This window comes from Nicotiana tabacum, chromosome 6 (assembly GCF_000715075.1).
Source record: "Nicotiana tabacum cultivar K326 chromosome 6, ASM71507v2, whole genome shotgun sequence".
In the NCBI taxonomy this organism is placed as follows: Eukaryota; Viridiplantae; Streptophyta; class Magnoliopsida; order Solanales; family Solanaceae; genus Nicotiana; species Nicotiana tabacum.
In genome coordinates, this window is record NC_134085.1 from 38,010,734 (window position 1) to 38,082,822 (window position 72,089).

General features: G+C 39.9%; 1 non-coding gene across 1 annotated transcript; it reads left to right on the forward strand.

The window, feature by feature from the left end:
- The first annotated feature begins 27,790 nt into the window (after positions 1-27,790).
- Positions 27,791-27,897, forward strand: LOC142182356 (small nucleolar RNA R71). Its single transcript, XR_012711192.1, has one exon. It is a non-coding gene; the product is annotated as a small nucleolar RNA R71 (small nucleolar RNA).
- Positions 27,898-72,089: the final 44,192 nt, after the last annotated feature.

Genomic DNA, 72,089 nt, shown 5'->3' on the forward strand with positions numbered 1-72,089 from the left:
TCTAGACAAGGAAGAAACGGTGATGATCAATATGATGAACTAACTCTGGTCACTGGAAAAATTTCTGAGGCTTCAAATAAGGAGGCTGACATAATGAGTAAGATGAAGGAGACAAGTGAAAGACAGTGTAATATTATCTTTCACTTCTCACAAGGAACCTGGTACTTCACTTACTACCACTGAAGCTGAAGAAAGAGTGGAGATGCAACTCATGGTACTCTACAAGCAACAAAACAAGAGTGTGGGGAAATCAAAATTAACCTCCCAACTTTCCCTACCAATCAAACCTCGGTCCCAAATTGAAAGCACAAAAGCTCCCATCTATGTGACAATTCAATCATTCTCTTGTATTCTAGAGTTAGATAAGAATTTAAAAACTCAAAAAAAAATTCCTTATGTATCCCCACTCCAGAATAGAATCTAAAGTCAAGTCCTTAAGAATCCTACTTGAAGGCTGCCCAAAGAAATTTGAGATACCTTAAGGGAACTCAGGATCTGGTCATGTGTTACCCTTCAGGTGACAGTTTTTAATCCTGTTGGGTATGATGATATTAACTCTGCAGGTTGTCTTTTGAAAAGAAAGAGCACTTCTGGAATGGTCCACTTGCCATGTTTGACGAGACCAATGTGCATAGGATTTTTCTACTCGTACTCAGTCAAATTCTAGTATAGTTTATAATATTGTCCCATAGAGATTGGTTAATCTAGGCTACAGACTTTTAATATTTTTACTACTATTTGAGAGAACCAAATTGATTAAAGGTGAGTTTTAAAACTTGTTAATTAATTAATTAAAGCAAAGCAAACAATTTCTGAAAGATTTATAATTTAAAAGAGTTGGGAATCGTTGAATTCACTTGATAATATTATTACAATAAAATCTCAATTTCTACATGTATTTCTCTAAAGAATAATTGCTTATTGCTAATACAATTATATTTGTTCACTAAGAAAAAGTCAATTAGTAGCACTCCGTGAGATTATGTAATTAATTGTGTTAAAATTAGTGACGATCAAACCGAAATATTTTCTTGCTTGAATTGTGCTAAAAGGTAGTAAAAACTTCGTGAAAATATTTTTACTAAAAGTCAGTAATCTTGCCTACAACAATTCCTCCGTGAGAATTAAAACTGAGACAAACAAGATTACAGATTTAAAATAAGAGATTTACTAAAATTTATTCTCACTCTACTATTTTATTCATTGGTTATTATATATTAATTTTTTGCTCCGTGAGAATTACAAAATTAATATAAGAATAACTTAAATAAAATATATAGAAGTGATAATAATGATTAGTTAGAAACCATTATTTCAGCACAGTATGAATTATACAATGAAAATTTCAAGCCAAGGATGTATTAAAACTGAAATAATATTATAAAAGTATATATCAAGCTTCATCAACTATCCCAACAGAAGAGATTACTCCATTATGGAGTATTTAAATCTCACAACAAAAAGGAATTCTAGAATATTTCCAATACTCTTAGAAAATCCAAAAACTAATAAGAATAAAATAAAATAGTTAAAGAAAGAAGTTAAGACCAAAGTTTAGATAAAAGTAGTTCTCCTCCTTCTCCCCTCTTCCGATGCCAAATTGCATTCTATTTATAGATAAATCTTGCAAGCATTAAATGATTAGACGTGTCCAAGGAATAAGCTTGGACACGTCTGAAGAGTGAGCTTGGATGTGTCCGAGGAGTGAGTTTGGATGTATCTGAAGACATGAGCTTGGATGTGTCTAAAGACATGAGCTTGGATACGTCTGAAGACATGAGCTTGGACACGTCCAAGATAGGATCTTGGATGTATCTGAACTTCAATTATAGGCTTCCGTTTCCCATCTCAATTCTTGTGCTTGCCATAGCAGACTTTCATCGAGTATTTTGTCTTTTCCTTCTGTTATTTTTAATCTTTTTTTTCTGCAAAAATAGTTAGAAACAGGCAAAATACTAAATATAAATTTAAGTATATTATTTAAAGTAGAATGTTAATAATATATAATAAGTAAATATTTTATATTCATCAAATTCCCCTATGCTTGAACCATTGCTCGTCCTCGAGGAGCAATTAATAATAATTATTGTTTCTTGTAAAGTAGAAAATTGAAAACATAAGAATATACATAAAGTTCAACGCTAATAACATTTTCAAGTTCACCAAATCTTTACCTTGAATCTGCTTCTGCTTTTATTTAGCAAAAGAAATTTTGCATCTCGTATTCATGATGAACCTTTTGAGATTGATAACTTTATGATCACAACTTTTGAGTTTCTCAAATGTTTCCATAAGCTTGCCCATCATGTCAGTCTCCACTAATATACGATCAACATTGATTTCTAAAATCTTCTTAGGGCTTTTTTGGTTTTGTAATATTTGGCTTAATGCTAGTAAGGGTAAAGGATATATTTATAGTGACTTGATCTTTTCAGCTTTATCATAAGAGTTAATTATTTTGTCAACCACGAATTTATTTCGCAAGCATATATACATTTATTTTGTTTTTTGTATGGGACATTCATATATACATGAAGCACAGTTTTTCAGAATGCCTAGTTTTTTTCATTTTTTTTTTCATAATTCCCCATCCCTTGCTTTGATAATCATTTCTACTCAACTATAGATAGCATGGAAAGAGTAAGAATATTACTTTTGTATTATTCTTTACTTTTCTTTTCATGACGGTGTAGCAAAAAAATTGAAGGCTCAAATTTGGGTGCTAAAAGGATATATATGTACACTTTTTTTTTCTTTTCGGAACAAAGAGGCTAAAAAAAAGTTAAGCAAAGAAAGCCTAAATTTTAAAAATTAATGTTGTCTGAAATTTCGCCTCGATAGACATTTGGGGCAAGTTCTAACTAAATTATATTGATTCTACCTGTTTGTGGTCATAATGCTTCTCAATTTCAACAATTTCTCATATTTGGAGATACTCATCCTTTGCCTTCATAAAAACAAAAATCACAAACTTGGAAGTTAGATGGCATAAATGAAGAAAATTATGTTCAACGGTATGTAAAATTTTATCTTAACACTTTAAAACCGTACAAGAGCAATACTTACGAATAAAGGATGATTATAAACTAAAGAAAATTAGTTATGCATAGATAAATATATTAGAAAATCCTTATATATATATATATATATGGGGAGAGAGAGAGAGAGAGAGAGATTAAAAATAAGAATAAATAAAAATAATAAAATCTTTTTGACTTTCAAATTTACAATCATAGGAGAAAGTTTGAAAGAAACTGTGACCATACATGTTCTATGTGTAATAGACTGAACTAATTTAACACTTTAACAGCCATAAAGTACTAGTTGTGAATATAAACCAGAAAATTTACCTGTGCCAACATTCAAATTGATTTATTAAATGGCTAACCAACTAGTTACTTAGGCATACCGATCACCATGGAGTTACTCCTATGTAGGTGATACTGTTTTTGTAGAGGCCTTCATGAGATGGTCCGGTTGTACAATAACCTGGATTTTGACCAGATTAATTGGTTAAGCATTTAATTACCCAAATTTGTATTGGAATTATGAGGCTCCATTGTTTCACCCTCAATGTCTACGGGTAAGGTATCATAGTTTTGAGTTTAATGTCGTCAGCTTGACTTATTAATTTTGAAATTCATCAGTCTATCAAATTGACCGACTGATTTGCTCAAAATGTCCTCCAAAATACATTTTTAGCATGTGTCCATTCACCTTAAACTTGTCTCCTCCATTATTTTGCTGAATTTCAATTGTACCATATGGAGTTACATCTGTAATATCGTAAGGACCTGTCCACCTGGATTTCAACTTTCCTAGGAATAGCCTGAGTCGACTATTGTAAATAAGTACCTGATCTCCCACTTGAAAACTTTTCTGTCAGATCAAATTGTCATGCCAGATTTTTGTTTTTTCTTTGAAAATTCTTCCATTTTCATAAGCTACTAATCTCAGTTCTTCCAACTCATTAATCTGAAAAAATCTATTTTTACCAGCAGAGGCTAATTCAAAGTTTAGTGCTTTTAGTGCCCAAAAAGCTTTGTGTTCTAATTCAACTGGCAAATGAAAAGCTTTCCCAAAGGCTAATCTATATGGGAATGTTCCAATTGATCTTTTAAACGTCGTTTGGTATGCTTATAATGCATCATCTAATTTTAAAGCCCAGTCTTTTCTTGAGATTCCAACTATTTTTTCGAGAATTTATTTTAACTCACGGCTGGAAACTTCAACTTCCCCTTGAGTTTGAGCATGATATGGTGTTCCTTTTTTATGAGTCACACCATATTTTGTCAGCAAAGCAGAAAATTGTCTATTCATAAAATGAGTCCCTTGGTCACTAATGATGACTCATGGTGTGCCAAATCTAGTAAAAATATTTTTCTTGAGAATATTGCAGACAGTTCAAGCATCATTTTTCCTTGTGGGAATGGCTTCAACCCATCTTGACACATAATCCACGTCCACAAGGATATATTCAAAAGAATGAGAAGAAGGAAAAAGACTCATGAAATCTATTCCCCAAACATAAAATATTTCACATACCTGTATTGATTGTAATGGCATCTCATCTCTCTTAGTGATGTTACCTGTTCTCTAACACTTGTCACATTGTGTAGCATATGCTCAGGCATCTTTAAAGAGAGTCGGCCAGAAAAATCCGGCTTTCAAAACTTTAAAGGTTGTTCGATTTGCCGCATAATGTCCTCCAATTGCTCCATCATGACAGTGATATAAAATTTTACTCATCTCATCTTCAGGTACACATCTTTTAATGATATTATCTGCACAATTTTTAAACAAGTAAGGTTCATTCCACAAATAATACTTTGCATCAGATATAAGCTTTTCTCTTTGCTGGTAAGAGAGATCTCGGGGTGTCCACTTTCCAACCAAGTAGTTTGCAATATTTGCAAACCAGGGTGGTTGAGTCACAATTCAGTTAACTGAAAAAATATGTTCATCAGGAAATTCTTCCTTTATCTAGCTAAACTCAAGGGGTGGGGGGGGATTTTCCAATCTAGACAAATGGTCAGCTACTTGATTTTCTGTTCCCTTTTTGTCTTTTATCTCAAGGTCAAATTCTTGTAGAAGTAAAATCAATCTTAACAATCTAGGTCAAGCATCTTTCTTTACTAAGAGTATTTTAAAGCTGCATGGTCAGTAAAAACAATGACCTTGGTTCCTATCAAATAAGATCGAAACTTATCAAAAGCAAATACTACTGTTAGTAGCACTTTTTTTGTTGTGGCGTAATTTAGTTGAGCCTCATTCATTGTTCTACTAGAATAGTAAATGGGACGAAAGATCTTATCCTCTCTCTGGCCTAAAACGGCTCCAATTGCTATATCACTAGCATCACACATGACCTCAAAAGGTTTATTCCAGTATGGGGACAAACCTATAGGGGCGGTTGATAACTTTTCCCTAAGGGTCTCAAATGCTTTCAAACAATCACCTGAAAAATCAAACTTAATATCTTTCATCAAAAGGTTAGTCAACAGCTTTAAAATCTTTGAAAACACTTTTATGAACCGTCTGTAAAAACCTGCATGACCTAGAAAGCTTTTGATGCCTTTAACAGTTATGGGAGGGGGTAATCCTGTTATATGATTAATTTTAGCCTTATCAACTTCTATCCCTTTAGCAGTGATTTTATGTCCCAAAATAATTCTCTCAGCAAACATAAAATGATATTTTCCCAATTAAGAATCAAGTTTGTCTCTTCACATCTCTTAAGAACTAAAGTCAAGTGTTGAAGACAATCCTTAAATGTTTTGCCAAAGAGTGTAAAATCATCCATAAAAATTTCAAGAAATTTTTCAATCATGTCAGAAAAAATTGTTGACATGCAACGCTGAAATGTAGCGGGGGCGTTGCATAGACCAAATGGCATTCTCCTATAGGCATATGTTCCATGAGGACACGTGAAAGTTGTTTTGTCCTGATCTTCAGGTGCAATTGGTATTTGGTTAAACCCTTAATAGCCATAAAGAAAATAGTAAAAACCATATCCTACAATTCTTTCTAACATTTGATCAATAAATGGTAAAGGAAAATGATCTTTCTAGTAGCATCATTGAGACGTCTGTAATCAATACAAACTCTCCATCCTGTGATGGTCCTGGTAGGTATGAGTTCATTACATTTATTTTTCATAACAGTCATACCTCCTTTCTTTAGTACTACCTGAACTGGGCTTACACAAGGGCTGTCTGAAATGGGATAGATAATACCTTCTGCCAAAAGCTTTACGATCTCCTTTTTTACTACTTCCTGCATTGCTGGATTCAATCTCCATTGGGGCTGGACTATTGGCATGTAGCTATCCTACATAAGGATTTTGTGCGTACAAACAGCTGGATTAATCCCTTTGATATCTTCTATAGTCCATCCCAAGGCTCCCTTGTGTGCTTTCAACATTTCAATCAGTTTTTCTTCTTGTCATGCAGTAAGAGAAGATGAAATAATTACTGGAAATAATTCTTTCTCAAGGTAAACATATTTTAAATGAGATGGGAGAACTTTGAGTTCATTTTTTTTGTTGAACTGTTCTGGTTGGATCTCCTCGTCTTCAGATATTGGAGGATATGTTGCGTGCCTGCGTGATTGATTTTGGAGGTTCTTGGGTTGAATTTTTACCACTTACAGAGTTTTCCTACAACAACAGCTATTGGTCCAGTATTCAGATGGCATCGTATGAGGACTTATATGGGAGGCGGTGTAGAACTCTAGTGGGTTGGTTTGAGCCCGGTGAGGCGAGGTTGTTGGGGATAGATTTGGTCCAGGATGCCTTAGAAAAGGTGAAGGTAATTCAGGAAAGACTTCGCACAGCTCAGTCGCGTCAGAAGAGTTATGCGGACCGGAAGGTCCGAGATGTGTCATTTATGGAGGGCGAGAAGGTTTTGCTGAAGGTTTCGCCGATGAAGGGTGTTATGAGGTTCGGAAAGAAAGGGAAGTTGAGTCCGCGGTTTATTGGACCATTTGAGATACTTAGGAGGATTGGAGAAGTGGCTTACGAGCTTAATTTGCCGCCTAGATTGTCGGGTGTTCATCCGGTATTCCATGTGTCCATGCTCCGAAAGTACATTGGGAACCCGTCTCATATTTTAGATTTTAGTACAGTACAGTTAGATGAAATTTTGACTTATAATGTGGAGCCAGTGGCTATTTTGAGTCGACAGGTTCAAAAATTGAGATCAAAAGATATAGCATCAGTGAAAGTACAGTGGAGAGGTCGACCCGTGGAGGAGGCTACTTGGGAGACCGAGCAGGAGATGCGGAGCAGGTACCCGCACCTATTTGAAACTCCAGGTATGTTTCTTAACTCGCTCGAGGACGAGCGTTTGTTTTAGTTGGGGAGAATGTAACGACCCGAATCGTTGTTTCTTGTATTTTCGTCCCGTATTCCCCGTTAAATGCTTATTCATGTTTCAATATTTGTACTTGGTGAATTTGAGTCAATTCGGATCGAGTTTGGTATGAAATGGGACAATTAGTTTCTTTAAGGAAGAATTAGTTTGGAAAAGTCAATCGGACGTTGACTTGTGAGTTGGAGGGCTCGGAATTGAATTCCGATGATTCGGTTAGTTTCAAGGGATGATTTAAGGCCTAGGAGCGCAATCGGAATTAATTTTGGAGGTCCGGTGAAGAAATTAGCTCATTTTGGCGAAGTTAGTATTTTGGCGATTTCCGGTTGATAGGTGAAATTTTGATCCGATGGTCGGAATGGAGTTCCGAGAATTTCTGTAGCTTCGTTATGCCATTTTGGATATGTGTGCAAAATTTCAAGTCATTCGGACATATTTTGGTCGAGTTTTGATCGAAAGCGCGTTTTGGAAGTTTTAAAGGAACTTAGACTTGAATTCGGTGTAATTCGATAATTTTGGTATTAGTCGAGGTGTTTTGATAATTGGAACAAGTTTGAATAATATTATAAGATGTATTGGTATTTTTGGTTGAGGTCCCGAGGACCTCGGGATGATTTCGGATGGCTAACGGGAACTTTTGAAGTTGGAAATTTCATAATAGACGAAATTGTAAATGAGTATGCACAAGACCTCACTTTAAACGACTATATCTCCAGCTATATCTCCAAAGCAATAAACCGTTCGTAATTTGGAGCTGTATACAGAAAGTTATGATCATTTTACTGGGCACGTGTCAGTAGCGCGGGAGCGCGTAGCCAGCGCTAATTGAGTTTTCTTCTGCCTCACTAGCGCGGGATTAGCGCGGGCGCGCTAGTGTCAGGCCTCTAAATACACCTAAGGACGGGAAATGACGGACTTTGAGTCATTTCTCAAGCCTAGGGCTTCCCCAGCTCCCCCAATTCGACCAAGGCACCCAATTGCACTCCTAAGGTAAGATTTTTGGAGTATTTTGAGTTGATTACTACTCCCAAACACTTATATTAACATGGATTGATCTTAAAAATCCTTAGATTTTCAAGAAATTCCTTCAAGAACACAAAGGAGGGTTTTGCAAGATTTCTTCCAAAAAGTAATCCTACACCCTTAGACTCACATATATGAATATATTATGGGAATATGAGTATGAATCAAGTATTACAACTTATTGTATGGTGGTTGGAAGCCATAAATTCCCAATTTAAATACATGAACATGGTAGGGATTTAAAGGTGTTTATTTGATGGAATTTTTGTTGGTTTGGGTGTGAATGGTTGATCACACATGTGATGTTAGGAGTATAAATTGTTAAAGAATAATAGTGGGATGAATTGTTGGTTAATGGTGATAGTTGGAGGAACCAATGCTATAGTTAAGAGGTGTAAATATTTATGCCTACAAGATGTTTGATAATATGCCTAAATAGCATAATTTATGGGATCTAGTACTAATATTGGCCCTATTGAGTGTTGTATTGTAGATTGAAGTTACATAACTGTATGGGATCGTTATAGTATCATTAAGGGGCGAATTTCAGATATGTATGGTTAAAACCCCGTCTTTCAGAAATCGAACTTCATCGATGTTTGTGTGATTTTTGGCAGATTCGTCACACGAGGAGGCCAATTTGAGAGGCAAGGGCATAGCGATCTAGAGGTGAGTAATGATTTTAAATGATGCACTGAGGGTTTGAAACCCCGGATTGCACAACATACTGCTATGTTGAGATGAGACACGCGTTGTATGACGAGCGCGGGGTCATTTACTATTGGTGATTGTGACTTGGTCCATCCCAGTTGATATTTTTTCCGCGTAATTGATAAAGATTTATTTTTTTCACTATGATTGGGGCTTATTGCCATATTTGGGCTTCGTGCCAATTATCTAAAATCTTTTGTGAATTTACATCACTATTTTCCTCACGAATTGAAATATTATTTGAATTCAGTCCAATTGAATTGTATTATTTTGTGAACTCAGCTACATTTATACTCAACTCGAGATATAATGATATTTATAATGTTGTTGAGCTGAGCACTATTGTTTTACTGATTCCCAAGGGGCTTATGATTATTTTCTGGACTGATTGAGGCCAAGGGCCATACGTGAGGATATGTTGAGTGATGTGAGGAGGCTTTCAGGCCTCGAGTGTTATATGAGGAGGCTTTCAGGCCTCGAGTATTATATGAGGAGGCTTTCAGGCCTCGTCTGTGATGTGTGAAGGCTTTCAGGCCTATTGATATTGCGCTTGGGCTGTAGGAGCCCCTCCAGAGTCTGTACACACCCCCAGTGAGCGCAGGGTACCCAGGTGAGTTGGGAATGGGCCAGAGAGGCCGTTGCTTGTGGTGGTGAGTTGGGAGTGAGCCCGAGGGGCTGATGTTGTGTGCTGGTGAGTTGGGAGTGAGCCCGATGGGCTGATGTTATGTGCTGGTGAGTTGGGAGTGAGCCCGAGGGGCTGATACTATACTGAGATTTACATATTGAGCCCGAGGGGCAAGCTTTTGATTTATCCTTACTGTGAAAATTATTTGTCTTTACTGTTTTAAAAGAAGAATTATCTGATACTCACTGTTTTACTGTATAACTGATTTTACTGCTTGGGATAGCGCTATATTGTGCCGTTATGAGATTTCATGTTTTCAGTCGTTATTTATTTTTATTACTCACTGGGTCGGAGTACTCACATTACTCCCTGCACCATGTGTGCAGATACAGGCAGAACTGAGTTCGCTCCTGAGCGCTGATTCTTTCCAGGCCAGGCAGTGACTAGGAGTAACGAGGTAGTTGTTGACGTCCGCAGCCCCGTTTTCTCCCTTATCTTTGTTATTTATGATAATTCCAGACTTTGTAAAATATTAGTAAACTCTGTAGTAGCTCATGACTTGTGACACCCCGATTTCGGGCTGAGTTGGGATGGTTTTCCTTGTTCTATCACGTTTATTTCGCATTTAAGATTATATTGCCCATGATTTAGACTTATTCCTGCTAAGTAATTATAAAGAGATGTACTGTTTTCTTGATTGGCTGGCCTTGTCCTCACGAGAGGCGCCATCACGACCGGGTTGGGATTTTGGGTCGTGACAAGTTGGTATCAGAGCCTAGGTTACTAGGTCTCGCGAGTCATGAGCTGGTTTAGTAGAGTCTCGCGGATCGGTACGGAGACGTCTGTATTTATCCTCGAGAGGCTGTAGAACCTTTAGGAAAAACTTCATATTCTTGAATTCTTATCGTACGTCCTTGATTCAACTTGAAAAAGTAACTTTTACAATTCCTTCCACGTATTCGTATGCGCGAACAAATGCTCAGTATTAGATGTGTCTTGATGGCTTGTAATCCCCCGATCGAAGGGCGAGACGTGGTCGTTTTGAGTTTGATGTTAGTCCAGTCTGGAGGACTTGAGGACGGATCTGTGCCAATGGCTTTAGCACCGAGGTGCTTATTGTGTGAGCAAGTATATTTAACTTATATGTTCGGTATTGCCTCTATTAGTGGGAATCATGGCTGGATAGCTACGTGAGGAGTATGATAGTACTGCGATATGTATCTATATGACTTGGAAGTGACGAGGAAGGTCTACTGGATGATAGATGAACTATTGAGTGTATGATTTCTATTGTGATAGGATGTGTAGTCCCAAGTTATGGGTGCGTGAAGGATCTTTTTATGTATCCTATTTGATGTGAAGTAAAATTCATGTTACGGTATGAGTTTAGACTCAGGAAGATTAAGTGATGGTGTAATATGTATGGCAGTGGAAGGTATACAAAAATATTAACTAAAGGTAAAGCTAGTGGGTAATTGGCTTATGAGGGGAAGTTATTTGTCATACTAGTTAGATAATTCTGGGAGCTGAGATCGCTTCTGTAAATGTATTATGACGAGATCGTTAAGTCAAGGAGACCACCTTGAAGCTCTAAAAAATCATTAAAGAAAGAATATGTTCTTACTCGGTTGAATAGCCCAATAATGGAGGATTGAAAGGTATTTTCTATGTGTTATGATTCAAATAGGTGCAACACATGTCCATGTATCAATTTTGATAGTATAATACATGTAATATTGATATTAATGTAATTGATATACGTTGTGATGCTTTGTCAAGTTGTGGATGTGTTGTTAGGATGGTTTTGGTGATTTTCTGGCAGGTGGATATGCCTAATTACAAAGGAGACTCTGCCAAAATTTTTGAAAAAATTTGGACTTAGTAAAAATTTGGTCCCCTAGAGAGTAGGCTTAACTATTATGTGAGTGAATGCAAGAAAATGCGGAAGAGTTAAAATTTCAGATGAATTGTGTTTCCACAAGCTTATGAAGTAGTGAGTTTAATCTCACTATGGTATTATCTCAGTCTGCCACACAGATGCCTCTGTCTTATTTGATCTAGGATCCACCTATTCTTATGTGTCTTCATATTTTGCCCGTCATTTGAGTATGCCCCGAGAGTCTCTTACTTTACCTGTTCATGTGTCTACCCCGGTGGGCGATACTATTGTTGTGGATCGTATGTATCGGTCATGTGCTGTGATTACTGGGGGTCTGGAGACCCGAGTTGATCTACTGCTGTTGAGCATGGTAGATTTTGATACTATTCTGGGCATGGATTGGTTATCTCCATATCATGCTTTTCTAGACAGTCATGCTAAGACAGTTACTTTGGTTATTCCGGGTGTTCCGAGGATCGAGTGGCGTGGCATGACTGATTATGTCTCTAGCAGAGTAATTTCTTTCTTGAAAGCCCAACGTATGGTTGGGAAGGGTTATCTATCATATCTGGCTTTTGTGCGGGATGTTGGAGCTGAGACTCCTAGTATTGATTCTGTCCCAGTTGTGAGGGACTTTCCTGATGTATTTCCTGCAGACCTGCCGGGCATGCCGTCAGACAGGGATATTGATTTTGGCATTGACTTAGTGCCGGGCACTCAGCCCATTTCTATTCTGCCATATCGTATGGCACCAGCAGAGCTGAAAGAATTGAAGGAACAACTTCAGGAACTCCTAGATAAGGGGTTCATTCGGCCTAGCGTGTCCCCGTGGGGTGCACCTATTTTATTTGTGAAGAAGAAAGATGGCACAATGAGAATGTGCATTGATTATAGGCAGTTGAATAAGGTAACAGTGAAGAACAAGTATCATTTGCCTCGCATTGATGACTTATTTGATCAGCTTCAGGGAGCGAGGGTATTTTCTAAGATTGATCTCCGTTCGGGCTATCACCAGTTGAAAATCAGGGAGTCGGATATTCCCAAGACTACTTTCAGGACTCGATATGGTCACTATGAATTTTTGGTTATGTCTTTCGGGCTGACCAATGCCCTAGCAGCGTTCATGCATTTGATGAACATTGTATTTCAGCCTTATCTGGATGCATTTGTTATTGTATTCATTGATGATATCCTGGTGTATTCGCGTAGCCAGGACGAGCATGCCCAGCATTTACGTGTAGTGTTGTAGAGATTGAGAGAGAAGAAGCTTTATGCAAAATTCTCCAAATGTGAATTTTGGCTAAGTTCTGTGGCATTTTTGGGACACATAGTGTCCAGCGAGGGTATACAGGTTGATCCAAGGAAGATAGAAGCAGTGCAGAGTTGGTCTAGACCGTCCTCAGTCACAGAGATTCGGAATTTTCTTGGGCTAGCAGGCTATTATCGCCGATTTGTTCAGGGGTTTTCTTCTATTGCATCACTTTTGACCTAGTTGACTCAGAAAGGTTCCCCATTTGTATGGTCCGGTGAGTGTGAGGAGAGCTTCTAGAAGCTCAAAGCATTTCTGACCACAGCTCCAGTGTTGGTGTTACCATCAGCTATAGGTTTATACACGGTATATTGTGATGCTTCCAGATTTGGGATTGGTTGTGTGCTGATGCAGAAGGGTAGAGTTATTGCTTATGCTTCTCGTCAGTTGACGCCCCATGAGAAGAACTACCATGTTCATGATTTGGAGTTGGCTGCTATAGTTCATGCCTTAAAAATTTGGAGGTACTATTTATATGGCGTATCTTGTGAGGTATTCACTGATCATCGCAGTATTCAACATTTATTTAAACAAAAAGATCTTAAATTGAGGCACCGGAGATGGCTTGAGTTACTTAAAGACTATGATATTACCATTCTATATCATCCGGGAAAGGCCAATGTAGTGGCCGATGCGTTGAGTCGAAAGGCAGTTAGTATGGGGAGTTTGGCTTACATCCCAGTTGGGGAGAGGCCTCTTGCAGTTGATGTTCAGACTTTGGCCAACCAGTTGGTGCGATTATATATTTCTAAGCCTAGCCAGGTATTGGCTAGTGTGGTTTCTCGATCTTCCTTATATGATCGCATCAGAGAGCACCAGTATGATAATCCGCATTTGCTTGTCCTTAAGGACAGAGTTCAGCATGATAATGCCAAAGATGTGACTATAGGTGATGATGGCGTATTGAGGATGCAGGGCCGTATTTGTGTGCCCTACGTTGATGGGCTTAAGGATTTGATTCTTGAGAAGGCCCAAAGTTCGCGGTATTCCATCCATCCGGGTGCTGCGAAGATGTATCAGGACTTGAGATAGCATTACTGGTGGAGGAGAATGAGGAAAGACATTGTGGGATATGTGGCTCGGTGTCTCAACTGTCAGCAGGTGAAATATGAGCATCAAAGACCGGGCGGTTTGCTTCAGCAAATGATTATTCCTGAGTGGAAATGGGAGAGAGTTACTATGGATTTCGTGAGTGGCCTTCCTCGGACTTTGAAGAATTTTGATTCGATTTGGGTCGTTGTGGATAGGCTGACCAAGTCAGCGCATTTCATTCTGGTGTGTACCACATATTTTGCGGAGCGGTTGGCTAGGATCTTTATTCAGGAGATTGTGCGGTTGCATGGTGTTCCAGTTACTATTATTTCGGATAGAGGTACTCAGTTCACTTCTCAGTTTTGGAGGACTTTTCAGCACGAGTTGGGCACTCAGGTGGAGTTGAGTTCAGCATTTCATCCTCAGACGGACGGACAGTTCGAGCGTACTATTCAGATATTGGAGGATATGTTGCGTGCCTGCGTGATTGATTTTGGAGGTTCTTGGGTTGAATTTTTACCACTTACAGAGTTTGCCTACAACAACATCTATCAGTCCAGTATTCAGATGGCATCGTATTAGGCGATGTAGAACTCCAGTGGGTTGGTTTGAGTCCAGTGAGGCTAGGTTGTTGGGGACAGATTTGGTCCAGGATGCCTTAGAAAAGGTGAAGGTAATTCAGGAAAGACTTCGCATAGCTCAGTCGCGTCAGAAGAGTTATGCGGACCGGAAGGTCCGAGATGTGTCATTTATGGAGGGCGGGAAGGTTTTGCTGAAGGTTTCGCCGATGAAGGGTGTTCTGAGGTTCGGAAAGAAAGGGAAGTTGAGTCCGCGGTTTATTGGACCATCTGAGATACTTAGGAGGATTGGAGAGGTGGCCTACGAGCTTGCTTTGCCGCCTAGATTGTCGGGTGTTCATCCGGTATTCCATGTGTCCATGCTCCGGAAGTACATTGGGAACCCGTCTCATATTTTAGATTTCAGTACAGTACAGTTAGATGAAAATTTGACTTATAATGTGGAGCCAGTGGCTATTTTGAGTTGACAGGTTCAAAAATTGAGATCAAAAGATATAGCATCAGTGAAAGTACAGTGGAGAGGTCGGCCCGTGGAGGAGGCTACTTGGGAGACCGAGCAGGAGATGCGGAGCAGGTACCCGCACCTATTTGAAACTCCAGGTATGTTTCTTAACTCGCTCGAGGACGAGCGTTTGTTTTAGTTGGGGAGAATGTAACGACCCGAACCGTTGTTTCCTGTATTTTCATCTCGTATTCTCCGTTAAATGCTTATTCATGTTTCAATATGTGTACTTGGTGAATTTGAGTGAATTCGGATCGAGTTTGGTATGAAATGGGACAAATAGTCTCTTTAAGGAAGAATTAGTTTGGAAAAGTCAATCGGTCGTTGACTTGTGAGTTAGAGGGCTCGGAATTGAATTCCGATGATTCGGTTAGTTTCGGGGGATGATTTAAGGCATAGGAGCGCAATCGGAATTAATTTTGGAGGTCCGGTGAAGAAATTAGCTCATTTTGGCGAAGTTAGTATTTTGGCGATTTCCGGTTGATAGGTGAAATTTTGATACGACGGTCGGAATGGAATTCCGAGAATTTCTATAGTTTCCTTATGCCATTTTGGATATGTGTGCAAAATTTCAAGTCATTCGGACATATTTTGGTCGAGTTTTTGATCGAATGCTCGTTTTGGAAGTTTTAAAAGAACTTAGACTTGAATTCGATGTAATTCGATAATTTTGGTGTTAGTCGATGTATTTTGATAATTGGAACAAGTTTGAATAATATTATAAGATGTATTGGTATTTTTGGTTGAGGTCCCGAGGACCTCGGGGTGATTTCGGATGGCTAATGGGAACTTTTGGAGTTGGGAAATTTCATAATAGACGAAATTATAAATGAGTGTGCACAAGACCTCACTTTAAACGACCATATCTCCAGTTATATAAGTAGTAGTGTGAGGATCTACCTATAAAATTAAATCCCTTTGAGTCTAGTTTCCAACGCAACAAACCGTTCGTAATTTGGAGTTATATACAGAATGTTATGATCATTTTACTGGGCACGTGTCAGTAGCACGGCCTTAGCGCGGGAGCGCGTAGCCAGCGCTAATTGAGTTTTCTTCTGCCTCACTAGCGCGGGATTAGCGCGTGAGCGCTAGTTTCAGGCCTCTAAATACACCTAAGGACGGGAAGTGACGGACTTTGAGTCATTTCTCAAGCCTAGGGCTTCCCCAACACCCCCAATTCGACCAAGGCACCCAATTGCACTCCTAAAGTAAGATTTTTGGAGTATTTTGAGTTGATTACTACTCCCAAACACTTATATTAACATGGATTGATCTTAAAAATCCTTAGATTTTCAAGAAATTCCTTCAAGAACTCAAAGGAGGGTTTTGCAAGATTTCTTCCAAAAGGTAATCCTACACCCTTAGACTCACATATATGAATATATTATGGGAATATGAGTATGAATCAAGTATTACAACTTATTGTATGGTGGTTGGAAGCCATAAATTCCCAATTTAAATACATGAACATGGTAGGGATTTAAAGGTGTTTATTTGATGGAATTTTTGTTGGTTTGGGTGTGAATGGTTGATCACACATGTGATGTTAGGAGTATAAATTGTTAAAGCATAATAGTGGGATGAATTGTTGGTTAATGGTGATAGTTGGAGGAACCATGCTATAGTTAAGAGGTGTAAATATTTATGCCTACAAGATGTTTGATAATATGCCTAAATGGCATAATTTATGGGATCTAGTACTAATATTGGCCCTATTGAGTGTTGTATTATAGATTGAAGTTACATAACTGTATGGGATCATTATAGTATCATTAAGGGGCAAATTTCAGATATGTATGGTTAAAACCCCGTCTTTCAGAAATCGAACTTCATCGATGTTTGTGTGATTTTTGGCAGATTCGTCACACGAGGAGGCCAATTTTAGAGGCAAGGTCATAGCGAGCTAGAGGTGAGTAATGATTTTAAATGATGCACTGAGGGTTTGAAACCCCGGATTGCACAACATACTGCTATGTTGAGATGAGACACGCGTTGTATGACGAGCGCGGGGTCATTTACTATTGGGGATTGTGACTTGGTCCATCCCAGTTGATATTTTTACCGCGTAATTGATAAAGATTTATTGTTTTCACTATGATTGGGGCTTATTGCCATATTTGGGCTTCGTGCCAATTATCTAAAATATTTTGTGAATTTACATCACTATTTTCCTCACGAATTGAAATATTGTTTGAACTCAGTCCAATTGAATTGTATTATTTTGTGAACTCAGCTACATTTATACTCAACTCGAGATCTAATGATATTTATAATGCTGTTGAGCTGAGCACTATTGTTTTACTGATGCCCAAGAGGCTTATGATTATTTTCTGGACTGATTGAGGCCGAGGGCCATACGTGAGGATATGTTGAGTGATGTGAGGAGGCTTTCAGGCCTCGAGTGTTATATGAGGAGGTTTTCAGGCCTCGAGTGTTATATGAGGAGGCTTTCAGGCCTCGTGTGTGATGTGTGAAGGCTTTCAGGCCTATTGATATTGCACTTGGGCTGTAGGAGCCCCTCCAGAGTCTGTACACACCCCCAGTGAGCGCAGGGTACCCAGGTGAGTTGGGAGTGGGCCCGAGAGGCCGTTGCTTGTGTGTAGTGAGTTGGGAGTGAGCCCGATGGGCTGATGTTGTGTGCTGGTGAGTTGGGAGTGAGCCTGAGGGGCTGATACTATACTGAGATTTACATATTGAGCCCGAGGGGCAAGCTTTTGATTTATCCTTACTGTGGAAATTATTTTTCTTTACTGTTTTAAAAGAAGAATTATCTGATACTCACTGTTTTACTGTATAACTGATTTTACTGCTTGGGATAGTGCTATATTGTGCCGTTATGAGATTTCATGTTTTCAGTCGTTATTTATTTTTATTACTCACTGGTCGGAGTACTCACATTACTCCCTGCACCATGTGTGCAGATACAGGCAAAGCTGAGTTCGCTCCTGAGCGCTGATTCTTTCCAGGCCAGGCGGTTACTAGGAGTAGTGAGGTAGCTGTTGACGTCTGCAGCCCCGTTTTCTCCCTTATCTTTGTTATTTATGATAATTCCAGACTTTGTAAAATATTAGTAAACTCTGGAGTAGCTCATGACTTGTGACACCCCGATTTCGGGCTGAGTTGGGATGGTTTTCCTTGTTCTATCACATTTATTTCGCATTTAAGATTATATTGCCCATGATTTAGACTTATTCCTGCTAAGTAATTATAAAGAGATGTACTATTTTGTTGATTGGTTTGCCTTGTCCTCACGAGAGGCACCATCATGACCGGGTTGGGATTTTGGGTCGTGACAAGTTGGTATCAGAGCCTAGGTTACTAGGTCTCGCGAGTCATGAGCTGGTTTAGTAGAGTCTCACGGATCGGTACAGAGACGTCTGTATTTATCCTCGAGAGGCTGCAGAACCTTTAGGAAAAACTTCATATTGTTGAATTCTTATCGTGTGTCCTTGAGTCAGCTTGAAAAAGTAACTTTTACAATTCCTTCCACGTATTCGTATGCGCGAACGAATGCTCAGTATTAGATGTGTCTTGATGGCTTGTAATTCCCCGATCGAAGGGCGAGACGTGGTCGTTTTGAGTTTGATGTTAGGCCAGTCTGGAGGACTTAAGGCCGGATCTGTGCCAATGTCTTTAGCACCGAGGTGCTTATTGTGTGAGCAAGTATTTTTAACTTATATGTTCGGTATTGCCTCTATTAGTGGGAATCATGGCTGGATAGCTACATGAGGAGTATGATAGTACTGCGATATGTATCTATATGACTTGGAAGTGACAAGGAAGGTCTACTGGATGATAGATGAACTATTGAGTGTATGATTTCCATTGTGATAGGATGTGTAGTCCCAAGTTATGGGTGCGTGAAGGATTTTTTATGTCTTCTATTTGAAGTGAAGTAAATTTCATATTACGGTATGAGTTTAGACTCAGGAAGATTAAGTGATGGTGTAATGTGTATGGCAGTGGAAGGTATACAAAAATATTAACTAAAGGTAAAGCTAGTGGGTAATTGGCTTATGAGGGAAAGCTATTTGTCATACTAGTTAGATAAGTCTGGGAGCTGAGATCGCTTCACTAGATGTATTGTGACGAAATCGTTAAGTTAAGGAGACCACCTTGAAGGTCTAAAAAACATTAAAGAAAGAATATGTTCTTACTCGGTTGAATAGCCCAATAATGGAGGATTGAAAGGTATTTTCTATGTGTTACGATTCAAATAGGTGCAACACATGTCCATGTATCAATTTTGATAGTATAATACATGTAATATTGATAGTAATGTAATTGATATACGTTGTGATGCTTTGTCAAGTTGTGGATGTGTTGTTAGGATGGTTTTGGTGATTCTCTGGCAGGTGGATAGGCCTAATTACAAAGGAGACTCTGCCGAAATTTTTGAAAAATTTGGGACTTAGTAAAAATTTGGTCGCCTAGAAAATTTCAGATGAATTGAGTTTCCACAAGCTTATGAAGGAGTGAGTTTAATCTCACTATGGTATTATCTCTGTCTTCCACACAGATGCCTCTGTCTTATTTGATCCGGGATCCACCTATTCTTATGTGTCTTCATATTTTGCCCGTCATTTGAGTATGCCCCGGGAGTCTCTTACTTTACCTGTTCGTGTGTCTACCCCGGTGGGCGATACTATTGTTGTGGACCGTGTGTATCGGTCATGTGTTGTGATTACTGGGGGTCTGGAGACCCGAGTTGATCTACTGCTGTTGAGCATGGTAGATTTTGATACTATTCTGGGCATGGATTGGTTATCTCCATATCATGCTTTTCTAGATTGTCATGCTAAAACAGTTACTTTGGCTATTCCGGGTGTTCCGAGGATCGAGTGGCGTGGCATGACTGATTATGTCTCTAGCAGAGTAATTTCTTTCTTGAAAGCCCAGCGTATGGTTGGGAAGGGTTATCTATCATATCTGGCTTTTGTGCAGGATGTTGGAGCTGAGACTCCTAGTATTGATTCTGTCCCAGTTGTGAGGGACTTTCCTGATATATTTCCTGCAGACCTGCCGGGCATGCCGCCGGACAGGGATATTGATTTTGGCATTGACTTAGTGCCGGGCACTCAACCCATTTATATTCCGCCATATTGTATGGCACTAGCAGAGCTGAAAGAATTGAAGGAGCAGCTTCAGGAACTCCTAGATAAGGGGTTCATTCGGCCTAGCGTGTCCTTGTAGGGTGCACCTATTTTATTTGTGAAGAAGAAAGATGGCATTGATTATAGGCAGTTGAATAAGGTAACAGTGAAGAACAAGTATCTTTTGCCTCGCATTGATGACTTATTTGATCAGCTTCAGGGAGCGAGGGTATTTTCTAAGATTGATCTCCGTTCGGGCTATCACCAGTTGAAAATCAGGGAGTCGGATATTCCCAAGACTGCTTTCAGGACTAGATATGGTCATTATGAATTTTTGGTTATGTCTTTCGGGCTGACCAATGCCCCAACAGCGTTCATGCATTTGATGAACAGTGTATTTCAGCCTTATCTGGATGCATTTGTTATTTTATTCATTGATGATATCCTGGTGTATTCGCGTAGCCAGGAGGAGCATGCCCATCATTTGCGTGTAGTGTTGCATAGATTGAGAGAGAAGAAGCTTTATGCAAAATTCTCCAAATGTGAATTTTGGCTAAGTTCTGTGGCATTTTTGGGATACATAGTGTCCAGCGAGGGTATACAGGTTGATCCAAGGAAGATAGAAGCAGTGCAGAGTTGGTCTAGACCGTCCTCAGTCACAGAGATTCGGAATTTTCTTAGGCTAGCAGGCTATTATCGCCGATTTGTTCAGGGGTTTTCTTCTATTGCATCGCTTTTGACCAAGTTGACTCAGAAAGGTACCCCATTTGTATGGTCCGACGAGTGTGAGGAGAGCTTCCAGAAGCTCAAAGCACTTCTGACCATAGCTCCAGTGTTGGTGTTACCATCAGCTACAGGTTCATACACGGTATATTGTGATGCTTCCAGAGTTGGGATTGGTTGTGTGCTAATGCAGGAGGGTAGAGTTATTGCTTATGCTTCTCGTCAGTTGAAGCCCCATGAGAAGAACTACCATGTTCATGATTTGGAGTTTGCTGCTATAGTTCATGCCTTAAAAATTTGGAGGCACTATTTATATGGCGTATCTTGCGAGGTATTCACTGATCATCGCAATCTTCAACATTTATTTAAACAAAAAGATCTTAAATTGAGGCAGCGGAGATGGCTTGAGTTACTTAAAGACTATGATATTACCATTCTATATCATCCGGGAAAGGCCAATGTAGTGGCCGATGCGTTGAACTGAAAGGCAATCAATATGGGGAGTTTGGCTTATATCCCAGTTGGGGAGAGGCCTCTTACAGTTGATGTTCAGACGTTGGCCAATCAGTTGGTGCGGTTATATATTTCTAAGCCTAGCCAGGTATTGGCTAGTGTGGTTTCTCGATCTTCCTTATATGATCGCATCAGAGAGCACCAGTATGATGATCCGCATTTGATTGTCCTTAAGGACAGAGTTCAGCATGATAATTCCAAAGATGTGACTATAGGTGATGATGGCGTATTGAGGATGCAGGGCCGTATTTGTGTGCCCGACGTTGATGGGCTTAGAGATTTGATTCTTGAGGAGGCCCATAGTTCGCGGTATTCCATCCATCCGGGTGCTGCGAAGATGTATCAGGACTTGAGACAGCATTACTGGTAGAGGAGAATGAGGAAAGACATTGTGGGATATGTGGCTCGGTGTCTCAACTGTCAGCAGGTGAAATATGAGCATCAGAGACCGGGCGGTTTGCTTCAGCAGATGATTATTCCTGAGTGGAAATGGGAGAGAGTTACTATGGATTTCGTGAGTGGCCTTCCTCGGACTTTGAAGAATTTTGATTCGATTTGGGTCGTTGTGGATAGGCTGACCAAGTCAGCGCATTTCATTCCGGTGTGTACCACATATTCTGCGGAGCGGCTGGCTAGGATCTTTATTCAGGAGATTGTGCGGTTGCATGGTGTTCCAGTTACTATTATTTCGGATAGAGGTACTCAGTTCACTTCTCAGTTTTGGAGGACTTTTCAGCACGAGTTGGGCACTCAGGTGGAGTTGAGTTCAGCATTTCATCCTCAGACGGACGGACAGTCCGAGCGTACTATTCAGATATTGGAGGATATGTTGCGTGCCTGCGTGATTGATTTTGGAGGTTCTTGGGTTGAATTTTTACCACTTACAGAGTTTGCCTACAACAATAGCTATCAGTCCAGTATTCAGATGGCACCATATGAGGCCTTATATGAGAGGCGGTGTAGAACTCCAGTGGGTTAGTTTGAGCCCGGTGAGGCTAGGTTGTTGGGAACAGATTTGGTCCAGGATGCCTTAGAAAAGGTGAAGGTAATTCAGGAAAGACTTCGCACAGCTCAGTCGCGTCAGAAGAGTTATGCGGACAGGAAGGTTCGAGATGTGTCATTTATGGAGGGCGAGAAGGTTTTGCTGAAGGTTTCGCCGATGAAGGGTGTTATGAGGTTCGGAAAGAAAGGGAAGTTGAGTCGGCGGTTTATTGGACCATTTGAGATACTTAGGAGGATTGGAGAGGTGGCTTAAAAGCTTGCTTTGCCGCCTAGATTGTCGGGTGTTCATCCGGTATTCCATGTATCCATGCTCTGGAAGTACATTGGGAACTCGTCTCATATTTTAGATTTCAGTACAATGCAGTTAGATGAAAATTTGACTTATAATGTGGAGCCAGTGGCTATTTTGAGTCGACAGGTTCAAAAATTGAGATCAAAAGATATAGCAACAGTGAAAGTACAGTGGAGAGGTCGGCCCATGGAGGAGGCTACTTGGGAGACCGAGCAGGAGATGCGGAGCAGGTACCCGCACCTACTTGAAACTCCAGGTATCTTTCTTAACTCGCTCGAGGATGAGTGTTTGTTATAGTTGGGGAGAATGTAACGACCCGAACCGTTGTTTCATGTATTTTCGTCCCGTATTCTCCGTTAAATGATTATTCGTGTTTCAATATGTGTACTTGGTGAATTTGAGTCAATTCGGATCGAGTTTGGTATGAAATGGGACAATTAGTCTCTTTAAGGAAGAATTAGTTTGGAAAAGTCAATCGGACGTTGACTTGTGAGTTAGAGGGCTCGAAATTGAATTCCGATGATTTAGTTAGTTTCGGGGGATGATTTAAGGCCTAGGAGCTCAATCGGAATAATTTTGGAGGTCCGGTGAAGAAATTAGATCAATTTGGCAAAGTTAGTATTTTGGCGATTTTCGGTTGATAGGTGAAATTTTGATCCGATGGTCGGAATGGAATTCCGAGAATTTCTGTAGCTTCGTTATGCCATTTTGGATATTTGTGCAAATTTTCAAGTCATTCGGACATATTTTGTTCGAGTGTTTGATCGAATGCTTGTTTTGGAAGTTTTAAAGGAACTTAGACTTGAATTCGATGTAATTCGATAATTTTGGTGTTAGTCGTGGTGTTTTGATAATTTGAACAAGTTTGAATAATATTATAAGAAGTATTGGTATTTTTGGTTGAGGTCCCGAGGACCTCGGGGTGATTTCGGATGGCTAATGGGAACTTTTGAAGTTGGGAAATTTCATAATAGACGAAATTGTAAATGAGTGTGCACAAGACCTCACTTTAAACGACCGTATCTCCAGTTATATAAGGAGTTGTATGAGGATATACCTATCAAATTAAATACCTTTGAGTCTAGTTTCCAACGCAACAAACCGTTCGTAATTTGGAGTTGTATACAGAAAGTTATGATCATTTTACTGGGCACGTGTCAGTAGCGCGGCCTTAGCGCGGGAGCGCGTAGCCAACGCTAATTGAGTTTTCTTCTGCCTCAATAGCGCGGGATTAGCGCGTGCGCGCTAGTGTCAGGCCTCTAAATACACCTAAGGACGGGAAATGACGGACTTTGAGTCATTTCTCAAGCCTAGGGCTTCCCCAACACCCCCAATTCGACCAAGGCACCCAATTGCACTCCTAAGGTAAGATTTTTGGAGTATTTTGAGTTGATTACTACTCCCAAACACTTATATTAACATGGATTGATCTTAAAAATCCTTAGATTTTCAAGAAATTCCTTCAAGAACTCAAAGGAGGGTTTTGCAAGATTTCTTCCAAAAGGTAATCCTACACCCTTAGACTCACATATATGAATATATTATGGGAATATGAGTATGAATCAAGTATTACAACTTATTGTATGGTGGTTGGAAGCCATAAATTCCCAATTTAAATACATGAACATGGTAGGGATTTAAAGGTGTTTATTTGATGGAATTTTTGTTGGTTTGGGTGTGAATGGTTGATCACACATGTGATGTTAGGAGTATAAATTATTAAAGAATAATAGTGGGATGAATTATTGGTTAATGGTGATAGTTGGAGGAACCAATGCTATAGTTAAGAGGTGTAAATATTTATGCCTACAAGATGTTTGAAAATATGCCTAAATGGCATAATTTATAGGATCTAGTATTAATATTGGTCCTATTGAGTGTTGTATTGTAGATTGAAGTTACATAACTGTATGGGATCATTATAGTATCATTAAGGGGCGAATTTCAGATATGTATGGTTAAAAGCCAGTCTTTCAGAAATCGAACTTCATCGTTGTTTGTGTGATTTTTGGCAGATTTGTCACACGAGGAGGCCAATTTGAGAGGCAAGGGCATAGCGAGCTAGAGGTGAGTAATGATTTTAAATGATGCACTGAGGGTTTGAAACCCCGGATTGCACAACATACTGCTATGTTGATATGAGACACGCGTTGTACGACGAGCGCGGGGTCATTTACTATTGGGGATTGTGACTTGGTCCATCCCAGTTGATATTTTTACCGCGTAATTGATAAAGATTTATTGTTTTTCACTATGATTGGGGCTTATTGCCATATTTGGGCTTCGTGCCAATTATCTGAAATCTTTTGTAAATTTACATCACTATTTTCCTCACGAATTGAAATATTATTTGAACTCAGTCCAATTGAATTGTATTATTTTGTGAACTTAGCTACATTTATACTCAACTCGAGATATAATGATATTTATAATGCCGTTGAGCTGAGCACTATTGTTTTACTGATGCCCAAGAGGCTTATGATTATTTTCTGGACTGATTGAGGACGAGGGCCATACGTGAGGATATGTTGAGTGATGTGAGGAGGCTTTCAGGCCTCGAGTGTTATATGAGGAAGCTTTCAGGCCTCGAGTGTTATATGAGGAGGCTTTCGGGCCTCGTGTGTGATGTGAAAAGTCTTTCAGGCCTATTGATATTGCGCTTGGGCTGTAATAGCCCCTCCGGAGTATGTACACACCCCTAGTGAGCGTAGGGTACCCAGGTGAGTTGGGAGTGGTCCTGAGAGGCCGTTGCTTGTGTGTTGGTGAGTTGGGAGTGAGCTCGAGGGGCTGATGTTGTGTGCTGGTGAGTTGGGAGTGAGCCCGATGGGCTGATGTTGTGTGCTGGTGAGTTGGGAGTGAGCCCGAGGGGCTGATACTATACTGAGATTTACATATTGAGCCCGAGGGGCAAGCTTTTGATTTATCCTTACTGTGGAAATTATTTGTCTTTACTATTTTAAAAGAAGAATTATCTGATACTCACTGTTTTACTGTATAACTAATTTTACTGCTTGGGATAGCGCTATATTGTGCCGTTATGAGATTTCATGTTTTCAGACGTTATTTATTTTTATTACTCACTGGGTCGGAGTACTCACATTACTCCCTGCACCATGTGTGCAGATACAGGCAGAGCTGAGTTCGCTCCTGAGCGCTGATTCTTTCTAGGCCAGGCGGTGACTATGAGTAACGAGGTAGTTGTTGACGTCCGCAACCCCATTTTCTCCCTTATCTTTGTTATTTATGATAATTCCAGACTTTGTAAAATATTAGTAAACTCTCTAGTAGCTCGTGACTTGTGACACCCCGATTTCGGGCTGAGTTGGGATGGTTTTCCTTGTTCTATCACGTTTATTTCACATTTAAGATTATATTGCCCATGATTTAGACTTATTCCTGCTAAGTAATTATAAAGAGATATACTGTTTTTTTGATTGGCTGGCCTTGTCCTCACGAGAGGCGCCATCACGACCGGGTTAGGATTTTGGGTCGTGACAATCTGTAAGATAATTAAGCATGCCAATCGAAAAATACGACGATGACGTCTCATCTCCTGAAAATCTTAATATCTTTTGCATATCAAAAATGACTCTTTTTTCATCAACTCTCAAAATTAGTTGTCCTTGATGGACATCTATGATTACTCTACCTGTGGCAAGAATTGGTCTACCCAAAATGATTGGTTCATCAGGTCATTCCTTCATTTCAAGTACTATAAAATCTACAGGAAAAACAAACTTATCTACTCTTACGAGCACATTTTCAATTATTTCCTTAGGTTTCTTAGTACTTTGATCTGCAAACTGAAGAGAAACACATATGTCTTTCATTTCACCAAGATTCAATTTTCTAAAGATAGAAAATGGCATCAAATTTATTGAAGCTCCAGAATCACAGAGTGTTGTTTCAAAATATACTCATCCCAAAGTGCATGAAATTGTAAAACTGTCTGGGTCACCAAGTTTTTAGGGTAGCTTATTTTGAAGTATAACATTGTATTTTTCAATAAGCATTACCAAAGAAACTTCTTCCAATTTTCTTTTGCTTGACAAAATTTCTTTTAAAAATTTGGCATATGAAGGCATTTTCAATAAAGCATCAGTGAACGGAATATTGATGTGAACATGTTTTAAAATATCCAAAAATTTTGCAAATTGACTATCAAGCTTTTCTCTTTTCATTTTTTGTGGAAAAGGAATTGTCACAGGGAGAGGAGTTAATTTTTTAATATTTGTTTCTTCTTTTTTCTTGACTTCTTTCTTTTCAGATGGTTCAGTGGTATTTCAACATTCTTACCGTTGTTTACCTATTGTTCTGATTGGTCTGCATAGGGTTCATCAAGCTCCTTACCAGCTGACCAGAAGGTGATGGCCTTAAGATGCTCTTTTGGATTTTTCTCTGTATTGCTTGGTAAGAGACCCTGAATCTTATTGGAAACAAGAGCTGCCAATTGGCTCAACTATAATTCTAGATTTTTGAGGGATGAATTTTGGCTCTCCATCTTTTCATCAGTGACTTTAATGTACTTATACAAAAGATCATCAAGACTTGAATGAGCTTGTTGAGGCCTTTGCTGATATGGAGTTGCTTGCTGATAATGTCTGGAGTTTAATTGACCATGGTTTGGATTATGGTATCCGGGTGGACCCTGTATTTGTTGCTTCTGGAAGCTTTGAGAGTTCTCTGTACCATTTGGATTGCTACATTTAAATTCTGGACGCTTTTGTGCCATTAGACTCCCAAAAGGGTACGGTTTATGACCGATAGAATGGACATGTTTGTCATTATGATTGTTTTCTTGACATTCATGGTTCAGATGGTTTCCTCCACACATGTCACAAGCCTCAGATTGACTTGGTTGTTGTGTATTTACCTGAAAAGTTTCAAACTTTTGTGCCAAAGAAACAATTTGCTGCGTTAGTGTATATAAAGCATCAACCTGATTTACCGTATCAGCCTTCTTGATGGTTACACGCTCAGATGGCCTTTGGATGGCATTCTCAAAAATCTCGTTCAACAATTGCAATGCTTTCTCCGTGGTTTTTCCCATTACAGAACCTCCTGCACCTGCATCAATCACATTTCTAGAAGAGGATTTTAACCCATAATAAAAAATATACAACTGCATATGTTCAGGAATGTCATGGTGTGGGCATTTTCTTAACATTGCTTTTAATCTTTCCCAAGCTTGATAAACTGACTCAGTGTCAGTCTTCAAGAAATTAGAGATGTATTGTCTTAACTTTGTGGTTTTAGCAGGGGAAAAATATTTGTTTAAAAATTTCTTAGTCATTTGATCCCATGTGGTAATGGAACCTTGTGGCAAACTTCACAACCAAGTCTTGGTATCTTCTTTTAAAGAGAAAGGAAATAGCCTTAACTTGATAGCTTGAGGAGGTACTCCATTATACTTAGTTGTTTCAACAAGTTCCAAAAAATCAATTAAATGACTGTGTTGATCTTCACATGCGTCTCCATTGAAGATGCAAGACTGTTGAATCGTTTGAATCAGGCCTGTCCTAATTTCAAAGTTGTTGGCTGCCACTGGAGGTTTTCTGACACTAGATTCACAATTGAAGCAGTCAGGTCTAGTATAATCCCTTAGGATTCTGTTTGCTGGCCTTGGTGCTACTTCTTCAAACTGATCCTCCACATGGACTGGTAGTTGAATGTCTTCTACTTCTTGATTCTATATACCTTCACAAGCTATGCTTTGGAAAAATAATGTTTGTCCTTTCCTGCGCAATCGAAGAGATCTTTAAATTTCAGGATCGTAATTGACCAACTCTTTTATAGAAGAGCGGGTCATAAAATACTCAAAATTCTAAAAAAAACTGAACTTAACTCCTAAAGTGGTAGTAGTAGTACTTAGAAGAAAGTAATTAAAAGAAAGTGATGAATAACAAGGACAACAAAGATTACAAAGATGACAAAAATAATAAGCGATTAAATAAAAATAGTAGTATGATAATGTTGTTGTTATTATTATTACTATTATTAGTATATGATAATAGTAATTATATTAGTACTAATTAGCAATAGATGTTATGAAGAAAAAAAATGATAAACGAAATCAGTAAATAATAACAGTAGATGTTATGAAGAAACAAAATGGTAAATGAAATCAGTAAGTAGTAACAATAACTAATGATAGAAAATAATAATATAATACTAATATAGAATATAGTTACATGCAGTACTAGTATTAATAATAGTAATTGCTATGCTATAATGATGATAAGAAGGATACATGATAATAACACTTCTATAAGATGTTAGTACTTGTAATAGTAGTAATATTTAGTAAATATTAATAGCAAAGATAATAATACTAATAGTAAGTTCCCAAATTAGTAACAAAATATTTAGTTTGAAGTAGACTTGTGCCAATCCCCGGCAGCGGCGCCAAAAATTTGATGAGACCAATGTGCATAGGATTTTTCTGCTCGTACTTAGTCAAATTCTAGTATAGTTTACGATATCGTCCCACAGAGATTGGTTAATCAAGGCTAAAGACTTTTAATATTTTTACTACTATTTGAGAGAACCAAATTGATTAAAGGTGAGTTTTAAAACTTGTTAATTAATTAAAGCAAAGCAAACAATTTTTGAAAGATTTATAATTTAAAAGAGTTGGGAATCGTTGAATTCACTTGATAATATTATTACAATAAAATCTCAATTTCTACATGTATTTCTCTAAAGAACAATTGCTTATTGCTAATACAATTATATTTGTTCACTAAGAAAAAGTCAATTAATAGCACTACGTGGGGTTATGTAATTAATTGAGTTAAAACTAGTGACGATCAAACCGAAATATTTTCTTGCTTGAATTGTGCTAAAAGGTAGTAAAAACTTCGTGAGAATATGTTTACTAAAAATCAGTAATCTTGCCTACAACAATTCCTCCGTGAGAATTAAAACTGATACAAACAAGATTACATATTTGAAATAAGAGTTTTACGAAAAATTATTCTCACTCTACTATTTTATTCATTGGTTATTATATATTAATTTTGCTCCGTGAGAATTACAAAATTAATATAAGAATAACTTAAATAAAATATATAGAAGTGATAATAATGATTAGTTAGAAACCATTATTTCAGCACAGTATGAATTATACAGTGAAAATTTCAAGCCAGGGATGTATTAAAACTGAAATAATATTATAAAAATATATATCAATCTTCATCAACTATCCCAACAAAAGAGATTACTCCATTAAGGAGTATTTAAATCTCACAACAAAAGGAATTCTAGAATATTTTCAATACTCTTAGAAAATCCAAAAACTAATAAGAATAAAATAAAATAGTTAAAGAAAGAAGTTAAGACCAAAGTTTGGATAAAAGTAGTTCTCCTCCTTCTCCCCTCTTCCGATGCCAAATTGCATTCTATTTATAGATAAATCTTGAAAGCATTAAATGATTAGACATGTCCAAGGAATAAGCTTGAACAAGTTTGAAGAGTGAGCTTGGATGTGTCCGAGGAGTGAGCTTGGATGTGTCTGAAGACATGAGCTTGGATGTGTCTGAAGACATGAGCTTGGATATGTCTGAAGACATGAGCTTGGACACGTCCAAGATTGGAAAATTCTTGTACTTGCCATAGCAGACTTTCATCGAGTATTTTGTCTTTTCCTTCTGTTATTTTTCTCTTTTTTTTCTGCGAAAATACTTAGAAAGAGGCAAAATACTAATTATAAATTTAAGTATATTATTTAAAGTAGAATATTAATAGTATATAATAAGTAAATATTTTATATTCATCAATGTTCATGCCTCATCCTTTGGGAGACAAGGAAACAAAACTCAATGGCCACGTCAACAACTGAAGAAGAATGTGTAGCGGAAGCATCCTGATGTACTCAAACCCTATGAATTGAGCAACAACTAGAAGACCATGGGGTATCTTCTAAACTGATGGTATTTCTTCTCCAAGCAGTTCAATACAATAGGACCAACCTCATTGAGGGTTGACATTATCTTCTGAGGGTCAATATGAAGAAAGGGTTGATCTGTAGGAAGTCTTGAAGAACAGGAGACCAAATTCCTGATATCTTCATCAAAGCCTTGAGTAGAGAATATTCAGGAACAGACAAGGTAAAGATGAGGTCATGAGAGTCTAATGAAGAACCTGATTCTTCATCAGTTGGCTTTGCAAGACACCGTCAGGTAAAGTTAGCTAAAGTGTTTTCTAACCAAGCCTAACTCACATCAATACCATTGTAGGTAAACATGCATGGCGATCATAGAAGCTAAAGGTACAATATGAACTGCGAGAGAGGAGCTGCTAAAACCTTTTTCAAAAAAAAATTAGTCTGCCATTAGGTTCTTGTACCCCAATTTAGTAGTAATGTGCTTAATTTGTATTCCTTCTCAAAAAAAAATTAAAAAAAAACAAATTAACTCAACTGCCACATTATCCGCCTTTTCAAAGTTTGCATTCCTATCTTGTCTTTCAAATCCCTTCACCCCCTCTGCACGGTAACGTTTTCCCACAAACCTACCGCCGTCTTCAAAACTATTCAGAACCTATTTCTCTCTCTCCTCTCATCATTAGCCCTTCTTCCAATAAAACCTTCTTTCTCTCTTACAGCAAGCCATGAACCTTCATCTCTTTTGTGTAGCTGTAATCCTTTCTTCATCTCTTGCTCTCACTCTACTTGTCATCTAAGTACTCCTATAATGGCAATTGAACAATCGCTTCCTTCTCCCACCGATAACACCACTCCCACTTCCTTATCATCCTTGAAAGCATTCCCAGAGCTTCACTATTTCTCTTTTTCTACTACTTTACCTACTCATAGCGCCTCCTCCTTTCCTACGGTTTTCCCATTACTGATAAACCTTGTTCTCTCTCATTTTGAAAACCCTATGTGTAGCCATTCCTCTAATATCATCAACGTACACTTAGGACTTAGTGACTCCTCAGAGTCACCAGAAAAGGAAGCAACACATAGGATCATGGCTATCGTTGCTGAGAGTCTGATGAGTGAAGTAGCATATCTCTCATCAGGGTGTCAAGGGGAAGAAAATCCATGCCTGGGAGATGTACAAACCACAGTACTCCTTGAGCCTTTGGCTCATGAGACGTTCTCAGAAAAACCTTTTGAAGAACCTGATTCTCTTCCATGTAAACCCACTCCTACACCTCCTGATCATTCTAAGCTCGTAGAATCCTCCTCCAAGTCACCCACTATCAGGTCACATCAGCAAGAAAATTTTGAGTCCACACTGCAGAAAAGTAAGAGGAGTGTCAAGAAAAGGAAAAAGATGATAATGAATCAAAGGGAATTTGTCACTAACAAAAGTGTTCCAGTAGATGGGATTGACAAAAATGTTCCAAGGGAACCTGGTTCCCTGGTACAATAATCTTTGAAAGCTCAAAAGTTTGTAGATAAAGCTTCTGATGAAACTATTGAGCAACAAAAAGGGTCATCCGTGAGGGGAAGAAGCAAGTCTAAAAGGAGTCAAACTGAGCAAGATATGTCTGAAGATGATACTGTGGGGATAGTAAGCTGGAAAGAAAAGTCTGTTGAAGGGTCTAGCAAAAGAAAATAGGAAACTGGTACAGCACCTGGTATACTGAGGATCATGCCCTGTGATAGTGGTCTCTGGCAGCAGAGATTATGAACTCATAAAGTTTTGTGGGGTCGTACATTTGATCCAGTAATTTCAGAGAGGGCCGGTATGAGACAAATTCTGGATATTGTGGAATTTCAAAAATGGGAACACCTATTTGAAGTGAGCATGCCTCTGGTGTACGAAGATGCAGTACAAACTTTTTACGCATCTCTCTTTACTGTTGAGGGGGATCATATTTGTGCACTAGTAAATGGAGTAGACAGTGTACTTGACGCCTCAACATTGAAAGGTTCTCAGAATTACATATGAAGGGATGTTCTCAGTAAAGGGTGTCTATGGTATAAACTTCCGGAGAGCCATCATGAAGGAGTAAGCAATTCAGCAGGGGGAACAGGTGCATAAGAAGGTTTTGCTTCCTGAGTATCAACTTCTCTTTGAACTAGTCAATAAGGTGCTCTTACCTCATTCTGAGAGGCGATCTATTGCTACAAAATTGGATACGTCTTAATGGAAGCGTTTGATGAGTTTGTCCCAATCAATCTGCCATCAATTATGATAGATCATATGCCAAAGGTGGCAAACTTTAAAGGTGGGAATCATGGGCTTTCATATGGCTTTCTTCTCACTTATATGTTCAGATTCTACAAGGTCCCCTTGGGGAATCCCAAAGTAGGCACACGCAAGCAAACCTTCTCTAAGTCCGCTTTAGAAGAATGTGAGTGTATAGAAATAGTTGGTGGAAGCATCTCGACCATTTCTCAGCTGATCAACGCTCAAAATGTAGCTTCTGAAGAGATTAGAAGGTTGAGGGCTCGAAATGCCATATTGGAAACTCAGCTCAGTCAGGCAGTTCAAGGACCTGATTCAATTAATGAAGAAGTTGCACGACTGACAAAGGAAAATGATAGACTTCGGGCACAATTACTTGGAGAACAATTGTCTGCAAATGCTCTATTGGACCTGGTTCTCAAAACCATTATTGTCTCCTCTTCCAAGCCTCCTTCTTCTAGTGTCCCATAGGATCCTCTTAGTGACCAGCTATTTTTGCTCTAATCTTTTGTGGCTGCTTTTTTATTTTTGTTTGCTTTTGTTTTTGTGATGGGATGCTGGAATTCACCATTATTACACCTGTGTTGACAGTCCATTGTAAACATTAATAAAACAGCTCCCCTTTTTGCTTGTACAATACTGTGTTCCTCTGACTTCTCTTTTCTATCATGTGGTGTGCACATATGTGGCATGAGCTAGCTGTGTTAGACTTCTTTATGCTAAATACCTGCTTGTTCTCATTTTAATGAAGCCAAAAGGGGGAAGAATATAAGATTTAGGGGGGAAGAAATTCAGGTGGAAGAATGTAGTAAAAAAATCTGAGCTTACAGGGGAATATTTTTTTTAAAAAAAATGAGTGATTTGAGATTAAGGTGAAACCTTGTGTTGTTTCTAGTATCTTATCTGGTTATTTCTGCTCTACACAAATACTATCCATGCCTAAGTTTGTCATCATCAAAAAGGGGGAAATTGATGGGTTTTCAATGTCTTTGTCTGATGCTTCTTATGTTTTGATGATCTAGCAAACTTGTTGTAAAGAACCAGATAGAAAACCTAGCCCACATGGCGTACATTTCAACTGACCTGGTCCAAGTCTGAAAATCATCAAATAAATGAACGACCACAGGGAGGAACACAACAGGGACCTAGTGACCTTGTCCCTAGGGTTCTCCGACACAAGTGCAAGTCAGTGACTGTCCACAATCATTATAAAGAGAAACACAAGAGGGGCCTGGTCCCTTAGGGTTCTCTGACAGAAGTACAAGTCAATTGTACAGCTGGAACGTAGCAGTAGAAAGTGACCATCTCGCCACTATTACAGAAGAGGAACACAACTAGGACCTGGTCCGATAGTGTTCTCTAACAGAAGTACAAGTTGACTATCCAGTTGGAACGCAACTGCACAGAAGTAGATGTGCAGGCAGTACAGCAGTCACTTCACATTGGGAAGAAGCGTGTAACAAGAATTGACACCACTATCTATTGTGATGTATTTTGTGATATAACAACCTGGTGCAAGGCACAACTTCCTTTGTGCATTCAGTGATATTTTCTCAAGCATAACAGTGTTTATCCGGCATTAAAGTCACTGGTATGTCAAGAACAAGAAGACAACTCCACTAAGGATCAGTCTGTTATTGAGTTTATGTATATCCGTAGTTGAATTGTAATCTTGTCATTTGTTATTCATTGTATTTCCTAGTTTGCTTTCTTAGAAGCTTTGTCTTAGGAAAAAAACCAAAAAATCGTAAACTTCCGAGTTTATGTTGTGACTAGGAATAGTCATAAGTTTAAACCCTTTATAACTAGTGTTAACAACCAATTTTTCCCCTATATTTTTTTTATGTAAATACCTTTCAAAATAGCATATATAAGCATATATAATCATATATGAGTATTTTCCAAGGCAACATTATTTTTTTAATTTTTCAAAGATTTTTAAATCAATTTACTGCCCTATTTTATCAAGAAAACCCAATAATTATCCCCAAAATTATCATTTTGGTGATTCATTTATTGGTATCTCATGTTTATATTAAAATATAGCTATGGTATTTTTTACACATTTTTACAAAATTATTTAGTATTTTTTAAGGATAGAATTGCATAATTACAATATTAGCCTTTTTAGGTTTAAATTCGTTTCATATGCATAAAATGAGATTTTATATTTTTTAATTGATAATTATGTATTATTGTCACGACCCAATTCCCCGAACCCGGTCGTGATGGCGCTTCTCGTGAAGACAAAGCAAGTCAGACCAAAAAAGATCACCTTTTTTAAACAGTTAAATACCATAAGTAGTTCTAAAACGTGATATAATAATCATAATTTGCGGAATTAACGATAACAACAGTAGAAACCATCCCGACACAGCCCAAACCAGGGTGTCACAAGTCATGAGCAACTAATAGTTCCGGATACCAGTCTACTAGATATGAAATCCGTTATAGAAGTTCAAGAACATGAAAATAGTAAGATAAGGGGGGCACGAGGGCTGCGGACGCCAACAGCTACCTCGTAGTCTCCGAAAACACTGCCTGGACTGGGAGGATCAGCACTTAGGAGCGGACTCTGCGACGCCTGATCTGCACACACGGTGTAGGGAGTAATATGAGTACTCCGACTTAGTGAGTAATAATAATAAATAATGGCTGAAAGCAAGAAAATACTTAAAGGCACAAAGCAATTCTATATCAAGAAGTAATATAACTTAAGGCAGTAAATCCATGAAGAAATCAAATGAAGTTCCTTTAAACCAAGTAAAACCGGTAATTTAGCAGGTGAATAACAAGTAGAAATCTGGATCAACCTGAATACCCTCGCTGGACAACACGTGCCCCAAGAAAGCCACTTAATTGAGCCAAAACTCACACTTGGAAAACTTTTCATTAAGCTTCTCTCCCTCAATCTCTGCAATACAACTCACAAATGCTCCGCGTGCTCATCCTGACTACGCGAGTACACTAGGATATCATCAATGAATACTATAACGAAAAAATCAAGATAAGGCCGGAACACATTGTTCATCAAATGCATGAACGCTGCTGGGGCATTAAGACATCACAAGGAACTCATAATGACCATATCTGGTCCTGAAAGCAGTCTTAAGAATATCTGACTCCCTGATCTTCAACTGGTGATAGCCCAAACGGAGATCAATCTTGGAGAACACTCTCGCTCCCTGAAGCTGGTCAAATAAATCATCAATGCGAGGCAAGGGATACTTGTTCTTAATTGTTACCTTGTTCAATTGCCTATAATCCATGCATATTCTCATTGTGCCATCCTTCTTCTTCAAAAACAAAACCGGCGCACCCCAAGGTGACACACTAGGCCGAATGAACCCCTTATCTAGGAATTCCTGAAGTTGTTCCTTCAATTCTTTCAACTCTGATGGTGCCATACGATACGGCGGAATATAAGTGGGCTGAGTGCCCGACACCAGGACAATACCAAAATCAATATCCCTGTCCGGTGGCATGCCCGGTAGGTCTACAGGAAAAACATCAGGAAAATCCCTCACAACTGGGACAAAATCAATACTAGGAGTCTCAGCTCCAACATCCCTCACAAACGCTAGATATGAAAGGCAACCTTCCCCAACCATACGCGTGTCTTCAAGAAAGAGATCACTCTACTAGGAACATAATCAGTCACACCACGCCACTCGATCTACGGTACACCTGGCATATCCAAAGTGATGGTCTTAGCATGACAGTCTAGAATAGCACGACACAGAGATAACCAATCCATGCCCAAAATGACATATAAATCCACCATGCTCAATAGTAATAGATCCACTCGGGTCTCCAGACCCCCAATAGTCACCACACATGACTGGTACACACGGTCTAGAACAAACTGTATCGCACACCGGGGTAGATACATGAATAGGTAAAGCAAGAAACTCATGGGGCATACCCAAATAATGAGCAAAATATGATGACACATAAAAAAGGTGGAACCGGGATCAAATAATTCATAGGCATCTCTGTGGCAGACTGAAACAATACCTGTGATAACAGCATCTGAAGCAATAGCATTGGGTCTGCCTGGGAGTGCATAAAAACGAGACTGACTGTCCCCTGATCGAACTCCCCCTCTAGGGAGACCCCTGGCTGCCTGATCTCCACCCCTAGCTGGCTGGGCGGGTGGTGAACTAACTGGAGAAGAAGTCGAGGGCTGACCCCTGTGCTGGGATGAACTAGCAACACGATGAGGACTGAAGGGAACCCCTCGCACCGGAGTGACTAGCTGACGCACTCGGCATAGAAGAACCCTAAGCTGATGGGGCACAAGATGAATTCTGAGCTGGGAGGGTGTTGAGTGATGACTGGCCCTGCTGAGTACCGTGATAACCATGACCCGAAGATGCCCTACGATAACCTAGGCGAGCTGACTGAGCAGGCCTGAAAGAACGACCTCTACCATGCTGGAACTGTCCCCTCGAAGGAGCACCACTTTAACTGCTAGATCCTCGAGGCCTCTTGGCCCCCTCTCCTCCCGATCCTGACGGCGAACCATATCAATCTCGCGAGCGATATCAACTACCTCCTCGAATGTAGCACCCAACACTCTCTCTCTAGTCATCAGAATATGGAGATGGTAGTTAAGGCCATCAACAAATCTCCTGATCCTCTCATGATCTGTCGGAACCATCCAGACGGCATGACGAGCCAACTCAGAAAACCTCAACTCATACTGTGACACAGTCATATCCCCCTATCTCAACCACTCAAACTGTCTAAGTAGCTCCTCTCTGTGAGACTGTGGCACATACTTCTCCAAGAAGAGAATGGAGAACTCATGCCAAGTAAGGGGCGCTGCTCCAATCGGCCTACACCTCTCATATGCCTCCCACCAAGTGAAGGCAGCCCCAGAAAACTGAAATGTACTAAATGCCACACCACTAGACTTAAGAATCCCTGCTATACGGAGCATCCGTTGGCACTTATCCAAGAAACCCTAGGCATCCTCACACTCTGCTCCGCTAAATGTCGGAGGTTGGAGTCTACCAAACCTCTCAAGACGACGCTGCTCATCATCCGACATAACTGACACAACAAACTCCTGAGCTGGTGCAACCGGCTGGGCTAGAGGTGCCCCCATCATCTGAAGTCCCTGCACTACCTACTCAGGTGTACGAGCAGCGGAGGTCTGATTGCCTCTCCCGGCCTATGAAGTAGCTGCTGCTGTGGTGGTTGAAACTTCCTAAGCCAGGCCAGTGTAAACTGATAAGATCTGTGCCAAGGCCTCCTGAAGACTCGGAATCACGATGGGCACAGCTTGTGCCTGAACTGGTGCTGCTGGAGCATCCATAGCTGGAGTCTTATCTGGAGCTAGGGCAGCTGGTGGATCTACAGGGGCTGCCCTCACTGCTCTGCCTCTATCGCGACCACGACCGCATCCACGTCCTCTGGTGGTCTCAGCTGGTGGCACTGGTGGTCATCCACCACGTCTGGTAGCTCGCGTCCTCACCATCTGTGAGAGAATGGAATAATAGAAGTTTAGTACTTGGACCAACAAGTTCGCACGACAACAATTTCAAGAATATGATGTTTTTCCTAAAGGTTCTGTAGCCTCTCGAGGATAAATACAGACGTCTCCATACCGATTCATGAGACTCTACTAAACCTGCTCATGACTTGTGAGACCTAAGTAACTTAGGCTCTGATACCAACTTGTCATGACCCAATTCCCCGAGCCCGGTCATAATGGCGCCTCTCGTGCAGATAAGGCCAGCCAGACCAAAACAGACCACCTTTTTTAAACAGTTAAATACCATAAATAGTTCTAAAACATGATATAATAACCATAATTTGCGAAATTAATGATAACAACAATAGAAACCAGTAAGATAAGTAAGCAACTAATAGTTCCAGATACTAGTCTACTAGATACAAATCCGTTACAGAAGTTCAAGAACATGAAAATAGTAAGATAAGGGAGGCACGGGGGCTGCGGATGCCAAAAGCTACCTCGTAGTCTCTGAAAACACAACTTGGACTGGGAGGATCAGCACTCAAGAGCGGACTCTGCGACACTTGAATCTGAACACACGGTGCAGGGAGTAATGTGAGTACTCCGAATCAGTGAGTAATAATCAAAAATAATGGCTGAAAGCAAGAAAACACGTAAAGGCACAAAACAATTCTGTATCAAGCAGTAAAATCACTTAAGGCAGTAAATCCATGAAGAAATCAAATGAAGTTCCTTTAGACCAAGTAAAATAGGTAATTTAGCAGGTGAATAACAAGTAGAAATCCGCCCCTCGGGCACAATAACAATCACTCACAACAATATCAGCCCCTCGGGCTCACTCTCAATATAGTATCAGCCCCACGGGCTCACTCTAAAATCATAATGGGTACCCGTGCTCAATGTGGGGGTGCAGACTCCGGAGGGGTCCCTTACGGCCCAAGCGCAATATCAAGCCATCTCGTGGCAATAAAAAGTATCTCAGGCCCTCGTCCTCATATCACTCAACATATTCTCACATATGGCCCTCGGCCTCACTCAGTCCAAAAATCATCACAAGCCCCTCGGGCATTAGTAAAATAGTAGTTCTCAGCCCAAAACATCATTTAGAAATATCATTTAAGTTCAAATACGAATAAAAGTGCCTGAGTTTGTAAAACAGTAAATATCAACAGGACTGAGTTCAAGTAATAAGTCAAACAGTGAGGAATAAATGATAAAAATCCTCAGAGGGTTCAAATAGTTGGCACGAAGCCCAAATATGCCAATCAACCCAAATCATGAGGACAACAAATAAGTTTCGGTCAAATACGCGGTAAAATCATCAATCGGGACGGACCAAGTCACAATCCCCAGTAGTAAAAGACCTCATGCTCATCACCCAGCGCGTGTCTCACCTCAATACAACACTATGATGTGCAATGTGGGGTTTCAAACCCTCAAGACATCATTTACAACCATTACTCATCTCGAAATGTCTAATTCTCTAGCTCGCGATGCCTTTGTCCCTCGAATTAGCCTTCACGTGCGTCGAATCTATCCAAAATCAGAACGAATACGTCACAATATGCTAAGGGAACAAAGCCCAAGTGAAAGCAATCGAATTATCACAAAATTATAGAAATTGATCTAACCCAACCCCCGGGCCCACATCTTGGAATTTGACAAAATTCACAAACTAGAATCCTTATACTCTCACGAGTCTATCCATACGAAAATTATCCAATTCCGATACCATTTGGTCCTTCAAATCATCATTTTATATTTTTGAATAATTTCACAATTTTCTTCCCAAATTACATCCCAAATCACGAATTAAATGATGAATTCAATGATATATTCATATACTCTAGCCAAATCTGAGTTAGAATCACTTACCCCGATGAATTTCTTGAAAAACCTTCGAAAAATCGCCAAAATCTGAGCTCTCTAGGTCAAAATATCAAATAAAACCCAAAATCTCGTATTTATAGAGTACCCCATAGATTTCCACCACCGCGGGCTGCACAAAATCGACTGCGGTCCGCGAAAAACCAGTGCGGTCCGCACAAAAACGACTGCGCCCGCACAAGCTTTCATCTGCAGTGACAAGCTTTAGTATTTTGGCCATAACTTTCGCTGCAACTTTCTAAATTGCAATATCTTTACCTTTCTTGAAACTAGACACGAAGGGCTACAGCTTTCGTTTATGAATCATCTCAAAATTCATTGTAGATCAAAAGATATGAGCTTCCGAAGTAGGACCAGCGGAATGTTCTTCACCGTGGCCGCACACCATTTTGTGCGGTCCGCACAACACCTACCGTGGCCGCACTTCATTTTGTGCGGTCCGCACAGCACATACTATGGCCGCACTTTTTTTTGTGCAGACTGCGCGGGTGAGTTCCGAGGCCTGCAACCCTTCTGGACCTGCTACAACTATGATTTTCGGCCAAAAACATCCCGGAACTCCCAGAACTTCAAACCAATCGTACCAACATATCCCATGACATCGTTAAAACTTGTTCAAAACTTTGGAACGCTCACAACAACATCAATCACCAATTTAACATAGTATTCAAGCCTAAGAACTCCAAGAACTCTTAAATTATGCTTTCGATCAAAAAGTCTATCAAATCTCGTCCGAATGACCTAAAATTTTGCACACACATCCCAAATGACACAACGAATATGTTTTCACTCTCGGAATTCGATTCCAACCCTTATATCAATATTTCGCCCATCAACCGGAACCGCCAAAATATCAACTTCGCCAATTTAAGCCTAAATCTTCTCTACAACTCGAAAACCCATTCCGATTGCGCTCCTAAGTCACAAATCACCTCCCGAAGCTAACCGAACCATCGGAACTCACTTCCGAGCCTTCTAACATATAAGTCAACATCCGGTTGATTTTTCCAACTTAAGCCTTCTTAAAAGAGACTAAGTGTCTCATTTCTTACCAAATCCTCTCCGAACTCGAACTAATCAACCCGATCATATAAAACACGGATAACGAAGCGCAAAGAAGCTAAAATAGGGGAAAACGGAGCGGTAACTCATGAGACGACTGGTCGGGTCGTCACACTTATAATAATAGACCCAAAGATCTGAATCCCAAATTGGACCTCAATTTCAGCCCAATTTGAGATTACCCGACCCAGGCCCCAATTACCCCTACCCAACCCAGAACCTTGTTAAATCCTGGTCGTTGCCAAAAAGATCAACGACCATCATCCGTCCTTACCATTTTTAACCGACCCCCCAATACCCCTCTCATTCCTCACTCGTATCTATCTCTCTACCTCTAGTTCTCTCTAGAGCCTTCCCCCTCCCCTCCTCTCCGATGAGTTCTGTTCACCTTCTCCATCCACTTTCTGACATGAATCCATGGTGGTTTCACCACCATAAAGCCACCTATGGCTCCTCGAATTAAGTTACTGAAGTTGCGTGACTCGACCACAAAGAGTTGAGTTTAGACCTTTGTCGACTCAAGTTCACGGCCATCTCCGGCCCTGTTCCGGCAAGCTATGTCTATTTCGAAGCCTGGTCTCGACTCCTCTTACTTAGATCCAAGCCTTTCTCATCGTTTGGGTTCCTCTAAAATCCCTAGTTTTGAGGTTTTTATGATCTCTCTAGATATGTTCTAGATTTATTCTTTCTCTAAGTTTTAAACGATTTTCTGGATTTTCTTTCAAAAATTATACTTTCGAAACCATCTCTTTTTCCGATCTAGGGTTTTTCTGAAATATTTAGATGTTTTCTCAGATTTTCCCTTTCTTTTGCGTGTTTCTTCTACTGTATTTTTCTCTACTGTATTCTTGTGTGTTTCTTCTACTGTATTTTCCCCTACTATGTTCTTGAGTGTTTCTTAGTAAGTTCCTTATACTACGTTCTAGTTAAGCTTCTTCTAATACTTCTTAACATGATTTTCCTGTTGTTCTTATCAATATCTCCAATATTTTTCATATTAGTTTCTTCTACCATGTTTTCTTTGAGCTCTTCTGCTGTGTTTCGCATGTTACTCTTCTATCATGTTTCTCATGAGTTTCTGTTTCTTTCTGATGATAGAAACCCTAGAATTTGGGGGTTTCTTCCAAGTTGGGAAGACATTGGCTATGTGATTTGCCTGAACTGGTTTTATTTCAAAAAACCCTAACTCTTTCGTACCTATTTCGAGTCTCTGAATTGAGTTTTGACATCCTTGTTTTTCATATGATTCTGACTTTTTCTAAACTCTTCTAAGGTCCTTTACATTGGATCTTTTGTATGCTACTTCTCTTCTACATTGCTAACCTATGTGACAATCATGCCCTTGTAGTCTATTATCTACTGATTTTGCAATGACACTAAATCCTCTTTCAACTTAACATGTTCGTATGCTCTTTATATGTGATGAACTTCCTTCTAAAATAGCATTCAAATTTGTGATTAGTTCAGACTTCATTCTGAATAGGTCTGATTGATTTCTTTCCATTGTTTGCTGATTTTCCTGTGATTCAACTTAAGTTAAAACCTTTCTCAGCTTTTCTGACTTGGTTCATTCATGGACCAATAATTAGAAAATCTCTGACTCTTGATTTACTGGCTACTAATTGATTTTCTTACCTTATTTATACAACTGTGTATTTCAAAGTTCTGTCCTTAAATAACTTTTTATGTATTTGCCCCTAATTGCATGCTTTGCACAAGATATTTATTTGACTTCTTCCTTTAAATAGTTTTCCTGTTTTTCCTAAATTAAAGGAAGTCTTGTGTGGTTGATTCCTAATTGATGATCAGTTCCTTAACTGCTTTCTTACCTTATTTCTGCCTGATTTTCACAATATAAATGCACGACTCTTTCACACACATCGAGGACTTATTCACAGTCTTTCTAAACTCACATTTATACACAACAATATTCTCTTCCTGTCTGTATTGTGGCCTGTTTGCAAGACCTACTGCTTTTTTCAATTTGTCTCTTTGAAACTGGTATGTCCGGATTTAATCTTTCGCACCACAACAATGTGTATTTACTACTTTTGTATCCATGTTCATCTGTTGTTTCTATATATCTCAGCGCTTAAATTGGAATATTGATTTCCTTATGTGTGTTTTGTTATGAACCCACATTCCCCTATCACCCTTATTTGTTTTGAGTTGTGACTTAAGGCATGGAAATGTAAGTTGTTGCCTATGAATTAAGTTTGAACCACTGGGGTCTTGACCTCTAAGCAAACAGACTGGAGGGTTTGCCAGCATCTTCCATTGCTAGGTATGCCCTTCAGCCTGCTTTTCTTTTTCCTCTTGCAACATCTCCATTCCCCTATACCCTTATGTGTACTGATTTAAGCTGCTTCCCATTTCCCTTTCCCCTTTCAGAATCCTACTTCTGCACTTGCACTCTCTTTTAAGTCCCTAAGTTCTGCCCCCCTTTTGTGATCCTTGCCTTGGGACCTTGAGTTCCCTCTGAATTTGGACACCTAAGGGATGACCCTTCCACACTGCACTATGTCCTAATCTGGTGATACATTTGGGTGTAAGCACTGCTTGGAGTTCATATGAGACTCTTAGGGAACTTTGACACACCCCAAATGGGAGAAAGGCTTTGAAATATGACCTTTTTGGAGTTGGTTTACTTCATACTTCAGACAGGAAGTCTGAATCAGGATCTCCTTGGTTGTACTTTCTAATTTCCGATGTATTTTTTTAATTTACTTTTTTGGGTTGTAATAACTTTGTGGTAAACTCTCGCGGATGGCTAGTGAAAAGGGAAGGGTAACTATGTATGCAGAAAGGGGTAGATACCTGCCTATAGGAGTTTATGAATTCCTGCATTCTCATATAAATAACATGTCTATAGGAATCTTGCATTCCCATATAGAGACCATGCCTATAGGTTATTTCTGAATTTCTGCACTCTCATATAAACACCATGTCTATATGAATCTTGCATTCCCATATAGATACCATGCCTATAGGTTATTTCTGAATTTCTACACTCTCATGTAGATACCATATCTATAGGAATCTATGATTTCTACACTTCCATATAGATACCATGTCTATAGGATTTCTACATTCTCATATTATATAACTTGCCTATAGGAATTTTTGTACTCTCATGTAGATACCATGTCTATAATTATTTGAAATCTGAATGCTGCATATGCATGTAGAAAATATGCCTATAGGATTTTCTGAATCTTGCATATCCATTTCTTATTAGGCAAACATGTTTATAGGTCTTAATAACCAACTGCAATTAGATATCATGTTCATATAGTACAGTACCTAGATATCATGTTTGTAGGATTTCTGCATTTCACTATGTCTATGAAGGTGTTCTAAAATCGACAAATGCATAGAAAGCATGCCTGTAGGAGCTTTAATCGACTCGGAATTGCCTCACTCGTTTATAAGCCTAAAATCAACAGTAATAATGCATTACCAGTTGCAGAACTAGCGATCTTTTGCTAAAAACTCGCCTTTCTTTCTTTAGTATATAATCAATTCACTTCATTGTTTCTGAAATCAGTAGATATCATGCCTATAGGTCTTCGTCCAGCACTTAGGCAAGCCATATGGTGAACATTTATAAACTGAATTAGATTTTATATGCTACAACCACCAGGCAGGCCTGATTCGGGCTTCTTATCTGAACTATGTAATAAATCAGTCTGCCTCGACCCTTTAAGTTTTAATCAGACCTTAAATAGAACATGCAAGTCATGCTACATTATGTGCTTTCTTTGGTTCAAAGGAGGTCTGTTTGAGCCCTTTTATTTGTTTATATGCTTCCCCAAACTTGTTATATGTGTTTTGTTTGTCGCCTTAGTATTTTACCTTTTGAAACCACAAATAAGCCCAATACCTCCTCCCTCTAATATTAGTAGTCCCGAGTGTCTCCGGGGCTGATAGGATTGGGGCGGTAATAGCATGCAATAAGTAAATGAGACCATTCCGCGTTTTGATACTTTAACGGGGTAGGAAAGGGTGGATATGGATATGATGACCACGCGATAACATCACGTGTATCCCCTCACTGAGGAGTGATTACCGAATGTTGTGTGGGGTGATCCATATTATTAATAAACCTAGGACCCCCCTTCCCTTTGTTTTCTTTGTTTCTTTTAAATCTTTTTAAAACTATTTCTTTTAAGAAAATCAAGTCTTTTAGTTTCTTTTTCTTACTATTATTTATTTGTAACCATTACATGAAAATCCCCTCTTATTTGAAGTTTTATTTGCCTATATGTTATTTGCACCTAAATTCACAACAATAATCTGGCCGGGAACCACACTAGTGGATCCTGAGGGGTGCCTAAGACCTTCCCTTGGGATAATTTTAAGCCCTTACCCAATCTCTGGTTACTCAAAACAAACCCTTTTAGTATCCTAATGCACTTTAATCAATAAGTGGCGACTCTTCTATGCAAACCTAATTCCCAAAAGGGAACGAGTTGTCCTCCCAAATGTCATAAACTCGATTTCACGAGAAAAACGGGGCGCTACAGCATGACAACTCTACTGGGGAATTTTAGGCTTTTACCATTTCAGACTATTATTGTGAATTTACGCTTCTTTATGCGCAATTATTTGTTTGTTTCTTTTAAACATTTAGTTTCCTTTTTGATTGCAAAACTGACTTGTCTTTTTATTTCTTCCCTTTATTACTTTCCTTTAATGCTTCCCTTTACTACCGCTTTAAGTTATGAAAAACTGTTGTATTTATTGCTTTCCTAACATGCAAATACGTGACAATATGCTTTAATTATTGCATAATCATGCCCAACATCATATTCCACTCGTGTCAAACAAATACCATAGCAACGCTTATAATGAGTAGTTGCGCTCTTCCGATATTATCACCCCCTAAATCCGGAAAAGGCGTATTTGCGGTAAAACTAGTCGATCAACGGTGTAGTCGACGGTTCCGTGCCTTTCCCCCTTGAGTTGTCCGCTCAAGGGTACCAGTCTAAAACCCAATAGAAAGCCTTACTCTGTTTAATTGTGCATGCATCATGGTCAAACCTAGCCGAGTCAATTATGTTGTCCGCATAATGACTCTTTAAGATAGCCTTGTCCAAAGTCCACTAGGTTTCCCTAAAACCCAAACGGACATCACCACGTTCTGTGCATTTATTTGGAGAACTAAATGTTTCATGCTAATTGTTGATGTTAAATAGTCGAATCTGGTGGGGGTAAGGGCCTAACACTTTTGTCTTGCAGAAATATGAGGCACGAAGTCCCTAGATTCGGCATGGTCACCAACATCCACCCAAAATTGCTAAGCTGGTGGGAGGATCTTCATTCCAGTGATCAGACTCTTGTCCAGGAATACCTAGAAAATCTACCTTCTCTCTTGGAAATCTAACCTAACAACAAGATCATAGAAGCTTCTACTCTGTTTTGGAATTGTGATAGGTCTGTATTTCGCTTCGGGGACATTGAGATGACACCACTGCTGGAGGAAATATAAGGATTAGCTGGTATACCATGGGAAACTCTAGGTTTGTTAATGCCGAAAAATCGCAAGGGTAGAGGTTTCCCCAAAATGATGGGTCTAAAGAAGAATCCAGACTTGACATGCTTGAAAGAGTCGTATATTCCATTTGATTATTTGTACGAGAGGTTCGGTTGTCGACGCCCCCCTTTTTATCTAACTGTGGGGTCAGAAATTGGGTATACGATATTGGGAAGGACAACTCTATTCCCTTTCGAGAATTGGGTTTCGGAATTTGAAGAGTCGCCACCTAATGATTATAGTACATTAGGACACTTTTTTTAGAAGAGTTTGAGTTGGAAAACCAGAGTTCGGGTAAGGGCTAGAAATTATCTCGAGGGGAAGGTGTTAGGCATCCCTCAAGATCTACTGGTGTGGTTCCCGACCATGTTACAATTGTGACTTTACAAGTAAACAATCAAGGCTCAAATAAGGATTCGCATATAACATTGCAATCAGGTTGAAAACTTTTGAAGGTAAGTAGAGAGGGCAGAAATTTTAAAAAAAGAGATTTGAATAATTTTACAAGAAAAGATGAAAGCAAATAAAGGGAGGGGGGGTCCTAGGTTTAGAAATAATATGGATCACATCAATGCAATATCCAGCAATCACTCCTCAGAAGAGGGGTCACACGTGATATTGGCGCACCGGTCATCATATCCATATTCTACCCTTCCCACCACGTTAAGGTAATAAAACGCAGAAAGTTTTGTTACTTATTGCATGCTTGTACCCGTCCAACTCCTATCAGTTCCGGAGGCATTTAGGACTACTAATCCTAAAGGGAAAGGGATTTAGGGTCTTTTGAAAGTTTCAAAGGACAAAATACTAAGACGTCAATCAAAATGCATAATACAAGTAAAAGTGGAGGCAGATAAGCAAGTAAGGCTCAAGAAACCTCCTTAAATCAGATAAGCCACAGAGTTTAGCATGTCTCACATGTACTGGTTTGGTCTTTAAAATTAAAGTGATAAACGGATTGATTTAACTCTTATTTTTAGACAGGAAGTCTGCATGAGGCTTACTCGAATGCAGTCATCAAAGACTGAACCACTTTAATTAGTCAACTTTACCTTAAATGTGGGACAAAACTACTGATTGTAAAGGAGTTGCAGAATAAGATAAGTTTTAGAAAATATTGTAGACTTAATACAAAGAAAATAGTTTAAAACGAGTTTCAGAAAACATACTTGTTTAAGAAAAAGAATTACCAAGTTTTAACAAAAGAACTGAATTGCAGACTAATTCAAAAGGTTTATCAGATAAGTATAAAGAAGTGAATTCAGATTGATTTGAAAAATGTTTGTCAAATTATCAGGAAAGCAGTAAGTTTCAAGAAAATATGCACTAATTTGAAGAATATTTATCAAGAAGGAAAAAGATGCACTGGTGTGGTTGCAAGAAAAGTTTTAAGAATTCAGAAAATGTGCAGAAAGTCGCTTGTTTTAGCAAAAGGGGCAGTACTGTTTTAGACGAGTGAAACAATTCCGATGTGAATTTCCTATAGGCATGATCTCTATAAGTTACTGATTTTAATACCTTTCAAACAATAACTTTACAAACATGATATCTATATGATGGCTTATCGTTAAACCTAACGGTTTGCCTAATGTCATTAAAAATGCAGAAATGCAAATCCCTATAGGCATGGTATCTATACGCATAGTTGCAGAAATCAGAAAGTTAGATCCTATAAGCATGGTTTCTACTTGTGAGATTGCATAGATCAAAAACTTAAATCCTATAGGCATGTTCTCTACCCCTTTGTACATAAAAGTAAATCCCCTCCCCTTTTCACTAAATCCCCATGAGTTTATACAAATTATTACAGGCCAATGAAAAATAAGACAGAAATTAAAAGTATATCAAAAATCATCAGCGACACCCGAGCAGCCTAATTCAGACTTAGTGTCTAACAATATGAAAATGAACTACTTCCGAAATCCTGATTTCCAAAGCCTTCTCTTATCTGGGGTGTTTCAGAGATCCAAGAGTCTTAGGAACTCCAGGCAGTGCTTACACCCCAAATATATTGCAGATTTAGATTATAGTGCAGTGTGGAAATGCCAGGTCTCAAATGTCCAAGTTCAGAGGGAACTCAAGGTCCCAAAGCAAGGCTCGAGAGAGATGGGCAGAACATAAGATTCTAGGAATAGGTGTAAGTGCACAAGGGGGGGAAGGGAATAAAAGAGAGACATGGCAAGCTAGTGGTCATGCCCAGCAATCGGGATGCTGGCACACCCCTGACCAGCCTGCTTGTCAAGAATTGAGAGTTAGGATCCATTGTGGATCAAGCCAAGGCCTAGACAGTAATTAGGATACTGTCAGGCCAAGAACTTAACTCGGCACATAGAAGGGGATAGGGGTCGAGGATTCATAACAGAAATAGAAGCAAGGAAGAAAAAAAATATTTAACACAAATTACTGAACATAGGCAGTAGAGTAAACAACAGTCTAAAGGTGTGAAGTAAACACATAGGGGTGAGGCAGAATATTTAAACAAAGGACATACTAGTTTCAAAGAAAATAAGTAAGAAAAAGTAGCCTTGAGAGAACCAAGTTGTAAACAGCAGTTCCAAAAGATCTCAAGCAAAGTCGAATTTAAAACAGTATTGCAAGAAAGTGTTTTTGTTCGTGTGTATTTCAGTGTGTGTCTGTGTGTTTCTGATTTCTGAGCATTGATTCATGATAGAAAGAGGGAGGACTAGGTCTTTATATAGTTTTTTTGAAAGCAAGTAAGGCAGGCAAAGAGTGCACAAACATAGAAACCAATCAATTAATATCAATTAAGACAACAAGACTCCTTTAATTAAGGGGTCAAGGTCAAACGGCTAATCAAGATGGAACAAGGAGGAAAAGAAAATCAATTTACTAAGGCTTGATTAAGGTAAGGAAACCATATAGTGCACAAATAAGGTCAAGTACATAGTTGGTATTTAAGAAAAGATGGAATAGTGGTGTCCTTTATAAAGTAAAAATAAGGTATCAGTTTGAAAATCAGTCAAAAAGATCCCGGATCCAATTGTAATCATAAAGAACCTCAGGTAAATAAGGAAAGAATAATTCAAACGTTGGTACAGAATCACAGAAGAGATACACAAGACCAAGTATTTAAGGAAATCATCATAAGCCTAGGATTTTACACGCAAAAGGATCAAAATAAACAGCTAGTAGGGTAAAAGGGATTTAATCGAAAGAAATCAGGGATGAATCACTAGCATGATTAAAGGGATTTCAAAATCAATTCTGGGTGAAATCTTTGAAAAGGAAGTTTTTTCCTCATATATAAAGCATACAGTCCAAACAAAAGAAAAGCTTAACCATGAAAATTTCAGAATCACAGGCAAGTAGGATTCCGAATTCAGTTCCAGGCTCACAGCGAGTCTGAAACCTAGGGTTCCAAAGTGAAACCCTAGTGTCATCTACTCGAAGGGAAACCCCCAAATTTTAGGGTTTCAAATAGAAAAAGAGGTGATAAATCGTTCAAAGTCATTGAGAGAGGCAGACATACACAAACAGAAGCAAGAGAAACTGCGAGTTTTAAGACAAAAGGTAGGCAAGAACATGATGAGCAGGAATATCAACGAAACATAGTAAAGTGAAACAAAATCAAAGCATGAACTTAAACATACATAGCAAAGAGTGAGAAGCACTGACCTAAGTTAGCACGTGAACAAAGAACATAAAAGATCCTTGCAAAATTAGTAAGGAAATAAGAGAACAATCGTGAACATAATAAGTAATAAACAGGCGAGCATAAACACACATAGGAGAGAGCAAAAGAGTCAGAAAACCTTTAAAGAAGTTTTTCCAGAAACCCTAAAATTGGATTCGAACAAATTTTTGAAAAGAAGAATTTGGGGAAAAGCCCTAAAACGTCTATTAAAGACCCAACACGTCACAGATCTGAGAGAGATAGATGAGTACAGAACTTTAGAAGGATTAAAAATAGCAGAGAAGGCCCTAGGATGAGAAGGTCTTGAGGAAAGTCGAATCTTTAGTCGGAGAGACTCATATTGCTTCGAACATGCCGGAAAATAGCCGGAGAGGCCATGGATCTTGCAGATCTGAGACAGATCTAAAGGAGACCATGGAATTCAGGCCTCTAATCTTCAAATAGCTTAAGTTAGTGGTGAGGGAGAGTGAGCACATGCCACCTATGGCATGGGCTGCCATGGATTTCGGTGGAAATGAGACGGAGATCGGTGGAATAGGGTTAGGGTTTCGGAGGGCCAGAGAGGTTTTGGGAGATGAAGGAAGTTTCGAGGCGGCTGTATTTGGGTAAATGAATTAGGGTTAGGGGGTTCGGGATTAAAAAAGGAAATGATACGTTATGGTCGTTGATAAAAAATGATCAACGGCCAGAATTTAAAATAAAAACCGGACGGGTTTTGCAATTGGGTCAAGGGGTCGGGTAAAAAAATTAAATTGGGTCGTTTAATTGGGTGGTATTAGGGTTTAATTTCGGGCTAAAATTGAAATGACAATGGCTTTGTGTTAAATAACCGATTTCTCCATTTTTATTTTATATAAAATAATTAAAAAGATTTTTAAAACAGATTAAAAGCATTGAACTAATTAATAATGTATAAGTATTAATTTAAAAATACTGGAAATAATTTAATAATAATGAAATGCTGTTAATCGTAAAATAGGCTATAATTGCAATTACATGCAATTTAGCTTTTAAATATGAAATAAATTTGTAAAAATATGAAACAAATCACCTTAATTATAGTTTGGTGTAAATAGGAGAAATAAATAAATCATTCACCAAAATGATAATTTTGGAAATAATTATTGAATTTTGCACTGCTAAAATAGACAATAAATTGGTTTTGAAAGTTTTAGAAATTTGGGAAAAATACCAAAATACTTGGGCATGCTTATGTATGCACATATATGTTAGTTTGAAAGTATTTTGAGTGTAAAAAATGCTTAGGGAAAAATTGGGTATCAACAGCTGCCCCTCTTTACCCGGGAAGGATGAAAGAGTTGTCGGGTAAAGATACGATGGCCAATTTTGCCCGAAAAGAAACGATTTGAAAGTTTTGACCGAGATCGTGTTCCTGAGCTGCCTACATATCCCTAGTCTTACAGGAATCAGGCCACATGTAGTTCAGGATCCATTGATGGGATATGCCGATGGAGATTTTGAAAAGAACGGACATGATGTTTGGTTGAGAAAAGTGGTTGAAGTCTGATAGGCTGCGGGAACATGGAGCAGGATCGCTCCTGCTGAGGCGGCTGTTGATAGCCGGTGTACCTGCGAATGAATAATACCAACATACATTGTGCATAAATTTAAACGTGATGCAAGTTCCCATCGGACCATGAATGTTGTCTTTGGACGGTTAGGATGACGTCCTCAGACCATGACGTCCTGGGCCATGAAGCGTATAATAAAGGATTCGTAGGCTATGAAATGATGTTCTCGATCTATGAGAATGATGCCTCCGAACCATGATGCCTTTGAATAATGATATGCAAAAGGTAAAATAGGGGTGCTCAGGCCATGGCATGGCCTTCTCGGGCTATGAAAATGATACCTCCAAACAATGATGCCTTTGGACAATTTGGCAATCTTTCAGCCCATGAAATGCAGAAGGTGGCGATCTTTTAGCCCATGAAATGTAGGGTTTGGCAATATTTTAGCCGATGCAAGACGTAAAATGTGGCAATATTTCAGCCATGCGAGAGAGATAAGGTGGCAATCTTTTAGCCGATGCAAGAAAATAAAGTGGCGATATTTCAGCCATGCAGGATGGAGACAGAGCTTAGTCTCGGAAGGTAGAAAGGTAGCCTTGTGCAATGCAAGAAATGCAGATGGAGGTAGAGCTTAACCTCGGAAGGCAGAAAGGTAGCCTTATGCAAAATGCAGATGGAGACAAAGCTTAGTCTCGAAAGGCAGAAAGGTAGCCTTATGCAACGCAGGCCATGCAGGATGGAGACAGGCTTAGTCTCGGAAGGCAGAAAGGTAGCCTTATGCAATGCAGGAAATGCAAATGGAGGTAGAGCTTAACCTCGGAAGGCAGAAAGGTAGCCTTATGCAAAATGCAGATGGAGATAGAGCTTAGTCTCGAAAGGCAGAAAGGTAGCCTTATGCAATGCAGAAAATGCAGATGGAGGTAGAGCTTAACCTCGGAAGATAGAAAGGTAGCCTTATGCAAAATGCAGATGGAGACAGGGCTTAGTCTCGGAAGGCAGAAAGGTAGCCTTATGCAATGCAGAGAAATGCAGGAGGGAGACGATGCTTAGTCTCGGAAGGTAGAAAGGTAGCCTTATGCAGAATGCAGATGGAGACAGAGCTTCGTCTCGAAAGGCAGAAAGGTAGCCTTATGCAGTGCAAGAATGTAAAAGGATGATTAGTAGTAAGATCTCTTAGCTGATAGCCGATTACGACAATATGACTGCTGGGGAGATTGGATAACAATTGCGGGCAAGTGATGATTCCGAGCAGTTGCATTCTTGGGAAAGTATGCGTACATAAACATACCTGACGATATTGCAAGTCGAGTGCCTGCATCCAAAGAAAATCGTGAGTTCTGTGAGGGGAAAGGTTAGTTCGTCTTCCCCAGGCTCTTGACGTTATGTGTCATTGGGGTAGCGTCGCTAAATAACAGCAATTCGGATAATAGTTATGCATGCTTTAGCAAATATATAATCGAAAATAGTTTTCTTTAGAAGAACCAATGACTGTGACGTGGTTCAAGACATTGCAACCTCTTTCGCTCCTAAATTTTGAGGGTCCTCCTCAAAATTCGGCCCCAGTTTGTTGAGCGGGCATTTTTGATGGTTGTGATGAATGACTAAAAAAAATCATCTTCGGAATTGTGAGGGTCCTCCTCGAAATTCTACCCTAGTTTACTAGTCTGGCGCTTCTAGCGATGCATGGACTGAAATTAACTTCGGAATTTTAAGGATCCTCCTCAAAATTCTGCCCCAGTTCCAATAGCGTGAAAAAAATGTAATTTTTATTTAATTATGACCCAACCCATAGGGCTTCCTACGTATCCCCTCTTAAACGGGAATCAGGTCAGGCGTAGTTCAAATTACATCATTAAGGGAATCATAAGCGGTTACACATAATATCGTTTCACTGCATCTGAATTGATTGGCTTCGGCCAGGCTTCTCCATCCATCTCTGCAAGAATAAGGGCTCCTCCAGTTAGAACCCGGTGAACCATGTACGGACCCTGCCAATTGGGAGAGAACTTCCCCTTGGCTTCATGTTGATGTGGAATATTTTCTTCAACACTAGCTGCCCCGGTGTAAACTCCCTTGGCTTAACCCTTTTGTTGATGGCTTTGGACATTTTGTTTTGATACAACTGACTGTGGCAAACTGCGTTCATCCTTTTCCCATCTATAAGGGCTAATGGCTCGTAGCGACCTCTTACCCATTTTGCATCATCCAACTCTACTTCTTGTATGATCCTTAAGGAGGGAATTTCTACCTCGGCGGGGATGACCGCCTCTGTACCATAAACAAGCATGTAGGGAGTTGCTCCGGTCGATGTGCGGATTGTAGTGTGGTATCCCAACAAGGCAAATGATAACTTCTCATGCCATTGTTTGTGCCTTTCGACCATCTTCCTTAGTATCTTCTTGATATTCTTGTTGGCTGCTTCCACAGCTCCATTCATCTGAAGCCTGTAGGCTGTAGAGTTCTTGTGTTTGATCTTGAAAATTTCACACATTGCTTTCATCAAGTCACTGTTGAGATTGGAACCATTATCGGTGATGATTGATTCTGGAACTCTGAATCGACAAACAATGCGGTCGTGCACGAAACCCGCCACAACCATCTTAGTGACCGCCTTATATGATGCTGCTTCGACCCATTTGGTAAAATAATTGATTGCCACTAAGATGAACTTGTGCCCATTTGATGCGGCAGGCTCGATAGGTCCGATAACATCCATTCCCCAAGCGGCGAATGGCCACGGTGAGCTTGTTGCAGTAAGCTCGCTTGGAGGCGCCTTTATCATATCTGCATGTATCTGACAGCGATGGCATTTGCGAACATACTGGATACAGTCTGTTTCCATAGTCATCAAAAAATACCCTGCTCGGAGTATCTTCTTTGCTAAGACAAAACCATTCATGTGCAGCCCGCAGGTCCCTGCATGCACTTTGTCTAATAGCCTGGATGCTTCTTTTGCTTCGACACACCTCAGTAAACCCAAATCGGGAGTCCTCCTATACAGGATTCCTCCACTGTGAAAGAAGTTGCTAGATAGCCTAAGAAGTGTGCGCTTCTGAGTAGCGTTGGCAAGTCCTGGATATTCCCATGTTGTCAAGTACTCCTTGATGTCATGGAACCATGGTTTTCCATCCGCTTCTTCCTCAACGTGGGCACAATAAGCTGGCTGATCATGAATCTTTACTGGGATGGGATCAATGAAATTTGTATCTGGATGCTAGATCATGGACGATAAAGTAGCTAATGCATCAGCAAACTCGTTCTGGACTCTGGGGACGTGCTGAAATTCTGTCTTTATGAACCTTTTCCTCAACTCCTATATATGATGCAAGTAGGGAAGTATCTTAGAGTTCTTGGTTGCCCACTCTCCTCGAACCTGATGTATGAGCAAGTCTGAATCCCCGATCACTAGCAACTCCTGAACGTTTATGTCAATGGCCATTTCGAGCCCCAAGATGCAGGCTTCATATTCGGCCATATTATTGGTGCAAGGGAACGTGAGCTTGGTGCATACCGGGTAGTGCTGGTCAGTTTCTGATACTAGGACTACTCCTATGCCAACTCCTTTGAAATTTGTAGCTCCGTCGAAAAATAGTCTCCAGCCATATAAGATTCTACAATATCTTCTCCTATGAAAGATACTTCTTCATCGGGAAAATACATTTTTAGGGGCTCGTATTCCCCGTCTACGGGATTCTCGGCGAGATGATCCGCTAAGGCTTGCCCTTTGATTGCTTTCTGGGTCACGTAAACAATGTCGAATTCACTTAGCAGGATTTATCACTTGGCGAGCTTGCTAGTGGGCATGGGTTTCTGGAAGATATACTTTAGAGGGTCCATTCTGGATATGAGAAAAGTAGTGTAAGCATAGAAGTAATGCCTCAACTTCTGTGTGACCCAAGTCAGAGTACAACAAATGCGTTCTAAAAGAGAATATCGGGCCTCATACGGTGTGAACTTCTTACTGAGATAGTAGATGGCTTGCTCATTTCTCCCTGTTTCATCATGTTGTCCCAGAACATAACCGAATGCTCTATCCAATACCGCAAGGTAAAGCAATAGGGGTCTTCCTAGCTCAGGCGGAACCAAGATCGGCGGCGTTGACAGGTATTCCTTAATTCTGTCAAAAGCTTTCTGACAATCATTAGTCCATTTGACGGCGGCGTCCTTCTTCAACATTTTGAAGATAGGTTCACAAATGACCATGGATTGAGCTATGAATCGACTGATATAGTTAAGTTTCCTAGGAAACTCATCACGTCCTTCTTGTTCTTTGGCGACGACAATTATTGGATAGCTTTGACCTTTGATGGATCCAATTCTATTCCTTGACGACTCACGATGAAGCCCAATAATTTTCCAGCAGGAACCCCGAATGCACACTTGGCGGGATTCAGTTTCATATTGTACCTCCTTAGTCTGTTGAAGAACTTTCTTAGATCTTCCATGTGATCCCTGGCTTTCTTGGATTTGATGATGACTTCATCCACATATACCTTGATCTCCTTGTGTATCATGTCATGAAAGATGGTATTCATGGCTCTCATGTAGGTGGCACCAGCGTTCTTCAAATCGAATGGCATCATTTTGTAATAGTACATTCCCCACGGCGTGATAAAAGCCGTTTTCTCTGCATCTTCCTCATCCATCCATATCTGATGATAGCCAGCAAAACAATCAACAAAAGACTGCAACTCGTGCTTGGCGCAGTTGTCGATAAGAATGTGGATGTTAGGCAAGGGGAAGTCGTCTTTGGGACTGGCCGGATTAAGATCCCGGTAGTCAACACAAACTCTAACTTTCCCATCCTTTTTTGGCACTGGCACGATGTTGGCTAACCATGTCGGATACTCTACTACCCTGAGAACCTTGGCTTTGACTTGCTTGGTAACCTCTTCTTTGATTTTCAAACTCATGTCGGATTTGAATTTCCTGAGCTTCTGCTTTACTGGCGGGCATGTTGGATCTGTTGGCAGTTTGTGAGCTACAATGGATGTTCTAAGCCCAGTCATATCATCATATGACCAGGCGAATATGTCTTCATATTCCTTTAGGAACTCCGTGTACTCTTTCTTTCTGATAGTGACAGGTGAACACTGATGCGTGTTTCTTTGACATTCTCTGCATCTCCCAGATTAACGACCTCAGTAAGTTAGACTTAGGCCTATTTTCAAAATTCTCAACTCCTCTAACGACCTCTTCTGGTATATCATCCTCTTCTGAGTTCGTATCTGTTTGTTGCGTTGTCTCGTTGCAAGTCACAATCGTTGGTTCATCGTCAAGGAAAGTAATAGTAATGTTATGTAAAATAAAGTGAATGATAGAAAAATAATAAGAGCGAGATATATAATAAACTGAAATGCTTCGATTAAATTCGCAATTGTTTTGAGTATCAGAGCTCTTTTCATAATTAAAGACAATGCGAAAATAAAATCACCTAGTAAAAAAGTAAAATGTGATGCATGGTTCTTTTGTTTAGCCTTGCTACCCCGAAGCTTTCCGGGTCCTGGTGGTTCTGATTAACCAATTGCTGAGGCGCTCTCCTCGGTTCCCAACTTGTATAGAAGGGCCTTTCTCCCCTTCCTTCTCGAAAATAACACAGCAGTCCATATCATCATCCTCCAGGAACAGATTCTTCACGGCTGCCAATGCTTCATCTTCCTCCGACCCATATACAGTATTTGCCGGCTGGAAAGTCTACTCCAGGTGAGGTATCAGATTCTCTAGTGGCTAGTAGGGACCATGCCATGGTGACGACCAGTGATTGAACTCCTCCCAAGTGTACTCATACCCCAAACCAAATGTAGTGCCATATTTCTTTAGCTTGATGGGTTTGGTGATTCCCTGGAGGTTTTTGCCTAGTCCCTTTCCAGGTTCGTATCCACACCAATTCAGGATACTTTCAATCTTATTATCCCACCATTTATCTTTGTCTACAACGTTGACTCTTTCAATGTGGTGGTATGTTTCTCTGCCTATTCTCCTTCTACCTCCAATCATCGGGATGGTCTGGCGACTATATACGTGGTTGCTACTATCGCCATAAATGATCACCTCTTGGTGATTCCATTCTAACTTCATTGCCTGATGCAGGGTCGATGCTACAGCTCCAACGGCATGGATCCATGGTCGTCCCAACAACAAATTGTAGGATGCTGGGACATCTATCACTTGAAAGTCAACGTCGAACCAGGTTGGCCCCATTTGCAAGCATAGCCTGATCTCTCCGATAGTAGACCTTTGGGACCCATCGAAGGCTTTGACATTGATGGCCCCATGTTTGATATCGTGCAGGCTCTTTCCCAATGTTCTGAGAGTTATCAATGGACAGATGTTGAGGCTGGAGCCTCCATCGATCAAGACTCTAGTGACGAAGTAATCCTCGCATTGCACGGTGATGTGTAGGGCCATGTTGTGACTCAGTCCTTCCGACGGCAGCTCATCTTTGTGGAAGGTGATTTTGTGGCTTTCAAGTATTTGTCCTACCATATTTGCCATTTCGCCCCCAGTTATGTTGCTGGGAACATTAGCTTCGCTCAATATCTTCATCAAGGAATTTTTGTGTGCGTCAGAGCTCTATAGAAGAGCTAGGATGGAGATCTGTGCTGGTGTTTTGTTCAACTGCTCAATGACCGAATACTCCTTAGCTTTCATTTTCCTCCAAAGATCATCGAGACCAGTTTCAGCAGTCCGTCCCAAGACTTGCTTACCGGACTCAGCTAGGTGCTCTGGAGTGTAAACCCTGCCTGGTCTGGTCATACCCTGCGCAACAATTGCTTCTCCTGTCTTGGTCTTTCTTTTTCTCAGCTGTGTAATCCCATGGTATGGCATTTGAGTGGAACGGTATTATGTCTGATATTGCTATAGGAATGGGTACCCTCTATGGTAACACAACAACTTCAAAGAGTATAGGTGCCTTTGGAACCCCAAACTCAACCTCAATTGGCCCGGCCACCTTCGCAAAAGAAGGTGCTTCAAATTTGAGAGGTATAAACATGTTTACTTCATCGCCCCGGGAGGGCTGGTTCTGCACAACAATCGGGTTAAATGTGACTGCTGGTTTCTTTGGCTCATCATCCTCAGCAATCAGTCCTATCGATCCCTTGGGGTCCCAGTCATCTTCGATCTCGATCATGTGAATTTCCCCACCTCTGTGATCAGGCAGAAGGTTGTTGCGGACATTAGGAGCAGGCTCCTTTGCTATGATAACCTTATTGTCGATCAGAGTTTGAATCTTGTCCTTCAACGAGCGGCACTCATCAATGGTATATCCCTTCATGACGGAGTGGTACGCACAGGTCTTATTAGGGTTGACCCACTGGGAAGGATTTTCTGGAGTTATGGCAGGGATAGGGGAGACATAACCAGCAACTTTAAGTTTCTCATACAGCTGGTCAATTGGCTCAGCGATGGCTGTATATTGTCTGGGAGGTCTGCGGGCAAAATTTGGTCTGGGTCTAGGGAAATTTTGGTGAGTGGGAGGTGATTGGTAGTGAGAGGGTTGGGCATTATAAGCTTGGTAAACAGGTGCAGGTTGAGAGTATCTGGGTGAAGTGGGTTGATATGCGGGAGGTGGAGATGATTGGTAAACGGGTGGTAGATTTTGGTAAGAGGGTGCGGGTGCTTGGTAATTCGGGATAGGCTGATATGTAAGTGGAGGTAACGGGTAAGTGTGCTATTTTAGTGGTGATTTGGCTCCCTGTGCGACCATCACGGCATTGACATCCTTCTTCTTGGCCGTTCCATCAGACTATAAAGCCTTGTTGGTGGCCTGCAATGCTTCAAGATTAGTAACCATACCATTCTTAATGCCTTCCTCAATTCTTTCTCCCAGCTTGATGATATCGGAGAATTTCTGGCCCTCGATCAGCATCAACTTCTCATAATATTGTGGGTCCTGAGCCCGGACGAAGAATCTATTCATTTGTTCCTCTTCTAAGGCCGGCCTGACCTTAGCAGCCTCTGATCTCCAACGAGTAGCATACTCGCGGAATGTCTTGGTAGGCTTCTTTTTCAGATTCTGGATGTAGAATACATCCGGTGCATTCTCTGTATTGAATCGAAACCTATCCATGAAATCTGATGCCATACCTACCCAACTTGTCCATTTCTTGGGGTCCTGACTGATGTACCAGGATAAAGCATCCCCCTCCAGGCTTCTCATGAAGAGTTTCATACGGATTTTCTCATTCCTTCCGACTCCGACCAGCTTATTACAATATGTCCTTAAATGGACTCTGGGATCTCCTGTGCCATCGAACATTTTGAACTTGGGCGGTTTGTATCCCTCCGGAAGTTCAACATTTGGCTGAATGCAGAGGTCCTCATAATTCAGCCCCTCTATGCCTATGTTTCCTTGCATGCCCTGGACTCGGCTGGTCAACTTCTTGAGTTCTGCTGCCAAGTTTCTGATACGAGAGTCCTTGTCATCAGACTCAGGTGCACTTGAGATTGGTTAAGTGTAGTGGGGTATGGTATCTACGTAGATGGGAGTGTTGTGGGGGTGGTCGTTTGTGGTGTTCAGTGGTTCAGGAATGAGTAGTGGAGTGTGGCATGTGTTGTAGTGTTGAGAATGAGTGGGTTGCATTTGTGGTTGTGGGGTGTTCTATGGAGGTGTGGTGTTTTGAGCATTTGGAAAGTTGACATCAGGAGCGGTGAGAGTGAATTATAAATTTGCCAAGTTCCGAACTTGATCCAGTTCTTCTTGGAACTTCAACAATTTCTGCTCAAGTTGGGCAGCAGTTTCCTTAGCAACCGGGGTACCCTGAGGAATCTCAATTCTTTCAATTTCCTTTCTGGTGCTTGAATCTCCCATTCTACCTTTGTTATTGTTCCGGATAGGACTCGGAGGAGGAGGAGGTGGAGGGCCCTTGGATCTCGTACTGTATGATGATGGTGCCAGAATGCATGAACTAACCTTTGGGGAGGGGAATAAAAAATAAAGAAAAACAAAAAAAGTAACAAGTTAGTGCGGGTTATGAGAAGAAAATGTTGCAATATTTAAACACATTGTGCAAGAATATAAATCGCGTCATAATTTGGGTGCCTCGTTGTGCCCGAGGTAGGCCTAGCGACAAATTAACTTGGAGAACTTATAATGCTAAATGACTCATTTTATTGATAAAAACAAGACGAATCCAAAACGACGCTAAATAATAAAATGTCACTAGTGGCCATCGGCCTTATTACATCATTAAAAGAAAAATAAAAGACTCATAACTACTTGGTCCCAGAAGGACCTTCCCCAGATTCGGTATCTTTATCCCCCTCGAACAGCTTCACCAGCTCGCGCAGTCCTAGCAGCAGATAAGCTTGGGCCAAATGTCCGCCTGCATTTCCTATAGTGTTTCGACAATCTTCAATCCACTTGAGGAACTTTCCTTCTAGCTCTACTAGACCCCACTCCAAATACCCTAGTCGCTTGTTGGCGCTGACAGCCATATCCTTCCATTCCTCAATCAACTTCTGGTGGGCTTCTTGTATTTCCCGATGATCACTTTTACACTCTCGAATCCTCTTGCGTAGTTGATTGTACTTAACCCGTGCTTCAGCTTTCTCGTCGATGATTCTGTATCCGTGAATGAACCCGGGCTGACCCATACCATTGTGATTATCCTTCTCTTATGATTTATCAAGTTACAGGGGGGAGACCAAAAAAAGGAGAGTAGATTGGCTGGTTTTTCCAGTCAAGTATAGTTGATAATCCCATTCCAACCAACCCGAATAGTGCGGCACGCAATCAGCATGATACATGTCTGGCTCAATAGATTCTGTCCCCAAAACGAGCTTGCAATGCCACATGTGTTGAGCTTGGCATTTGTGAGGCCTATAATCGTCCTGGAAACCAGCCCTAAAGTGACTCATTTTGTCGACCCTTGGTATGATTTGCTTTGTTCCCACCTGCCTCATGGCTCGGAGGGGAACGTAGGGATAAGTTCCTCTTAGACCAATGAGTATGAGAAATGGTGCATCTCGGGATCGAACAATGAATTCTTCCGTAGGGAACCATTCGACCATCCACTGTACCTGGTCTTCTTTTAGATTCTCGAATAGCTCCATCCATCTTCCAGCGTCCTCTGACTGAGCGAACATGTTAGGCATATAATTCATACGCCTTAGCTGGTGGAAGGCAATGTGATCATCCCAGTCTCTGCGTAAGATCTCCTGTCAGTATTCTCCTCTCTAGAGGTGCTCCATGAGCCAAAGCTGAAGTAATAAATTGCATCCCTCAAAATGACTGGCCTTTCGCTGACAGTTGTCGAGAGCCCGGTATATCTCAAAAACAATCATGGGCACTATACTGAAAGGTTGTCCGCCAATTCCTTCCATCAGAGTCTTGGTTACCATGGCCAGTCTGGTGTGGATCCTAGCCTTCTTCGTAGGGAACACTATCATCCCCAGGAAACAAAACATGAATATGAAGACCCTTTTGTGAATATGCCCCAGTGAGGTGAGGGCAAATTCATCTGAGTGGGTGCGGTATGACTTGCTATGGCCGTACCTCTCATACAGATGGTCGAATGGGATGTAGGAGTCTTTCAAACAGGTCAAGTCTGGGTTCTTCTTCAGTCCCATCATCTTAAGGAAACCCATACCCTTGCGATTCTCTAGCATAAGCAAACCCAGAGTCTCCCAAGGAATACCAGCTAAGACTCCTATTTCTTCGAGCAAAAGAGTCATTTCAAGGTCCCCCAAGCGGAACGCGGACCTGTCACTATCCTAGAATAGAGTTGCAGCCTCTATGATTTTGTTGTCAGGCTTGATTTCTAGAAGAGAAGGCAGATTCCCTAAGTATTTTTGGATGAGTGTCTGATCACTAGAGTGGAGATCTTCCCACCAATTTAGCAGCCTTGGATGAATGTTGGTTACCATGCCAAATCTGGGGACTTCGTGCCTCATTTTTTGCAAAACAGAGTGTTAGACCCTTACCCCGCCAGACTCGACTATTTAAACCAATAATTAGCATAAAAAGCATTTAGTTCTCCAAATAAATGCACAGAACATGTAGGTGTCCGTTTGGGTTTCAGGGAAACCCGATGGACTTTGGACAAGGCTATCTTAATGAGTCATTATGTAGACAACATAATTGACTCGGCTAGGTTTGACCATGATGCATGCACAGTTAGACAGAGTAAGGTTTCTATCGTGGTGTTAGACAGGTACCCTTGAGCGGACAACTCAAGAGGGAAAGGCACGGAACCATCGACTGCACCGATGATCGATTGGTTTTACCGCAAATACGCCTTTGCCGAATTTAAAGGGTGATAATATTGGAAGAGTGCAACCACTCATTATAAGCGTTGCTATGGTATTTGTTTGGCACGAGTGGAATATGATGTTGAAGATGCAGTTTACAAGAATGAAACAAATTGACATGTATTTTCACGTTCATAAGATAAATGATTACAATAATTGCAGTAATTACAACAGTATTGAAATAAAACAGTAAAGGAAAGCAGCTAAAGGAAAGAAAAGACATGAAGAGCCAAGTCAGTTTCGTAGTGAAAGAATAAAAGATAGTAAATAAAGCAATTAATGAGATAGTAAAGTCACAAGCAACATGAAATGGTAAAAGCCTAAAGAAGGTCCCCAGCAGAGTCGCCATGCTGTCGACGCCCTCCTTTTTCTCTAACCGTGGGGTCATAAATCGGGTATACGATATTGGGAAAGACAACTCTATTCCCTTTCGAGAATTGGGTTTCGGAATTTGAAGAGTCTCCACCTAATGATTATAGTGCATTATGACACCTTTTTTTTAGAAGAGTTTGAGTTGGAAAACCAGAGTTCGGGTAAGGTCTAGAAATTATCTCGAGGGGAAGGTGTTAGGCACCCCTCAAGATCCACTAGTGTGGTTCCCGACCATGTTACAATTGTGACTTTACAAGTAAACAATCAAGGCTCAAATAAGGATTCGCATATAACATTGCAATCAGGTTGAAAACTTTCGAAGGTAAGTAGAGAGGGCAGAAATTTTAAAAAAAGAGATTTGAATATTTTTACAAGAAAAGATGAAAGAAAATAAAGGGAGGGGGGGTCCTAGGTTTATAATTAATATGGATCACATCAATGCAATATCCAACAATCACTCCTCAGAAGAGGGGTCGCACGTGATATTGGCGCATCGGTCATCATATCCATATTCTACCCTTCCCACCCCGTTAAGGTATTAAAGCGCAGAATGTTTCGTTACTTATTGCATGCTAGTACCCGTCCCACTCCTATCAGTTCCGGAGGCATTTAGGACTACTAATCCTAAAGCGAAATGGATTTAGGGCCTTTTGAGAGTTTCAAAGAACAAAATACTAAGGCGTCAATCAAAACTCATAATACAAGTAAAAGTGGAGGAAGATAAGTAAGTAAGGCTCAAGTAAACCTCCTTAAATCAGATAAGCCACAGAGTTTAGCATGTCTCACATGTACTGGTTTGGTCTTTAAAATTAAAGTGATAAACAGACTGATTTAACTTATATTTATAGACAGGAAGTCCGCATGAGGCTTACTCGAATGCAGTCATCAAAGACTAAACCACTTTAATTAGTCAACTTTACCTTAAATATGGGACAGAACTACTGATTATAAAGGAGTTGCAGAATAAGATAAGTTTCAAAAAAGATTGAAGACTTAATACAAAGAAAATGGTTTAAAACGAGTTTCAGAAAACATACTTGTTTAAGAAAAAGAATTGCCAAGTTTTAACAAAAGAACTGAATTGCAGACTAATTCAAAAGGTTTATCAAATAAGTATAAAGAAGTGAATTCAGATTGATTTGAAAAATGTTTGTCAAATTATCAGGAAAGCAGTAAATTTCCAGAAAATATGCACTGATTTTGAGAATATTTATCAAGAAGGAAAAAGATGCACTGGTTTGGTTGCAAGAAAAGTTTGAATGGTTCAGAAAACGTGCAGAAAGTCGATTGTTTTAGCAAAAGGGGCAGTACTGTTTTAGACGAGTGAAACAATTCCGATTTGAAGTTCCTATAGGCATGATCTCTACAAGTTACTGATTTTAATACCTTTCAAACGTTAACAACTTTACAAACATGATATCTATATGCTGGCTTATCGTTAAACCTAACGGTTTGCCTAATGTCATTATAAATGCAGAAATGCAAATCCCTATAGGCATGGTATCTATACGCATAGTTGCAGAAATCAGAAAGTTAGATCCTATAAACATGGTTTCTACTTGTGAGATTGCATAGATCAAAAACTTAAATCCTATAGGCACGATCTCTACCCCTTTGTGCATAAAAGTAAATCCCCTCCCCTTTTTCACTAAATCCCTGTGAGTTTATACAAATTATTATAGGCCAATGAAAAATAAGACAGAAATTAAAAGTACATCAGAAATCATCAGCTACATCCGAGCAGCCTAATTCAGACTTAGTGTCTAATAATATGAAGTGAACCACTTCCGAAATCCTGATTTCCAAAGCCTTCTCTTATCTGTGGTGTTTCAGAGATCCAAAGAGTCTCAGGAACTCCAGGAAATGCTTACACCACAAATATATTGCAGATTTAGATTATAGTGCAGTGTGGAAATGCCAACTCTCAGATGTCCAAGTTCAGAGGGAACTCAAGGTCTCAAAGCAAGGCTCAAGAGAGATGGGCAGAACTTAAGATTCTAGGAATAAGTGTAAGTGCACAAGGGGGGAAGGGAATCAAAAAGAGACAGGGCAAGCTAGTGGTGATGCCCAGCAATCGGGATGCTGGCACACCCCTGACCAGCCTGCTGGTCAAGCATTGAGAGTTAGGATTCATTGTGGATCAAGCCAAGGCCTGGACAGTAATTAGGATACTGTCAGGCCAAGAACTTAACTCGGCACATAGAAGGGGATAAGGGTAGAGGATTCATAACAGAAATTGAAGCAAGGAAGAAAAAAAATATTTAACACAAATTACTGAACATAGGCAGTAGAATAAACAACAGTCTGAAGGTGTGAAGTAAACACATAGGGGGTGAGGCAGAATATTTAAACAAAGGACATACCAGTTTCAAAGAAAATAAGTAAGAAAAAGTAGACTTGAGAGAACCAAGTTGTAAACAGCAGTTCCAAAAGATCTCAAGCAAAGCCGAATTTAAAACAGAATTGCAAGAAAGTGTTTTTGTTCGTGTGTATTTCAGTGTGTGTCTGTGTGTTTCTGATTTCTGAGCATTGATTCATGATAGAAAGAGGGAGGACTAGGTCCTTATATTGTTTTTTTGAAAGCAAGTAAGGCAGGCAAAGAGTGCACAAACATAGAAATCAATCAATTAGTATCAATTAAGACAACTAGACTCCTTTAATTAAGGGGTCTAGGTCAAACGGCTAATCAAAATGGAACAAGGAGAAAAAAAATCAATTTACTAAGGCTTGATTAAGGTAAGGAAACTATATAGTGCACAAATAAGGTCAAGTACATAGTTGATAATTAAAAAAAGATGGAATAGTGGTGTCCTTTATAAAGTAAAAATAAGGTATAAGTTTGAAAATCAGTCAAAAGGATCCCGGATCCAATTGTAATCATAAAAAACCTCAGGTAAATAAGGAAAGAATAATTCAAACGTTGGTAGAAAATCACAGAAGAGATACACAAGACCAAGTATTTAAGGAAATCATCATAAGCCTAGGATTTTACACGCAAAAGGATCAAAATAAACAGCTAGTAGGGTAAAAGGGATTTAATCGAAAGAAATCAGGGATGAATCACTAGCATGATTAAAGGGATTTCAAAATCAATTCTGGCTGAAATCTTTGAAAGGGAAGTTTATTCCTCATATATAAAGCATACAGTCCAAACAAAAGAAAAGCTTAACAATGAAAATTTCAGAATCACAGGCAAGTAGGATTCCGAATTCAGTTCCAGTCTCACAGCGAGTCTGAAACCTAGGGTTCCAAAGTGAAACCCTAGTGCCATCTACTCGAATGGAAACCCACAAATTGTAGGGTTTCAAATAGAAACAGAGGTGAGAAATCGTTCAATGTCATTGAGAGAGGCAGACATACACAAACAGAAGCAAGAGAAACTACAAGTTTTAAGACAAAAGGTAGGCAAGAACATGCTGAGCAGGAATATCAACGAAACTTAGTAAAGTGAAACAAAATCAAAGCATGAACTTAAACATACATAGCAAAGAGTGAGAAGCAATGACCTAAGTTAGCACGTGAACAAAGAACAGAAAAGAACCTTGCAAAATCAGTAAGGAAATAAGAGAACAATCTTGAACATAATAAGAAATAAACAGGCGAGCATAAACACACATAGGAGAGAGCAAAAGAGTCAGAAAACCTTTAAAGAAGTTTTTCCAGAAACCCTAAAATTGGATTCGAACAAATATTTGAAAAGAAAAATTTGGGGAAAATCCCTAAAACGTCTATTAAAGACCCAACATGTCACAGATCTGAGAGAGATAGACGAGTACAGAACCTTAGAAGGCTTAAAAATGGTAGAGAAGACCCTAGGATGAGAAGGTCTTGAGGAAAGTCAGATCTTTAGTCGGAGAAACTCATGTTGCTTCAAAATGCCGGAAAATAGCCGGAGAGGCCATGGATCTTGCAGATCTGAGTCAGATCTAAAGGAGACCATGGAAGTCAGGCCTCCAATCTTCGAATAGCTTAAGTTAGTGGTGAGGGAGAGTGAGCACAGGCCACCTATGGCATGGGCTGCCATGGATTTCGGTGCAAATGAGACGGAGATCGGTGGAATAGAGTTAGGGTTTCGGAGGGCCAGAGAGGTTTTGGGAGTTGAAGGGAGTTTGGAGGCGGCTGTCTTTGGGTAAATGAACTAGGGTTAGGGGGTTAGGGATTAAAAAAGGAAATGGGGTCGGGTAAAAAAATGAAATTGGGTCGTTTAATCGGGTGGTATTGGGGTTTAATTTTGGGCTAAAATTGAAATGACAATGGCCATGTGTTAAATAACCAATTTCTCCTTTTTATTTTATATAAAATAATTAAATAGATTTTTAAAACAGATTAAAAGCATTGAACTAATTAATAAGGTATAAGTATTAATTTAAAAATACTGGAAATAATTTAATAATAATGAAATGATAATTGTAAAATAGGCTATAATTGCAATTACATGCAATTTAACTTTTAAATATCAAATAAATTCGTAAAAATATGAAAAAAAATCACCTTAATTATATTTTGGTGTAAATATGAGAAATAAATAAATTATTCACCAAAATGATAATTTTGTGAATAATTATTGAATTTTGCACTGCTAAAATAGACAATAAATTGGTTTTGAAAGTCTTTAGAAATTTGGGAAAAATACAAAAACACTTGGGCATGCTTATGTATGCACATATATATTATTTTGAAAGTATTTTGAGTGTAAAAAATACTTAGGAAAAAATTGGGTATCAACAGCTGCCCCTCTTTACCCGGGAAGGATGAAAGAATTGTCGGGTGAAGATACATTGGGGCATATTCTCTGAAGGGTCTTTGTCTTTATGTTTTGCTTCCTAGGGATGATAGTGTTTCCAATGAAGAAAGCCAGGATCCACACCAGGCTAGCTATGGTAACCAAAACTCTAATGGAAGGAATTGGTGGGCAACCATTTAGCATTGTGCCCATGATTATTGCAGAAATATACCGAGCCTTGGAGAAGTGTCAACGAGGAGCTGAATACTTCGAAGGCTGCAATGTGCTACTTCAGGTTTGGCTCATGGAGCATCTACAAAGGGGTGAATACCGACAGAAAATCCAGCAAAGAGACTGGGACGATCATATCTCCTTCTATCATCCGTAACGAATGAACTACATGCCGAACATGTTCGCCCAGCCAGAAGACGCCAAGGGATGGTTAGAGTTGTTTGAAAATTTAATTGAGGATCAAGTACAATAGATGTTCGAGTGGTTCCCTACAATAGATGCGTTGTTTCCTATACTAATCAGTCTGTGAGAAACCTACCCTTATGTCCCTCTCCGAGTAATGATATAGGCTGGTAGGAAGCAGGTTATACCAAGGGTAGACAAGATGAGTCACTTCCGGGCTGAGTTCCAAGCTGATGACAGTCCTAATAAGTGCCAAGCTCAGCATATGTGGCATTGCAAGATCATTATGGGAAGAGACACTATCGAACCAGACAGATACCATGCTGGTTGTACTCTATACTATTCAGGCTACTTGGAATCTAATCACGATGGTCTAGGTCAACCAGGACTTACTAGGGGCCACAGGATCATAGATGAAAGGGTTGAGGCACAGGTCAAATACAATCAACTGCGCAAGATGTCAGGAATGTGAAAGCGAGCACCGTGAGATACAAGAAGCCAACCAGAAACTGATCGAGGAGTGGAAAGACATGGCTGTCAGTGCCAACAAGCGACCGGGACATTTGGAGTGAGGCATAGTGGAGCTAGAAAGGAAGTTCCTCAAAAGGATCGAGGATTGCCAAAATGTTGAGGGAAATGAGGGCAGACATCTAGCCAAAGCCTACCTATTGCTGGGACTTAGCGAGCTGGGAAAGCTGTTCAACGATGCCGAGTTTAGGGAAGGCCCTTCTGGGACCAAATAGATAGGAACCTTTTCTTTTTGCTTTAAGAAATATAATAAGGCCAATGGCCACTAGTGACATTTTATTTCTTTTTATTTGGTATCGTTTTGGGATTTGTCTACTTTTATCAATAAAATGAGGCATTTAACATCCTAAGTTCTCCAAATCAATTTGTCGCTAGGCCTACCTCGGGCACAAAGAGGTTCCCAAATAGAACATGATTTACATTCTTGCACTATGTGTTTAATTATTGCAACATTTTTCTTATAATTCGCACTGACTTGTTACCTTTCGTTTTTACTTTTGTTTTATTTATTCCTCTCCCCAAAGGTTAGTTCGTGCACTCTGGCATCGTCATCATATTCCACAAGATCAAAAGGCCCTTCCATATAGGTCGTAAGCCGAGGAGCATGCCTCAACAATTGGACCATCAGAACTACTAGAGCCCGGAAAGCATCAGGGTAGCAATGCTGAACAAAGCATCATGCACTATCTTTTATTTTTACTAGTTGATTTTCCTTTCGCATTTTGAATTTTCGCAATAAGATCTTCCAATGTTCAAAACAGTTATGAAATTTATCAAAGCATTTCGGTTTCCTTACAAATATTACTCTTATTATTTTCTCTCATTACTTTATTTATACAGCGTTACTATTACCTATCTTGATGAACCAATGGCTGTGACATAGATTCAGAGGAAAATAAAATATCGGAAGAGATTGTTAAAGAAGTCGAGAATTTTGAGAATAGACCTAAGTCCAACCTGGATGAGACTGAGATTGTTAACCTGGGTGATGCCGAAAATGTCAAAGAAACACAAATCAGCGTTCATTTATCACCGTCAAAAAAGGAAGAGTACACAGAATTTATAAGGGGATATGAGGACATTTTTGCCTGGTCGTATGATGACATGACTGGTCTGAGTACATCTATGGTGGCTTGCAAACTGCCAACCGATCCAACATGTCCGCCGTTAAAGCAAAAGCTCAGAAAATTTAAGCCTCACAGGAGTCTGAAAATCAAGGAAGAATCACTAAGCAAGTCAAAGCCAAGGTTCTCAAGGTAGTAGAATATCTGACATGGTTAGCCAATATTGTGCCGATGCCAAAGAAGGATGGAAAGGTCAGAGTCCATGTCGACTACCAGGATCTCAATCGGGCCAGTCCAAAGGACGACTTCCCCTTGCCGAACATACACATCTTGATCTACAATTGTGCCAAGCATGAGTTGCAATCATTTGTAGATTGTTTCGCTGGATATCATCAGATCTGGATGGATGAAGAAGATGCTGAGAAAACGGCTTTCATTACGCCGTGGGGGATATACTGCTACAAGATGATTCCATTCGGGTTGAAGAATGCAGGGGCCACCTACATGAGGGTCATGACTACTATTTTCCATGATATGATACACTCGGAGATTGAGGTGTATATAGATGATGTCATCATAAAGTCCAAGAAAGACACTGATCACATGGAAGATTTGAGGAAGTTTTTCAGCAGACTAAGAAAGTACAACCTGAAACTGAATCTCGCGAAATGTGGATTTGGGGTTCCTGCTGGAAAACTACTTGGATTCATTATGAGTCGCCAAGGGATAGAACTGGATCCATCAAAGGTCAAAACTATTCAAGAACTGCCACCGCCAAAGAACAAGAAGGACGTAATGAGCTTATTGGGGAGACTCAACTACATCAGCCGGTTCATAGCACAATCTATTGTCATCTGTGAGCCAATCTTTAAGATGTTGAAAACGTACGCCGCTACCAAATGGACTGATGACTGCCAAAAGGCCTTCGACAGAATCAAGGAGTACCTATCAACACCACCAGTAGTGGTCCCACCCGAGCCTGGTAGACCTCTATTACTCTACCTCGCATCATTGGATGGAGCGTTCGGTTGTGTTCTGGGCAACATGATGAAATAGGGAGGAAGGAGCAGGCCATCTATTACCTCAGTAAGAAGTTCACCCCATATGAGGCTCGGTATTATCTATTAGAGCGCACCTGTTGTGCTTTGACTTGGGTAGCTTAGAAGTTGAGGCACTACTTCTGTGCCTATACTACATATCTCATATCAAGGATGGATTCCTTGAAGTACATCTTTCAGAAGCCCATGCCCACTGGCAAGCTGGCCAAGTGGCAAATCCTGTTGAGTAAATCTGACATTGTCTACGTGACTCGGAAAGCAATCAAAGGATAGGCACTAGCAGATCACTTTGCTGAAAATCCTGTGGACGGAGAATACAAACCCCTGAAAACATATTTTCCTAATGAAGAGGTATCATTCACAAGAGAAGATATCGCAGAATCCAATAAAGGTTGGAGAATGTTTTTCGATGGAGCAGTAAATTTCAAAGGAGTTGGCATAGGAGAGGTCCTAGTATTAGAAACCGGTTCAGCATTATCTAGTGTCTGCCAAACTCAAGTTCCCCTGCACCAACAATATGGCCGAATATGAAGCCTGCATCTTAGGGCTCAAGATGGTCATTGACATGAACATTCAAGAGTTGCTAGTAATTGGAAATTTGGACTTGCTTATACATCAGGTCCGAGAAGAATGGGCAACTAAGAATTCCAAGATACTCTCTTATCTTCTTCATGTACAGGAATTGAGAAAGAGGTTCACAAAGACAAAATTCCAGCATGTTCCCCG